The sequence below is a fragment of the Trichosurus vulpecula genome, chromosome 6 (genome assembly GCF_011100635.1).
Source record: "Trichosurus vulpecula isolate mTriVul1 chromosome 6, mTriVul1.pri, whole genome shotgun sequence".
In the NCBI taxonomy this organism is placed as follows: Eukaryota; Metazoa; Chordata; class Mammalia; order Diprotodontia; family Phalangeridae; genus Trichosurus; species Trichosurus vulpecula.
The window spans coordinates 274106605-274175942 of NC_050578.1; the positions used below are offsets into that span (position 1 = coordinate 274106605).

Sequence of the window (69338 nt, forward strand, 5' to 3'; positions counted from 1 at the left end):
TTCAACCAAGATATTTCTTGAGTTGAATCATCCGTTTTCATGCAATGACCCACAGCCACTGTGATCCTTTCAAATTCATCTGGGACTAATTCATACTCTCTTTACTTCTGACTGATTCTTTTGAGATGCCTGGGTCTTCTAGTATTAATTGGAGGTGTGTATTTTCTGTCTCTCCCATTAGAATGAAAACTTCTCAACTGTAAGAATTGTTTCATTTTGTCTTTGTGTCCCTAGGGCCTGGCACAGTGCTTGGCAGAGGGAAAGGCTCAAAGAATGCTTGTCAATTGATTGTTCTCCTGTCTCCATGCCTTTGCCCATGCTGTTCCCTCTCCCTGGAATGCCCTCCCTTCCCACCGAGCACCTCTTGCTCCCTTCAAGAAGGCTTACCAGAGTTGGAGATGTCCCATCCCCCGCATTGCTCCTTTTTTTTTTTTTGGGTGGGGGAAGCAGGCTTGGATCTACGATTTCCTTGAGGTAGAAAACTCCAGATAAGGAAACTCCCTCTAATAGATGGAGCAGCTGGGGTCACAGTGTACAGACTGCTGACTGGGCTTGCGGTCAACAAGACTGAGTTCGAATTCTGTTTCAGCTCTTTACTAGCCATGTGATCCTGGACAAGACGCTTAACTTCCTTCAGCCTCGGTTTCCTCATTTGTAAAGCGATGTTGCTGGATTTTTGAAACCTTTGTTCTTGCTCTGTCTGTGAAGTAAATATTCTTTGGTAAAAGCTATTCTTTGTTAATTGGATAGATGGACTTACTGGCCCTCTGAAAATAGGGGGCCCCTCTGAGACTAGTCCCATCCCAGAGGTAAAACTAGAGGGTGAGCCCTAGGACACAGGGAGAAGTGCTAGCCACCCCTCTTGGGACCCAGAGGCAGCATGCACTGGCTCAGTGAGCCCCAAGGGGCCCTTGTGTGAATAATGGTCAGAATGAAAACAACTAACATTTAGGTAGGACTTTTACAAAGTGCTTTCCACGCATTATCTCATCGGATTCATTTAATAGCATGTTTCCATCGCTGTAATCACCATGTGTGCTGTTTTCTGGTCCTGCCCACTTCATTCAGATGACCGGGACACCCCAGGGGTCTAAGCCTTCCTGCATCACTTAGGTCCAGGGGAGGCGGGGATCAGGTTCACAATATGGGCATTCAGTGTCTCCGTCACCTTGGCTCCACCAAGTTCCCGTCCAAAGGTGATGTTGCTGCCAGATGAGTCATGTTGCTGGGCTGAGATCCCACAGGTCACTCCCAGAGATCACCCCTTGCTCCCATTCCCTGTTGTGCTGGCTGTAAATCTAGCCCGGATTCTAATTCAAATCCTTGAAGCTCTCAAGGTTGGGGATTCTACTCCCCATCTCAAGGATGAAAAAGGCTGACTTGATGTCTTGGCCAAGAAGGCCCTACTCCTTGGGGTCCATATGGGGCCACATGGCCTCAGTGAAGGAAGGAGGACCCAAGACCCTTCTGCTTATGACATGGTTTACCCGGATGCTGGGAGTGAAGGTGTCACCTTGCTCCCTCGGCGTGAATGCAGCCAGGAGAAGGTTGGAGCCGACTCAGCAGGTCTGGATACCTGGCCAATGGAAAAAGACTCTTTCCTTCCACTTTCTTTACAAAGTTGTTTGCCGTAATTTGCCCCATTAGACTGTGAGCGCCCTGAGGGCAGGGACTGTCTTTTGTCTTCCCTTGTAACTCCAGTACTCATTAAGGTGCCAGGCACATAACTGTTATTTGACATCAAAGACTGCGGCATCAAGAAGTGACTTGCAAGAGAATTGGGTTTAAGCGAGGGAGGACTGTGCAAGTTCAACAGTCTTACTTTCTCCTCCAGAGCCATCTGGGTCCAGTGGCCAGGTCTAGATCAGGACCCCTGGATGCAGTGGGAGACTTGACTTGACTTGTTGGGTCAACCTGACCCAGTTACAGACTATCTATGGATACTCCAGTCACCACAAGTCTCCCAGAAGCAACTCCCTAGCCATGGGGAGACACCACCTTAACAAGGTGTTGGAGTCTGTACAAGACGCACCAGCCCTCTCTTGAATGATGATGGAGAGCAGAAGGAAATGATTGAAGTTGAATGGCGTGATATCACCAAGTATGGCTCCAGAAAGAGATAAGAAAAGGCATCTTCCCCCTTTCGTGGCAGAGGTGGGGGATTATGGGTGCTGGATGTTGCCCATAGAGTCAAATTATCTGATGTGTTGATAAATTTTTACAAACCCCTTTCGTTCTTTTTTTTTTGTTTGTTTGTTTTTGGCAGGGCAAATGGGGTTAAGTGACTTGCCCAATGTCACACAGCTAGTACATGTATCAAGTGTCTGAGGTCGCATTTGAACTCAGGTCCTCCTGACTCTAGGGCCGGTGCTCTGCTCACTGCACCACCTGGCTGCCCCCCTTCTTGTTTTTAAAATCTTTTGTCATAAGGAATGACTGGAGGCTGGTATTAGGGAGACAAGAGAACCATGGGGAAATGTAGAAGATATAAAAACAAAAAAATTGAGTCATCAACAAAACACTAAAAAGAAAAGGAGACAGTTTTTAATGAGTATCTCTGGTCCTTGGTACAGGGGATGTAAAAGCAATGGGAGAGATGGGGCCTTTCCCCTGAGGAACTGAAGGAAGGGTGTGACTACAGTCAGGTTGGGTAAGAATGACTTCCGCTCGAGGGCTGAGGGAAGCATGACTCAGCACCCTTGTGCTGGGGCACCCTGGCCATGGCTCCCTCTTGCACCTGCTTGGTTGGAGCTTGGTCCCCATCTCCCTCCTGCCCTCTCGGCTTTAACCCTAAGAAGCCACATGCAGCCCCTTGAATTATCTTCTGCATTTCCATTTTGGCTCCGTGCCTACAACCTGGAGCTGCCCCTCCCTGTCCCCTAGGGAGGTCCCCTTCCACCTTCCCGTTTCCCCAGAGAGCTCATTACAACACTCAGCCTCTTTCTGCATCACGGACTCCCCTTCCTGGCCTGTCTCCCACAGGAAGCCAAAGGCCTCACCTGCTGGGTCCGTAGAGACACAAAATCATGGTGCTAGAAAGCTTCTTCCAGGGCATCTAGGCCCATCCCTCCCATTTCAATGAGAAAGAAACTGAGGCTCAGAGAAGGGAAGAGATAGAGCAGGGGAGTTGGGACCTGACTCAGGCTCTCCCACTTCCTTGTTTGATTCTGTTAAACCTGAAAATTTGGTTGAAGGAAACAACAGAGCTGGGTGATAGAAAAATCCATGTTGTTTATTATTTTCCCTTAAAGCATAGCTAGGCTAGCTTACTTGTACGTACAAGGAGTCAGAGCAGAAGCTCTGGCTGCCTGAACAAAGCAATGAGAAAACTTATATATGTTATTTTAGCAGAGCTAGCAAGCCTGTATTACCTCATTTTTTTATGACCCCCATGTATGTTTAACCATGATACAAGAAGAGGATTTTCCTTAATGGAATAGAGTTGTAAAGGATGTTGACAAAAGTCAGTTGAAACTACAGCCCAGCGTCTCTGTGTCTCATTACATTCCATAACATAGTATATACCCGTAGAATATTAAGCAAGGTAATCTCTCTTGGGGTTAGGGTACAGAGGTAAGGGTACTGCCTGAGCAAACTTTTAGAGAGAACGAAGAAGCCCAGGTCCTGGATCTTCATCCAGTTACTCATTAATTCAGGCTCTGGGTCTAGTTGAAATTAAAAATGATATAAAATAGTATAATATTTTCCACAGTTCCTTGCTAAGCTAGGTATATGTCCCCTCCCTTTTGTTAGGGGGGAAAAGGGAGCTATACAATGTGGTGGAGTGAATTGGAATCTCCTTGAAGTCAGGAACTGTTTTGTATCCCCACAGGAACATCCTGCCTGGCACATGGTAGGCTCTTAAAGCTTGTTTTTTTTTTTTTTTAAAATTTTATTGTTTTCCAATTACACATAAAACAATTTTAACCTTCGTCTTTTTGCAATTTTGAATTTTTCCAAAGTCTCTCCCACACTCTCTCACCTCCCCCCTCGTTGAGAAGGCAGAAATTTGATATAAATTATATATGTGCAGTCATGCAAAACATATTTCCATACTGGTCATGTTGTGAAAGAAACCACTGACGAAAAGCCCCAAGAAAAATAAAGAAAGTAAAAACAAGGAGGCTTCGGTCTGCATTCAGACTCCAGTAGTTCTTTCTCTGGAGGTAGAGAGCATTTTTTGTCCTCAGCCCTTCAGAACTGTCTTGGGTGATCGTACGGCGCAGAATAGTTCAGACATTCACAGCCGATCATCGTACAGCATTGCTGTCACGGTGTACAGCGTTCCCCTGGTTCTGCTTACTTCACTCAGCATCAGTTCATCTAAGTCTCTCCAGGTTTTTCCGAAATCCGCGTGCTCATCATTTCTTATAGTGCAGTAATATTCCATCACGATCATATGCCACAGCTTGTTCAGCGATTCCCCAATTGATGGGCATCCCCTTAATTTCCTACTCTTTGCCACCATAAAAAGAGCTGCTACAAATATTTTTGTATATAGATCTTTTTCCTTTTCCTTTTTAAAAAAAATCTCTGGGATATGTCACTTTCAGTTTGTTAGTTGAATTTTAAAAGCCCCGGATTGGATGCACGCCTGGGGTCAAATCCTCTGTCCCTTGGCATCTGTGTGACTCCCGCTTTCTGGGCCTCGGTTTCCTCATCTGCAAAATGAGGGGTTGGACTCGGAGATCTGTAGCTAACAGAATCTGGCGTTGGGGGCAGGGTGGAGGGAGAGGCGGGGGGCTCTGTCCTCTGCCAGGTACATAAGGTCCAAGGTCTCCCAGAGGCTTCGCTGACTGCTCCCCGGGCTGCTCCTGTGTCTTCACTTTCTTTGAGGGGTGGGGGGGAGGGTATATACTATCGATATGTGAGGAATTAGGGGGAGGAGTGTTTTAGAATGGGAGAAGAGCTTGAGAGAGGGTTGCACATGGCAGGCTTAGGGGGTACCTCATGGCTCCAGCAGCCCCCGAAACCTGGGATGTGACTGAGGGTGAGTGGCCTGCCCTGGTCTCACCACCGGAAAGAGGAAGCTGCCTTGCTAGAATCAGGCAGACTGGGTGTCCCCTTCCCCCCTGGGGACTTCCTCTTCCTCCTCAGGGGCAGGTGTAGCCGTGGCAGGGCCCTGAACGTCTGGGACCCTGGGGATGGCTGGGGGCGTGGGGCCCAGGCTCAGGGGCTTCCTGAATGGGAGCCTGGCCACCTGGGTGAGGTAGAGGGGATAGGGTGTAGAGGTGGGGGAGGAAGGTCCCAGGGAGGTGCAGACTGCAGGCAGGGTCAGGGAATTAGGAGAAGGGAGGATCCAAGTGGTTCACTGTGGTGCTCAGGCTTGTGTGACCCAGTTGTGGGTATGGTGGAGGAGCGTCCAGCTCACCGAGACCTTGCCTGATCTTCTCCCCCACAGGTGCAGGGCCTGGCAGGGCTGGTCGGGGAGGGCCAAGAGGAGGAAGATGGGGAGGAGGAAGAAGAGGAGCCCCTGAGCTCTGAGGATCGCTTTCTGAGGCTCAGCGATGGGGCTCTGCTGCACCGGGTCATGGGCCTCATGTAAGAGTGGGTGCCGGGGAAGCCCTGGCCTGGGAGTAGATGTTGTATGTCTTAGAGGAGATCTGGAGGAGATGGGAAGGAAAAGGCCGATGGTGGGAGCAGTGGGTGGAGCAGGAAATAGCCTGTGCCAGCCTGTCCCTGCCTCTGGGTGATGTCGGCCCCCTGCCCACAGAGCCCCCAGCTCCCGAGGGGGTTTCCTTCCTGGAGCAGTTCAGAGGGGCCTCGGGGCTCGTCGGGTGAGACGCCTGAGTCACCTGCAAGCTCGACTGAGAGATTTCTACCAGGTGAGAGGTGGGGCTGGGCACTGGGCTGGGCCACAAAGGGGAAGACTGGGACTGGGTCGGGAAATGCTCCCCTGCCAACCATGGGTGTGCATGGCCTCCTCCTGACCTTCGTAGTGGAGAGCCGGTGACCTGGGCTTCAGTCCTGGCTGTGTGACCTTGGGCAAACCCCAGCCTTCTCTGGGCCCTGTTTCTCCAACCGTTCCCCCCAAGGGGTGGGATCCTCAATCCCCTTGGTCTCCAAAGTCAGCTCTTAGCCCTCTCTCCCTGCAGGAAGAGCTACAGCTGTTGATCCTGGTGCCGCCCCCAGACCTCCAGATGCTGGGCTTTGAGCCCCTCTCAGGTACCCAGGGCCCCACTCCTGCCCCCTTCCCCCAGTGGCATCTTCCCCATCCTCTCTGTTGACTTCTTGTTATCTGGATGCCTGCAGAGGAGGCCATAGAGGAGCTGGAGGGGACCCTAAAGTTGATGTTGGGGGCCTCTGTGCAGGTGAGACAGCTGGGTGAGGGAGGGTGGGGGAGCCTGAGGGGCCCAAGTAAGGGACTGAGGGGTGGGGGAGGGTGGGAATGATGGATGGGGGAGGGTGGGGGTCCCAAGTGAAGAGGAGGGAGGAGATGGGGGTATCTCTGCAGGTAAGTTCCCCAGGTAACTCCCCCTCTTCCTCCTCCACAGTGTGAACACCGGGAGCTCTTTATTCGGCACATCCAGGGACTCAGCCTTGAGGTGCAGAGTGAGTTGGCAGCTGCCATCCAGGAGGTAAACCCCCACAGGCTTTGTCCTTTCCTTCCTCTTCCTTCCCCCACAGTCCAGGATCAGAGGCACTCAGCTGGACAGGATCTAGAGTTATCTTGTTTGCCCCTTATTTTCTAAGTGGGGATACTGAGGCCCAGAGAGGGGAAGGTCACACAGGCAGTGAGCTGTTAGAGACCTGGCCTTTGAACCCAAGTTCTCTGACTCCCCACCCAATGCCTTAATCTCTCCATTGAACCCCCCTCTCTCCCAAATGAACCCTTATTAAGAGCCTGCTTGGTGCCAGGCCACGTGCCAGGCACAAAACTAGGGGTTGCCTCCCAGGAGTTCCCAGTCTCTTGGGGTGGTGTCTACAGTATGCCCACAGATGAGTCAAGACAAGGCAGGAAGGGATGGGGACCTTGGGCCTGAAGGTGGGGTGGGGCTATAGGAAGAGAGCAGGGTTTTTGGCCAAGAGGACCTGGGTTCAAATACTGGCTTGACTGATAAGTACTTGTGTGGCCGTGGGTAAGTCACAACTTTTACAGGTCTCGGTTTCATCATCTGTAAAATGAAAGGCTGAATCAAATGACCGCTTCTCACTCTAAAATGGATGATTCTAAATCACTTTTCATCTGTAAATGAGGGATTGGACCCTATGGCCTTGGAGGCCCTGTCCAGCATCATCATACTGAGGAGGGAGAGAAAAGACTCAGCTCCCCATCCATCATTCCCATGCTCCCCCACCCGTCAGAAGCAGGGCTCCCTGAGCTGGGCCCTGAAGGAAGAGCCAAATTTCCATAGAGGAGAGCTTGGTGTTGCAGCCTGCGGTGGGGGTGGCCTGGCCTGTGAGCTGTCTCCCCAGATGCAAAGGTCTAAGTTCTTGGGCCCCCTCTGTGGGCTCTCTCTCCATCCCCAGGTGAGCCAGCCAGGTGCAGGCATGGTGCTGGCCCTGGCAGGGCCTGAGCCAGGGGAGCTGGATGGCCCAGAGCTCGAGCTGCTGGTTAGAAGCCACACGGAAGCCTTAGTGAGGCTGGCGAGGGAGAGGGACCGGGCAGCCCAGGTATGAAGCAAAGGCCAGGCTGGTCCTGGGCTGTGGGCTGGGGCAGGCCGAATTGGGGAGTTGTGGTGTGGGGGCCTGGGGGCAGCTGGGTACTTGGGCCAGTGAAGGAGGGCGCTGGGACTGTCCCGGTGAAGTTGCTATATTTTGTTTGGGGCATCTTATCTCAGGGGAGTTGGGCTCAGGTGAAGCAACAGGGACCCAATTCTGGGGTCTCAGAGGTAGCTGGAGGTGGAGGCTAGGGTCCCAGGTCTGAGGAGGGTGGGGATGGGTTTGGTGGGGAGAAAGAAGGGCCTGGTGAAGTCTCTTGCCCTCATGTGGTGCCCATTTCCACTCCCTCAGCGCCTGGCAGAAGTGCTGCAGGAGCAAGAGGTGCTCTCCCTCCAGCCAGAAACCCCTCAGAGGGTGTCTCAAGAGGGACCTCACCACCACCTCACTCTGCAGCTGGCAGATGCCAAGGCCCAGCTCAGGAGGCTGAGGCAGGAGCTGTGAGTGATGCTGCTCTTGGGAAGAGCTGCCTGGGGGGAGGGGCCAGAGTTGGGTTGGGCCAGCAGAAGGGGCGGGGCCAAAGCTGGGGTTGGGGGAGGGGTGGATAGTTAGTGAGGGGGGCTGGGGTGTGAGTTCTTAGGGGCCTTCCATGCCTACAGTGTCCCCTCACCGCTTCCATCCCTCTTTTTCTAGGGAGGAGAAGGCTGAGGAGTTGTTGGACTCCCAGGGGGAGGTGCAGGGGCTGGAGGCTGAGATCCGGAGGCTGAGGCAGGAGGTAGGGTCCCCTCTGCTGCCTGCCCTGTCTTATGCTGCTCTGCCTCTTCCTGCATGCCCACTCCATCCTTGACCCCAGATCTGGCAGATCCCCAGCTGCCGGACTTCCAGACTTCTCCCTGGCATCCTCTTCGCCAACCTCCTACGCCCTACATGCTCTCCCCAGGCCTGAAGGGACTTGCCCCTCTGCTCTTTGTCCTATTCCCAGTTGCCCCTTTTCTCTGCAGGCCCAGGTGCTGTTGGGCCAGGCCAGGAGAGCAACTCTGTACCGGGAGGAGGCAGAGATGCTTCGGGAACGGGCTGGGCGGCTGCCCCGGCTCCAGGAGGAGCTGCGGAGGTGTCGGGAGAGGCTCCATGTGGCCGAGGCTTACAAGGGCCAGCTGGAGGTGAGGGGCCGGGCAGGGAGAGAAACAGGGGGCAGGGCCTGGTCATTAAGTGAGGTGGGAGGCTCACAGAGAGATGGAAGAATCCTTGCAGTCTGTGGAGTCCTTCATTTAACAGAAAGGGAAACTGAGGCCCAGAGAAGTTATTTGCCCAAGGTCACATATCTAACAAGTGGCAAAAACCAGACTTCTTCTTTCTCAGGTACAGGATTCTGGCTAAGGGGCTTAGAGGCAGCATGGTCTGAGGAGTAGTAAGAAAGTCATGGGTTCAACTCCTGAATCATCCTGGCTGTGTGAGCCCCTGGAGAAGTCCCCTCACAGAAGGGGGTGATAAATAGAACCTATGTCACAGGGAGTTATGAGAACCAAATCACACCTTGTATGGAAAGGTCTCTGCACATGTTAACACTAATGAATGTGAACTACTGTTATTATCTGTGTGGGACCTGGGATGGGCTGGGTGGGGCAGTGGAAGGAACACAAGAGTTGAAGTCAGAGGATTGGGTTTGAATCCTGACTCTGCTATTAAGGACCTGGGCCTCAGTTTCGCCTTCTGTATAGTCAGGGGCTTCCAGTAGACAAGCTCCAGGAACAGGCCTGTTGTTGATCTATTCCTTCCTCCTCAGGAGGAGCGTGCCCTTTCAGGAGCACTGGAGGCCGCCCGGGCATTGCTGGAGGAGCAGCTGGAAGCTGCCCGGGCACGCTGCTCTCGTCTCCATGAGACCCAGAGGGAGAACCTCTTGCTGCGGGCACGGCTTGGGGAGGCCCAAGTGGTGAGGGCAAGGTGACCCCAACCCTGATCCCTGGTGGTTTCCAAACTGAATGTCTCCTAACTCTGAGACCCCTTGGCCCAGACAGATACTGATGGGAACCTGTGTGCTGTGTGTGTGGGTAAGGAATTCTTTCTCTTTGGGGGATCCCCAGGAGTTGGAATCCACTCGACAACAGCTAGACCAGCTGGTGGAAGAGAATGTGGAATTGGAGGCAGAATTGAGACGGACCCTGCAGCCAAGCCCCAGCTCTCCTGGGGATGGTGAGAGGGGTTTCTAGAGAGTGGAGGAATGGGAGGGAATGACTGTTTGGTCTAATGGGAAGATCCAGTGGGATCTGGAGTCAAAAGACCTGGGTTCTGTTTCCATCTCTACTTCTTCCTATCTGTATGACTTTGGGCAAATAGTTCACTTAACCTCTCCTGGCCTCAATTTCCACTATCGGAGGGTTTGGTCTAGATGATCTTCGATCAGCCAGAGCTGTAACAAGCAGTTTTAACACCTGAGGCAAGTGGCAAGTCCTCAAATCAACTTTATAACTTATGACATGAAAAAAAATCACACTGCAGGTAATTAGGACAATTTCAGTCAAGTGGGAGGAGAGAGCAATTACTGAAGTGATTCATAGGTCACCATAGTGGTTCACAGTTGGGTATTATGAACAGTGTTCGTTTTCTATTTTAACTAATTATTCTTGCTAAGTAGTGGGCTCACTAGCCGCCAAGCTCAATTGTTTCTACATTGATATTGTCAGTCAGTCAGCAGGAATTTAAGTGATTATTATGTGTCAGGCACTGGGTTATAGCTGCAGGAGGGCATGTGTTCAGTTTTTGTATTTGCTAAATTTTGGTGCCCCAGGACAGAGCTCCGGTCACTCTTTCCTAGTTCCAGCTCTATCTATATTCGTGTCTAAATCTGTGACTCCTTCTCTCGCCTTAGCCAAGTGGTGAAAAAAGGTGAAGACATTTTGGCCAGAGCCTCTGCTCTCTAGGCAGGGCTCGTTCAGTTAATATGACCAGTCTTCCTTAGGTGGCTACCAAGGACTCTGCTCATGTTTGGGTGTGAGAGCTGCAGCTGTGGGCCTCTGATGAGTGGGGCTCGGGATCTCTGAGATCCTGACGTTGCCCCCCTTCTCCTTCCCCCAGCACCACAGCCTTGCTGGACCCCTTCACTACAGGATGAAGTCAGAGAGGTAGAGATGGGGCATCTCCGGAGCTTGGAGCGGGAGAACCAGGAGCTGCGAGGCCAGCTTCGGGAGCTGAAGGCAGGTAGATGGAGCCAGGTATGCCAATGGCTCTCAGCCTCTTCATGTCTCATCTGTATTTGGCCGAGTCCTAAGGACCTGAACCCTCTCCTTCCCTACCCTTCCTCTCTGATGTCTTCGCTACTTCCATGTTTGTTTGTTTTTCTTTTCCAGCCTCCCTTGACTGAGGTGGAAGATGAAGAGTTAGAGATCCCCAAGCTGGAGGTACCCAACCGAGTCTTGGAGTCTTCAGGGCTCCAAGATATTCCAAAGATGAAGATTGAGCCCCCACCAGAGTTGCACTCCCTTGGTGATGGTCATGGAAAATCTGTCCCAGTCTCAGAGGGGTCTGTGTTTGAGTGTTCCAGGCCCTCAGACTCTCCAGAGACCTGTCCAGATGCCTCTGGGGAAGCAGAGAAGCCAGTCCCATCTCAGCACCTGGATGCCTTGGCTTTGACTCAGCAGCAATTGGAAGGGAAGGTTGTCCAAGAAGACCTCCAAGGGAAGAGGCTAGAAGGGGAAATTTCCCTCCAAGGGGAAATGGAGGCTGGGGGCTTGGAAAGGAAGGCCTTGAATGCTGAGCATAAACCCTTGGAACGGAAGTGTGAGGGACAGCCAGGGGGCCAGCCTCCCAGTCCAAGGCTGGAGGTGGTGGAGAGAGATGAGCAACATGGAGAAACTGAGTCCTTGGTTCAAGAGCAGAGACTAGGGTGTGAGGTCCAGGATGAGAAAGAGTTGGTACAAGAGGGGAAAAGAGGGAAAGCTGAGGACTGGGAGAGGGAACAGCAGGCTCTGAGAGGAGAGATAGAGATTCTGAAGAGGGCTATGGAGGCTCTGGAGAAGGAAAGGGAATCTCTGAAGGGAGAAGTGGAGGCTGGGGAGCAGAGACTGAAGGCCTTGAATGGGGAGCATGAAGCTCTGAGAGGGGAGCAGGAGGTCCAGGGACAGAGGCTGGAGGCTCTGGAAAGGGAGCTTGAGAGCCTTCAGCAAGAGCGGGAGACCCTTCGGGGGGAGCTGGAGGCCCAGGGGAGGAGGCTGGAGGCCCGGGGAGAAGAGGCTGCCCGGCTTGGGGAGGAGCTGGCTCAGGCCAGGAGGGCTGAGGCTGAGGCACATTCTGAGGCCGAGGCTGAGGCTCGGGAACGAGACGGGCTTCGAGAGGCGCTGGAGGCTGCCGGGCGAGAGTTGGAGGCTGCGGGCCAGGAACGAGAGGCTCTGGCAGAGGCTCTAGGAGCTGCTGGGCGGGAGCGGAGGCAGTGGGAACGAGAGGGAGCCAGGCTGCGGGGCCGGGCAGAGGCCGCCGAGCAGAAGCTGCTGGAGCTGGAGAGTGAAGGGCGAGCCCTACGAGATCAGGCTGAGAAGGAGCGGCAGGTGGTGGAGGCCATGAGAGAGGTAACGGAAGCCCATCGTCCCCATCTCCGGCCTCAGGCCTGGCCCATCCCCTGTCACTCTGGTTCGTCTCCAGCTCCACCAGATAGACTGAATTAGCCATCTCCCCTCTCTCCCTTCACCGACTAATGCCAGGTGGTGTAGACACAAGAGCACTGGGGCCAGATGGATGAGATCCGGGATCTGTAGCCAGCTCTGCCACTGACTAGCTGGGTGGCCTTGGACTGGTCATTTTCCATCAGGCCTCTCTTTCCCCATCTGTACAATAGGGGGCTAGACTAGTTCTTTTTTAAAAAAAAATTCATTCTGAACTTAACGTACTAAAAGAAAGTGGACATTTCTATGTACGTAGTAGGTCTGAAAAAGAGGGTTGTGAAGGAAACTCCATGTCTTTTGTTACGTTCAACTTGTCTTTTCTTTTAAAGTCTATAATAAATTCCAACTTTGGCTTTCAAAACTGTCGTTCTAGTCTGTGCTTCCTTTAGTTCTTTCTTCTCTGCATTTTAAAAGAGAGTTGCCTCAATGACCCTCTTCCTTACATTCTTTTCTGTCCCTTCCGCTCCCTTCTCCTCTTCAGTCGCTTCCTCTTCCTCCTCCTCCCCTCCCCTCCTCTCCTCTCCTCCAACACACTTTATATAGTTCTCATTGGTCAGAAGGTTTTCCCTACAGAGGGGAAATTTGCCTCTCTGCCCTCCCCCTTTCCCTTCTGCTTTCTGGATCTAAGCAGAATAAGCCATAGTGTTGTTACTAAGCAGCAGAGTCAGGATTTGAATTCAGAACTCCAGAGTCCAAGGGATTCTGTAGTTGTTGCCTCACTAGGGGTTGCAAGCAGAGGCTAGAATTCAGAGGTGGGGAACCTGGGCCTTGAGGACACACGTGGCCCCCTAGGTCCTGAAGTGCAGCCCTCTAGGTCCTGGAGGGACCTAGACATGTCTGAACTGGGACTTGTGCCCGAGTCTTCTGGTGCCATGTATTAAACAGTTTACAAGGCCCTATCTGTCCCTCCCTTAGTTCAGTTAATCAGTCAATAAACATTAAAGAAGTGCTCACTCTGTGCCAGGTACCATACTACATGCTGGTATTTTGCTTGGGGGGCTCATGGTAGTGAGGTGGACAAGGCAGAGGGTACTGTCTTCACTTTATAGACAGAGAAACTCAAGTTCTGAGGGCATAGAATGTCAGGGCCAGAAGGGGCCTCGAAGGAATCGTCTAGTCACAGCCACTCATTTGAAGGATGGGTAAACTGAGGCTCCCCAGAGGCTCATGTAAGGGTCCTGCAGGGATTGTGAGCCAAGGCCGGTCCCAGCTCCCAGCCCTCTCTGCCCCTTCCCCATCCTTTTCGTCTAGCCTTCTTCCCACAGGTCTCTGGCCTCTCTTTGTCTAGCACCTTTCCCTAAGCTCGGTTACATGGAATGGTGGTGGGCTGGGCTCCCCTTCCTGGTCCTGATCTCCTAGTCTTTGGTTACCTAGGAGCTTCAGGGGGCAGCGGTCTTGAGTCAGCAGCTGAAGACCGAGGTGGGAAGGTTGCAACTGGAGCTGGAGTGGGCAACCCAGGATCGGGACAAGCAGCTGAAGGAGCAGGAGAAGTGCCGGGAGAGGTGGGGCTGGGCCCAGGAGGGAGATGGAGAATGGGGTCGGGATGGGGAGAGAGGAGGCAGAAAGGAGGATCAGCCCCGTGGTGGTAAGAGGGCAGCTGAGGGAAGGCACATTTCACTTGACTTCAGGACAGACTTCTAAGCATTTGAGTTGTGCCAGTGTGGAATGGGTTCCTCAGGAGGTAGTGAGGACTCCATTTCTGGAGGTGTTCACAGAGAGGCTGCATGGCCTCTCACTGGGAATGTTTCAGAGGAGATTCCTGTCCAGGTAGGGCTTGGATTCGATGGCCTTTGAGGTTCCCTCTCGCTCTGAAACACTGTGATTTTGGGCCTGGGGCTTCAGGCTGGCAGGGGGAGAGCAGAGAGTTTAGCCTTAGAAAGCCGGGATTGAGGTTTGGGGCTGAGCGTGACAGGGATGTGACGTCCTTCCTCCCCCCGTCCCTGGGCAGGACGTACCAAGCTTTGGAAAAGCGTCTGGAAGAGGAGAGTTGGGTTGCCCTGGCCGCCAAGGATGAAGAAATGGCGGCTCTAAAGGCCAGGGTCCGGGACTTAGAGCAGCAGGTGAGACGCCGTGACCCCACGCTGAGGGAGCGGGAGACTCAGCCTCCACCCCGAGGCCTCCCTGTCCCCTCCCGGGGTTTCCCTCCCTATCACCTTCTATCCCTGCAAATTTCCTTAGTTTAATTTTAAACATAAGTTTTATCGATGACTTTTATTTTTACATCTTTGTAATTTCTTGATATAATACCTCCCTCCTCATTAAACGTGACCTTGTCACAGAGATAATTTGGCAAAGACAATGGAGACAGCGAGCTCATCCGATGGTATATGCAGCATTCGGCCCCCCTGACCCCCGCTTCTCTGCAGAGACAAGGGAGGCTTCAGCGCTGGTTCTCTAGGCTCTAGTGGTTTTTCAGGTGCCTCTACCGGTGTCTTTTTAGTGATCTTCTCATTTCTGTTGTTGTGGTCGTTACGTCTATCATTCTTTTGGCCCTGCTTACTTCCTTCTGTATCAGTTCATATAGATCTCGTGTTTCTCAGAATTCCTCATTCACCCCTTCATTTCTTAGACTTAAAGTTTAGGCAGCTAGGTGGCACAGTGGATAGAGTGCCAGACCTGGAGCAGGGAAGACCTGAGTTCAGATCCGGCCTCAGTCACTTGCTAGCTGCGTGACCCTGGGCAAGTCACTTCAACCTGTCTGCCTCAGTTTCCTCATCTGTAAAATGAACTGGAGAAGGAAGTGGCAAACCACTCCAGCATCTTTGCCAAGAAAGCCCAAATGGGGTCATGAAGAGTCAGACACAACTGAATGTGTTTCTCAGAATTCCTCGTCCATCCTTTTGTTTTCCTAGACTCAGCCTTTATAGGACCATAGAAGTGAATGAAGGTGGAAAAACCCTCAGAGGCCATTTAGTCTAGCCTCCTCCTTTAGTAGGTGAGGAAAATGGTGTCTTGAGAGCTTAATTAACTTGCTCAAGGCTAACTAGGTGGCGAGTGTCCGAGGTAGGATTCAAACCCAGGTCCTTTGACTCTAGTCAGCAGGACACTCTCTACTATATCTAATATGTGGAAGTGACTTGAGAGGTCATCTAGCCCCAATCTAACCAACCGCAAAGCATCCCTCAGGCTCTGCTCAAAGACTCCCGGAGATGGGGGCCTCCCTGAACCCAAGGGCCGCCCCATTTGCTTTTAGAGCATGTTTTCCCTGTAACCTCCAGCCACTGGGTCTGGTTTTGTCCTCTGGGGCCAGGTAGAACGAGGCTTCTCTGTGATTGAGAGGGGCATCAGTGGTATGATCTGGGCAGAGAGCTCTCTCTGCAAACCTCCATGGCCTGTGCAAATGCTCACTCTTGTGGTTTGGGGAAAAGTCTGCAGGGATTCTCTGCTCTCCGGGGATTCCCCTCCTTCTGACACCTGGTTGGTCCCTACATGGGCTCTACAGTCTCGGGGAGTGGCCCCCACAGTTTCCAGTAGTGAAGCCCATGATTCTTTGGTGTGTGGCCACCCTTTGTAGAGTTAATTACATTCAATGGTTGATTCCAATTCCTAGTTGAGCCAATCAATCGATCAGTCGATTTAAAAGCATTTATTGTTTCTATGTGTCGAACACCATATTAGATGCTGGAACCAGGCCCTTTCCTCAAGGAGTTTGAGTTTTATTGGGAGAGACAGCATGTACACATGTATGTGTGAATGTCTACATGTAGATTATGCATGCATGTATGTACAGAGATACTGCCTGTTTGAGAGGACACACTTGGACCTGGGGGGGGTAGGGTGGATAAGGAGAGGTGAGCCTGAGGTGGGCTTTGAAGGGCACTGGGCATTCTGGGAGGTAGAGTTTAGGGAGGAGAGCACTCTGGGCCTGGGAGATGGGCAGGGCCAAGGTGAGAAGACTGGGTATAGAGAAGGCCAGTTTGGCTTAATTCTAGTGTGGGCAGGAGAGTAATAGGAGAGAAAGCTAGGCTGGCAGGTTGGGGCCAGGTTGTGGGGAGTTTGAAATGCCAAAGCCCAGGGACCATCAGATTTACTGGCCTGGTCAGACCTGAGCTTTAGGCAGATCCATTTAGCAGCAGAATGGAGGATGGAATGGAGAGGAGAGGCCCATGAGGGAGGCTGAGCATGAGGCTGCTGCAGTAGTCCAGGTGACAGATGATGAGAGCCTGAGCTAAGGTGGGAGCTAATGGGGTGGGAGCAGGATGGAATCTAAAGCTGGGAGCTCCGTCTCTGGAAGGCTGCTCTCTTCCCCCTTGGTCTCCCTTCTAGAGCTGACCCCATGGGGGTCTTCTCCTTATAGCTCCAGTGCCAGGCTTCCTTGGGGCTGAGGGCAGAGGAGCCCCCCAGGCCAGGGGGAGCCAAGGAGGCCCCCATTGCGGCAGAGGCCATCCAGGAGACCCTGAGCGGGCGGCTCATCATGGTGGAGCGCAGTGTGAGTTGGGGTCTGGGCATGGCTGTGTTGGGACAGGTGAGCTGATGTGACCTGATTACGTTTCTCCTTCCTGGACAGAATGCAGCCCTGACAGCTGAGAAGGCTGCTCTGCAGGGGCAGCTGAGGCAGCTGGAGGGCCAGGTGGGGGCTCTGCAGGGGCGGGTCCAGGAGCTGCAGCTACAGAATCATCGGGCACAGGAGCACAGCAGCCAGCTGCAGGTGAGTCCCCTCTCCCAGGCCCACCCAGGGAGGACCCTTCTGCCCTCTGGGACAACTGGCAGTCTCCTTTCTCTCCTCCTTTCCACCAGCCTTTCCCTTTCTACTTCCCCCATGGTGGTCAGGGGAGCTGGGCACTGCTCCCTGGATCCCTTTAGGCTGCATCTTGATGAGCCTCCATTTCTCCATCTGTAAAATGAGATGATCTCTGGAGTCCCTTCTGGCTCTGAGCCTATGACCCCCCGATCCTCTTCGGTCTTCATCTTCTTCCCTTCCCCTTCCCCTCCTCCATCTGTCTGCCCCTCTCCTTCCCTCCTTCTTCCTGTTTCTCTCCATCAAGGGAAGCACAGAATCTAGGAATAAAGGTGATGGACCTTTGCCTCATTACCTCAGTCCCATTGCCTCTGTCCTGGTCTGACAGCCTCTGGAGACTTTTTTCTCCCTTCTTTTAAAACAATTGGTTTTTATTTTTCAAGTAACAAGTATTTTAAAAATTAATCTGTCCCTCCCCCTTCCCTCCATCCCTCCATCAAGCACATTTTCAAAACTAAAGCAAAAAACCTCACCAGAAAAATCGCACATTAGCCATAACAGAAAATATGTGTCTCTTTCTGCATTTTAAGGTTATCAGCTTTTTCAGGAGGTGAGAAGTGTCTTCTTCCTTCACTTGGCCTCGTACCTTACCATTGCCTTGATCAGAGTTCTAAAGTCTTTCAAAGTCCTTTTGCTGTATGATGTTGTCATCGTATGAAGTGCCCTCCTGGCTTTGCTTGCTTCTCTCTGCATCTGTTTATACCACCCAGGATTCTCTGTAATGACCACATCATGTTTTTAACAGCACAACAGGATTCCATTGCACACATGTACCGTAATATGGTTGGCCATTCCCCTAGAGGAAATCCCCTTAGTGTCCACTTTTTGGTGGCCACAAAAATTGCAGCTAGAAATATATTTTTTTTTTGCACATATAGATTCTTTTCCTCTTACTCTCATATGAGTCTTTGGAACATAGGCCTAGTAGTGGTTTAGCCGGGTCAAAGGACATGCAGAGTTTGGTAATTTTTTTGGACGAAGTTCCAAATTGCTTTCCAGAAGGACTGCAATTAATTCACAATTCCACCAATAGTGCATTAACGTACCTAGTTTCCCACAGCCTCTTCATCATTAGTCATTTTCCTCTTTAATTATCTTTACTCATCTGATAGGAGTGAGATTTCTTCAAATTTAATTGGTATTTTTCTAATGGTGAGTGATGTAGAGCATGGTTGTTAATAGCTTGAATTTCTTGCTTTGGAAATTACCTGCTCATATCCTTTGATCATATCCTGTTGGGGAATAGCTCTTAGTGTTAGAAATTTGAATCAGTTACATTCGTATCTTGGAAATGAGAGAAACTTGTTGCAAAGATTTTTTCCCTCATTACTTTTTCCTTTTCTAATCTTTACTGTATTAGATTTGTTTATGCAAATAATTTTAAATTTGTATAATCCAGTTTATCTTGGGCAATCATCTTTATCACTTGTTTGTTCAGGAAGTCTTTTCCTTCCCATAGATCCAAGAGGCGATTTCTTCCTCGTTCTTCTAACTTGTTCATGATGTGACTTTTTGTTTCTAAGTCATGTGTTCGTTTCAAGCTTATCTTGGTATATTGTGTGAAGTGCCAGTCGAAAACTATTTTCCCAGGTAATTTCCCCAGTAACTGAAGTTTTTGAGTTTATGAGACACGATTCTTCTGTGTTTGTTTGCTTTTGTACGTGTTGTTCTTAATCTGTCCCACTGGTTTTTTTTTAAACTAGTACCCAATCATTTTAATGACTACTGATTTGAGTTCCCATGCCGATATGTTTGAGATGTTGGAGATACCATACTGATAGAATCCTTGCCTTCCTACTTTTTTCATTATTACCCTTGAGATTCTTGACATCTTGTTCCTCCATATGAATTTTATTTTTTTCTAGCCCTATAAATTTTTTTTTGTGAGTTTGGTACAGCACTGAATAAATAAGTTAATTTAGATAATATTGTAATTTTTATTATATTGGCTCCACCTACACATGAACAATGAATGTTTCTCTATTTAGGCTTCTTTCTTTCCCTTCCTTCCCTTTTTTTTTTTTTTTTTTTTAAAGATTGGGTCTCTCTATCTTGCCCAGGCTGGAAATTCGGCGTCCTGATTCCACTGCTGATTGGCATAGAGACTTTGAACGACTCTGATTTCAACTGGGCTGTTTCATCCCTCCTTAGGCAGCCTGGTGCCCTCTCCCTCGACAGTGACTCAACATATTGGGGCCAGACTTGAGAAGCTCCTCATTTGCTCTAGCCCAGTACAGCTTAGAACCCCAGGGTTCAAGTCATCCACTGCCTCAGTTTTGCAAGGAGCAGGGATTATATATACGAGTCACCATACCTGGTGGTCTGCCTTTATTTTTTGCAGTGTCTCACAGTTAGATTCCTATAGTTACTATAGGGTAGTACACTATATATACATGGGTGAATCTTGTAAGATACTCTCCGTATTATAACTTTCGTATTTATTCTGAATGGAATTTCTCTTCCTAGCTCTTCTTGCTTGTGCTTTGTCAGTTGTATATAAGAACGCTGATGATTTAGGTGGATTTCTCTTACATCCTCCAACTTTGCTGAAGTTATTAATTATTAAATTAATTTTTTGGATGACTTGCAAGGATTCTCTTAGTACACCATTGTATCATCCTAGGCCTATTCCCTCAATTTCCTTTTCTTGTCTTTCTGCTAGCCTTTCTAGCACTAGTGGTGATAACAGGTGTTCTCACTTTACCCTGATCTGATTGGAAAGGCTTCTACTTTTTCTCCATTACCTGTAACATTTGCTCTTGGATTTTGATAATTATTACTTGCTTTATTGAAGAAAGGGCCATTTATTTCTATGATTTATACAGTTTTTAATAGAAATGAATGTTGGATTTTGTCAAAAGCCTTTTCAGCATCTATGATATAATCACATGATTTAAAAATGTCTATTTTTAAAATGGTTGATTATATTTATTGTTTTCCTGATGTTGAACCAACTGCATTCCTCAGATAAATACAGCCTGATCTTGTGTGTGATTCTCCTAATGTGTTGTTATGGTCTCCTTGTTGGTCTACTGGGCTTCAGTCTTATCTCTGGCACTGACTCCCTATGGAACCAGGGGCACTTGGCTGAACCTCTGGGTTTTACCTCTGTGAAATGAGGGGTTTAGGCAGATGGTTTGGAAGGCCCCTTCCAACTTGAGGTCAGTAAGCACATGCCCTTTGGACGTCAACTCACTTCCTGAGGTCTCAGTTTCCCTATCTGTGATCCTAACCATTACAGGCTCTGGGACGATTACTTCTACTATACCTTCTCTCCCTCTTCCCATTCCTTCCTAACTCATCCTCAGGCAGAGAAGGCTGTGCTGGAGACACAGGCCCGAGAGCTTCGGGAGAGACTGGGGGCTTTGGACAAGGAGATGCGAGGGGCGCGGCAGGAACAGGAGGCGGCCTGGGTCCAGCACCAGGCACTGCTAAGGGACCATGAAGCTTTGGGGCGACTGCAGCAGCGGCAGGAGGTGGAGCTGGAGGGGCTTCTGGGCCGCCATCGGGAGCTGAAGGCCACGCTTCGGGAGCTGGAGCTGTCCCACAAGGAGCTGCAGGGCAGGTGAGCTGAGGCCCCTGCCCCTTTCCATCCCTTGTTAGCCCCTCCCCAGCCCTTTGGGGACCCCTCCCATCCCCCTGCTGGCCCCTTCCTATCCCCCATCTCCATCTGCACTCGAACCTTCAGGCTTAGCATTTGAGACGTGGGAGAGTCCCCATGGGGCAAATAAAACCAATCCGCTAATTAACCAATATTTATAAAATGCTTCTTACGGGCCAGGCTCTGGGTATTCAAAGAAAAACCAAACCAGCCCTTGCCGTCAAGGAGCCTACTTCTAAGTAAGAATATAGAGAAATAGAAGAAGAAACGAGAAATAGAGAATATAGAGGAGAAATCGATAGGTGTAAGATAATTCTGTGTAATGGAAGGTGGCTGAAGAGGGGAGGGCATTGGCGGCTGGCAGTAGGAGGATCAGCAAAGACACTCCTGCAGAAGGTGGCACGTGAACTAGCTGAAGGAAGCAGGGGCATTCTCAGAGGCAGAGCTAAGGAGGGGGAGCATGGGGGCAGCCGATGCTGAGGCCATCCTGTGTGAGGAATGGTCAGTGCGTGGAGAATGTTTGAGGAGTCTGGAAGGATAGGAAGAGGCCAGGCTCTGAAGAACCCTCTGTAATGGACAGAGAAGTTGGTGCTTGATCATGGAGGTAGTAGGGCACCACTGGTGTTTGCCAAGCAGGGGAGGGACATGATTTTAGGAAAGTCACCTTAGTACCTGCATGGAGGCTGGAGAGTGAGACAGGGAGATCGGTTAGGAGGCTCTTATAATGAGGGTCTGAACCAGGGCTGTGACTGGGCAGGAGGAGATATCGTGAAACTGTAATGGACAAGATTTGGCAATGGATTAGCTGTGTGAGGAAGGGAGATTGAAGAGGTGAGAATGACCGAGGGATTATGAGTGCCTGGGAGGATGGTCGTATCCTTGACAGTCATCGGGAAGTCAGGAATAGGGGAAGACAATGACTTATGTTCTGGTCGTGTTGAGTTTGAGATGTCTGTGGGATTCCTCCAGTAGACACCAGGCACTTTGTGATGTGGGGTGACCAGAGCTCAGGTTAGGGCTGGATGTGTAGATATGGGAGCCGTCTGCCTAGAAACCATCATTGAACCCACGGCAGCTGACCAATACAGAGGGAAAAGAGAACAGGGCCGAGGAGGAGGTCTTGGTGGACACCTGTGATTAGTAGGCTCCATCTGGATGAAGATCCAGCGTATGAGGTGGAGGAGGAAAGGTTGGGGAGGTAGGAGGAAAACCAGGAGAAAGCAGTGTTCCAAAAACCTGGAGAGAAGAAAGGATCAAGGAGGAAGTGCTGGGTGGTGGAGAAGGCTGGACTTGGCATCAGAAAGGGGTTTTGATTCTTGCTTCTAACAATTCTTATTGAGTGTCCCTGGGCAAACATTTCCCTGATTCTGTAGAAATAGGAAGTCAGACTAGGATGGCCCTTACGGTCCTTTCCAGCATTAAATCTCTATGATCTTAATATCCCATGATCTTAATATATCCCATGGTCTTAATATACCAGCTGGTCCAACCAGCATTTATTATGCACCTATTATGTACAAAGGCCCACCTTAGGCACTAAGGATATATTCTTGTTCAGTCATTTCAGTCACATCTGACTCTGTGAGTCTATCTGGGGTTTTCTTGGCAGAGATACTGGAGGCGTTTGCCATTTCCTTCTCCAGCTCATTTTGCAGATGAGGAAACTGAGGCAGACAGGTTTAAGTGCCCTGTCCAGGGTCACACAGCTAGTACATGTCTGAGGCCAGATTTGAACTCAGGGAGATGAGTCTTCCTGACTCCAGGCCAGGTGCTCTATCCACTGAGCCACTTGGCTACCTGTTACAGGGATAACAAATACACAGTCCCTTCTATGGGAAATGTCAGTTCTCATCTAGTCTACTTTCCTTAGACAGATGGGGAAACTGAGGTCCAGGTGTAGCTTTGGTCCTGCCCAGTTTTGTTCCCACCCTGTCCGTGGGGGTGCTTTTCTTTCACACACCTGTCTCCTGTTTCTCTGCCCCTCCAACCCCACAGGTACGAGCAGCTGCAGGCCCAAAGGGCCCAGGTGGAGGCCCAGGAGGTGACTCTACAGGCAGAACGGGAGAGGCTGGCCCAGGAGAGGCTGCATCAGAAGGGCCTGGAAGAGGAGCTCCGTCGGTTGCAGAGCGATCATGAGAGGTGCCACCTCCTTCTGCTCCCCCACCCTCTGGCCTCAGTCTCTCTGGGCTGGTTAAGACCCTTTCCCCTCCCCCGCAGAAAGTGGGCCCTGGGCATCCTGGTCCCCAGAGAGCATCCCTTGGGTCTGTCTGGTATGGAATGCTGGCCCAGGAAGAGGAGAAGGGAAATGTTCCTCCCACCCACACGTCATCCTCACAGGGCCCAGGTGTCCTTGGCTGATGCCACCAGGGAGCGGGGTGAGCTCCAGGGTGAACGGGGTGAGCTGCGAGGCCGACTGGCCCGCCTGGAGCTGGAGCGAGCGCAGCTGGAGGCCCAGGGCCAGGGCCTCCGCGAGGCCAACCAGAGGCTGGACCTCAGTGTCTGCCGGCTCACCACACAATGCCAGGTGGGGCACAGGGCCAAGGGGAGGCTGGGCTTATGGGCTTGGCCTCAGGGCCACAACCTCACTCACCCCTTCTGATTTGGGCCGGGGCAGCTGCTGACCGAGCTGAGGGCTGCCCAAGAGGAGGAGAACCGGCAGCTACTGGCTGAGGTGCAGGCACTGAGCCGAGAGAACCGGGGTCTCATGGAGCGGAGCCTAGAGAGCCGGGATCACCTGCACAGAGAGCAGCGGGAGTACCTGTGAGCCGCCACCCACCCCAGGCCTGATCCATCCTGCCCTGCTCCCCCAGCCTCCCTCTCTGGTCCTCACCCTCTGCCTTGCCCAGATCCCTAAACTTCCTATCTCCCCCCAGGACGTGGAGGTATAGTGGAGCTCTCCAACTGGAGTCAGAAAGTCCTGAATTCAAATCCTACCATAGACACTATCTATGCTTGTCTCTCATGTTGAACTTTTCTAAAATTTTCTTGCAAATTCCCTCATTTTTCTGGGCCTCAGTTTCCTTTTCTGTCATAGGGAAGGCCTGGGACCCTTTCAGCTCCAGGTTTTTGATCTACTCTTTGAGCCCCTCCACAATTCCTGTCTCCTTTCAGTGACCAGCTCAATGCTCTGAGACGAGAAAAGCAGAAATTGGTAGAAAAGATCATGGACCAGTACCGAGTACTGGAGCCTGGACCCCTGCCCCGGACCAAGTGAGTCCTGCCCTCTGATCTCCACCTCGACCTTTGACCCTCTTCTCCCTTTGTGCCCTCCATGCTGCATTGACACACCCCATCTTCCTCTGGTCCTCTTGGGCCCCTGGCCACCCTGTTGCTCAGACCCCATCTCTGTGCCTTCTTCCTCCCCCCAAGGAAAGGCAGCTGGTTGGCAGACAAAGTAAAAAAGCTGATGAGACACAAGAGGGAAGGAGGCCTCCTTGGAGGACCCCGACCTGGGGCTGAGGGAGCTGGCAGCACTGAGAGCTTGGGGAGCCCCCTGGACATTGAGCCCCCCGAAGGCAAGGAAGCCAGTGAAGCAGGTGTGTCTGGGATGGAGCTCGGGCTGGGGAGTGGGGGGCTCTTCCTGTCCTGTCTCTTCTCATCACCGTTCATTGGTCTGCCACACCTTCAACTCAGATCTCCTTCACTGTTAGACCAGTATCTATGAACGAGAATGCTGGGATGCTCACGTAAAGCTAAGAGGTTCATGGAACTGCCCACCCACAAGCTGTGACTTCTCCCACCCCCAGAGTAAACTGTGGCCCATCTACAACTTACAGGCATAGCTTTGCCTGACGCTGGCTCGGCCGGGCGTCAGAGGCAGGAGTGTTAACATTCATGACAATAATCTGCCATTTGGCGAATCACCAATAACATCCCATTATTACCGATAATGATCATAGTTTTTGGCAGCTGAGTTTGTAGCTTCATTGGCGCAGGACTGGATTTTCTCTGCAGCTTAGAGACTTTCAGAGACCTGCCCAGGGCACCGAGAGGTTCAGGGACTGGTCTAGGGTAACGCAGTAACTGTGTGTCAGAGGACAGATGGGAACCCAGGCCTTCCTGATTCCAAGACCAGCTGGCAATCTGTTAACAGTAGTGACATCAGCAGAATTCAGAGAAGTACAGAGAATCAAAGGAGAACAGGGGCCGGGGAGCAAAGAAGCCAGTGTCGCTACCATCTTGTAAAAGTTAACGTACACATCCGATTTTTCATCTTCTTTTAATTGTTATCTGTTGTTTTGTATCACCATCACTTCCGAATCTCTCTCTCCCCCTCTGGTCCCCACTGGGCCACTCCTCATAACAAAGGATAAAAAAGAAGAGGAAAAAACCAGTGAGTTCATCACAAGCAACCAACTCATTAACTGTGTTTATAGTGTATGTAGTATTTCATACCCCTGGTCCCACACTTCTGCAAAGACGCTTTTCCTCAGCTCTTCTCTGAGGCTAACCTTTTATAACGGGCGTTCACATCTTCATGCAGCAAACGAGGCCGGGGGCCTGGACTGAGTCAAGAAAACCTAGGTTTGCATCTCATCTCTGCTGGTGGCCAGCCCTTTGCCCTCATCTGCAAGCTGTAAGATTTGTTTGGGGATAAAATGAGAGGATGTCTGTGAAGCTCTTTGCAAGCCTTGAAAAGCGCTAGATAGATGCTAGCTGTTCCAATGGTTGTGCCCCAGAGCACACTCAGCTTTTCGCTCTTCCTTCCAGAAAAGGAAGGAAGGATGTTCAGATTGCAGCCACCTGGAGCCAACCTTGGCCGTTGTATTGGGTCAGAATCCGCTTGTCTTTCAATGTTGTTTTCATCTGCTATCGCTCTTCTGGTCAGCTCGCTTCCCTCTCTATCTCCTCTTTTGTTGATGTAAATATTTAGAGGGATTTCCCTGCAGCACCAAGCCCACACATTTTGGGATGTGTCTTATTTTCACCATTATCTTTAATGAAATTAATCGTTTCCATGGTTTGTTCTTTGACCCTCCTATTCTTTAGAATTAAGTTATTTAGTTTCCAATTAACTTTTAATCTATGCTTCAAAGGCCCTTTATTGAATGCAATTCGATTACATTATGGTCAGAAGAGATGCACTGAATATTTCTGCTTTTCGGCATTTGTTTGTGAGTTGTAAACCTAGATCTTTTGCCTTCTGATCTGTCATATTTTAAACCCGCAGTGGCTGCTAAATCTTGGCTGATCCTGACCTTGTCTCTGTGGTACTCAAATTCTTTCTTTTTGGTTTCTTGTAGTATTTTTTCCTTGACTTGGGAGTGCTGGGTTTTGGCTATTCTATTCCTGAGAGTTTTTATCTTGGGATTTCTTTAAAGAGGTGATCAATGGATTCCTTCAGTTTCTCCTTTGCCTTCTAGACTATCTGGGCAGTTTTCTTTTGTGACTCCTTGAAATATGATGTCTAGGCTCTTTGTGTTGTTGTTCATAGCTTTCAGGTTCTTAAATTATCTCTCCTCAATCTGTTTTCCAGGTCATTGTTTCCTATGAGATATTTCATGTTTTCTTCTATTCCTGCCCCACTCCCCCGCCAATATTTTAACTTTATTTTATTGTTTATTGGTGTGTCATGGAGTCTGGAGCTTCCATTTGGCAATTCTAATTTTTAAGGAGTTATTTTCTTCAGTGAGATTTTAAAATCTTTCCCAAGCTGCTAATTATCTTTTCCTATCTTTTTTCTTGTAGCTCTCATTTGGTTTTAAAAATAATTTTTTGGTTTAAAAACAAACAAACAAACAAAAACACAAAACCTCTTGCTTTAACTGATCCAAGGATTCTTGTTGGACTTTTGTTCAGGCTGCATTTTTCTTTGAGACTTTGCTTGTAGATGTTTTCAAATCATTCTCTTCTTCTGGGTTGTATCTTGAGTTTCCTTGTCACCAAAATAACTCTTTATGGTTGGGTTCTTTTTTTGTTTGTTCATCCTTCCAGTCTGCTTCTTGATTTTGGACTCAGTGTTAGTGCTGGGCTTTGCATACTTTAGGGTTGGGGGGAGGGGTTTGACCAGAGCTTCTCTCCTTTTACATCCTGCTGCTTTCACAGCTCAGGCTGGGGGCCTTCGAGCCTTTAAAGTGGTGTGATCCAGGGAGAGATCTGTTCACTGCCCTCCTGGTCTGAGCTCTGCAGGTTTCTGACCCAAATTTGGGCGTGTTGGCATGTGTGTGGTTGAGTTTCCACAGACTGCTGCTGTACCCAGTCACAGTTCTGCGGGTTTAGAGTGTCTGAGCTGCTCTCTTGGTCTTGGTTTCCTGCCTTGGTTTATTCCATTTCAGGCTTTCGTGCTGGGTTAAAGGTTAGAACTGTCCTTCCCCTGTTCTTGGGCTCAGAGCTATGGTTCTGGAACTTTTTCCCTGCTCAGGACATGGTAAGGTCCTGCTCACTTGTGACTGGGATCACTACTCTCTGCTCTGTATCTGTGATCCAGAATTGGGTGATGGGTAACAGAGCTTCTGGATGGCACCTGTTTTTTCATCAGGGATCCCTTTTAAACAAATCTTTATTTATTTCACTAAATATTTCCCAATTGCATGTAAAAAATGATTGTTTAAAATGCCCTGGAATAATCCCTACTGTTGTTTCCATCGCACTCTTGGCCAGCCCCCGTCCCCCGTGTCGGTAGACTTCTCTGTTTCCTTAAGCCTCTCTGAGCTGGAAATGTGACTCATCGTGATGTCTTCTTGACTTTCCTGGTCAGAATTTGGTCTAGTGAATTTTCTAGGTCAGTGTGGAGGAAGAGTGATGGGTGAGCTAGACAAAAAAGGCTCCCTCTCACTCCTCGATCTTGACTTTGCCCTCTGTATCAGTTCATATCAGTCTTCCTATGCTTCTCTGAATCCTTCCCATTTCTTTACATGCCCTTATGATACTTTATGACATCCACATAACATATTTTGTTCAGCCATTCATTGCTTTTTCAATGGATACCCACTTTGTTCCTCATTTTTTATTTGTTTGTTTTTGGTTACCCCCCAAAGTGGTTGTAGTTATATTTTGGTTAAAATTAATGTCTTACTTTCTATCTTCAACCGACTTGGGGTAAATGTCCAGTTGTAGGATCACTGGATTAGGTCAGTACAATTCCATCATGCAAGGTACTATATTCAGTCAATGAACATTTATTAGGCACCTACTATATGTCAGGCACTACGCTAAGCACAAAGGATACAAAGAAAGTCAAGAGCTGCCCTCTAGCTCACAGTCCAATCCCAGAAGGCACTGGGGATCCAAAGACAAAAAATTAAATAGTTCATGCCCTCAAGTCCATGCGTTGGGGGGTCAAAGGGCATGAATTCTATAAGTCACTTTTTTAGTATATTTTCAATTTTTTTTTTCCAGAATGGCTGGACCAATTCACAGCCTCACCAACTCCATATTAGTGTGTGCCCATCTTTCTAAAGCCCCTCTAACATTCTAACATTGACTCTTTCTATATTTTATCATCTTTGCCAGTTTGAGGGGTGCGAGGAGGAACCACAGAAATGACTTCATTTGCCCTTTTTTTATTATTCATGATTTGAAGCTGTCTTTCCTACAGTTGTTGATGGATTGTATTTCTTCTTTCCAAAACTCTTCACCTTCTTTGACGGCTAATCTATTTCATTTAATTCCGTGAATATTCCATGAAATGCCTGTTATACCCAGGGCACTCTGCTGGGTTCTGAAACAGTCCTTGCCTTCAAGGAGCTTATGTTCCTCAAGAGAATGGCTCTTAGCCTTGAGATTCCTGTCATTTCCCAATATATTTGGAAATTCTTATTATCATTGTCATCGTCACAGGAGAGGGCTGGACATTCTGCAGGTGCTCGGTGGAATTGAATTGAGTGGGGAAGGAGACACTTTGGGTCCAAGGTCCCCAGGCTGGGGGGAACCCTGGCTCTCTGTCCTCATCTCTTGCTCTCTCCTTTAGCCTGGCTCTCTCCCTCCTCCGTGGTCCTGCTCCTTACTACTCTGCCTTTCTCCTGGTCTAGCTTCCCCAGGGCCTATGCGCAGGGCCCAGAGCTCTCTCTGTCTTCGGGATGACACCTCGTCAGGTGGGCAGCGGAGGAGGCTGAGTTCCCGGCTCCCTGTGGTCCGGGGCTCTGCGTCCTTCAGCCCCGGGGATTCCCCCCGCCAGCGTTTCCGTCAGCGTCGCCCTGGGCCTTTAGGGGCACCCAGCTCTGGAACCAGAGGTGAGAAGGCCACTTTCCTTCCCTGCTGCCCCAGCTGGGTCTCTTGCCACATGATGGGTCTTCCATTCCTTTTCCCTGCCTCCTTTCTCCATTTTGTTTTTTCCATCACTCTCTCCTTCGGCCTCCCCTTCTCCCAACCAAACTTTCCTGTCCCCTTCAGGATGGGATGGCTCAGATGACATCTTGGAGGGACCAGAAGCTGCTGCTGACCAAGAGGGTGAGACAGGCCTGGGAGCTGCGGGTGAGTCAGGAAGGAGAAGGGAGGCGGGGCCGGGTGAGACTATGGGTGAGGAGGGGAGCTGGAATGAAGTGAGGCCTCCTAGCCCTGCCCCAGCCCGTTGCCTTTCCCTCTGCAGGTCCTTCGGAGCATGAGCCCAAGAAAGCTCCTCTCACACCTTCCCTCAGCCAGTGACCCCATGATGAGCTCAGGAGCCCACTGGACTAGATGGAGGCACAGAGCACCGCCCCAGAGGGCCCGTGGGCACGGGGCTCATAGCAAGGCTAGGGATGGGAAGCATCTTTGTGGCTGACTCGTCCTGGGGCCTGGACCTTGGGGACAGGCAGCTGGGCCCACCTGCTTGTGTGAGTGCTTCAGGAGGGTGGCCCCTATACCCTGAGCCTAGAAGCATGTGGCCAGGGGGATTGGGGGTCCCCTGGTCCTGGGGAGGAGGGGCTGGAGTGCCTGGCATGGAGAACAGCACCATGGGCAGAAGAGGCACCTTTGGGGAGAGCAGACCAGGAGGAAGCTCACCTGGCTTCAGGTTCTGTCACATTCTGTGGAATTCAATCCCTATGTATTAAGCATGTACCCTGGACAAGGCCCCATTTCTGTTATTTAAACCTTTGCTTTGTCTTTGGCAAAACCAAAATAAAGCCTGTGATTGAACCGGGCCTCTGCCTCTGGCCTCTCCGTAGACAATCTGATAGGACATGAAGGTCCTGCTGGCCCCAGAAGAATGTTTGGTTCATCTATTTGGGGAAGATTTTAGGTAGTGTCTGGGGAGGCAGGACAAGCCCAGGACCTGGTACCTGGCTGTGTGTGTGTGTGTGTGTGTGTGTGTGTGTGTGTGTGGTATATGTGTGTGTAAATGTGTAAAGAATGAGTCTCAGTCTAGGGTAGGAGATAGGTATGGATATGGGTTTGGCATGAATGCTCAGGGCCCTTTTTCCTGGAGATGGGCAGGGAGGGGAGAACATTACCTGAGCACTGGGGCAAGCCTGACCTGGCACTCCTTGACCACAAAGCTTTTTCTGGCCTATGTTCTTATTTGGCAGAGTCCTCCAGCATCTCAGTACAGCCCAGGGGTGACCCTAGGTTCTCTGAGGCTCTGCCAGATGGCACAAGCTTGGCCAAGCTCCACCTAACTGGGAAGGGTTCTAGTGGAGTCCCAGAGACCAGTGAGGACCAGGAGGTTGGCCACTTGCTGGTGAATCCTTTGGCCACGACATCTGGTAGAAGAAGGACAAATACAAACGTCCCGTGTGTGTGCCCTTCTGTGGTGATCATGGCAGAATGTCAGAGAAGTGGGCAAAGGGGGCTGAAAAATCACAGCTTCTAGACTGTGTGAATGTTAACTCGGCTGTTGGCTTGCTAAATGGAAACCCTTCATCCGGGGGTAGATGGCAGGGGTAGGGAGGAATGGGGGGTGGGGGGATGGGGGAGTGGGATGTGAGGATCAGAACATCCCAGCATCATAAGCTCAGAGGCCATTTATCCAACCCTCTCATTTTGCATATGAGAAGCACAGAGAGGCCAAGTAACCTACCTAAGGACACACAGCTACTACCAGAGAAGGAGAATCATATTGATTTGGGCAATCTCACTATACACCAAGCTAGAAGAAAGAAAGAGGGTGGGGCCTCAGGGAAGGGTGGCTCCTAGACTCTCGGGACAGAGGCTCCACAGAAGAATGGGTGGGGTCGCTTTTTTTTTTTTTGGAGGGGGGAAGGCAGGGTGCCCGAGGTCACACAGCTAGTAAGTGTGTCAAGTGTCTGAGGTGGGATTTAACCTCAGGTCCTCCTGACGGGTGCTCTACTCAATGCACCACCTAGCTGCCCCGGGTGGGGTTGCTTTAATCCGGCATCCGAAGGCAATGGGACATTTGATCTTCTCGTAAGGAAGGGCTCAGCATAAGTATTTGTGAGTATTTAGATCAGCACGAAAATAATTGCAGCTGGGGTTGCAGAGGATGAGGAGGTAGAGAAATTCCCTGAAGAAGTCACAACAGCCTTCAAATTAAGTCAGCAAAAAGTTTGATACTCCATGACCTCAGCAAAAAGGCGGGAAGAGAGGCGGCTGCTGAGAAACATGTCAGAAGGAGAAGGAAGAAATAGGCGGAAGATGGGCAGATTATATAGGAAGAAACCTTACCTCTACAGACTGGGAGTATTTGTTTTCAAGAAAAGCTTCGGTTCGGGTCTCCACACATGAACTGAGTAACGTTGCAAACATTCTATTTTAACCAGCGGGAAATGACTCATTACCAATGTGGGAGTCAATTCCTGAACACGATGTGGTCAAGACCACCAACTTGTTAAATTCATATAAGGCTAGAAGAGTAAAAAATGAGAAAAAAGGTATGGCTGGCATTTGAAACAAATCGATCCTGACCTATTCACCAGTTACTGATAACAAAAAGGGGATATAGAAGAGATTATGATCATTTCATTCAGAAATTGAACCTAAATAAGCGGGGCAGAGCCAAGATGGTGGCGAAATTTAACTGAAGTGAATCAATTACCGTAACAAGAAGCTAAGGAGGAACCTTAGTCATCAAATATCAGATTGACCTGTTAAGCAGAGAAAGGCCATATTGGTTTAGAATAGATGCTTGTTCATAAAACCTTGGGTGCAAGACTACAAGCAGCATTATCACACAAAACCAAAAAGCAGTGGTGAGTAAAATCAGTTGAAAGGAAGCTTAGTGGGGGATCTACCTGAGCCAAGTTGTCCTGAGGGTACTTAAGGCTGGGAATGGAAGGGGGACTGCAAGCAAGCAGAAAGGATCTGCAGATATTTTTAATAATAAGCTCTTTTTATGATCAAGGACAGTCAAGTCACCCTACTTGAACTCTTCAATTTAAAAAAAAAATTTGGGACAATTGGGGTTAAGTGACTTGCCCGAGGTCACACAGCTAGTGAGTATGTCAAGTGTGACGCTGGATTTGAACTCAGATCCTCCTGACTCCAGGGCCAGTGCTCTATCACTGCGCCACCTAGCTGCCCCATACTTGAACTCTTAATAGCATAGTCTTGGATGTGCTTCCAGAGGGGGGAGAAATAGCTTATTGAAGAGAGAAAAGGCAGGAAAAATAGCTGCATTAGACCAAGTAGGAGTTACCAGAGTGAGCGTGTTAAGGGATCAATTCACAAGGTGTTGGAAGAAAGGGAAGAAAACAAGATCATGGAAAAAAATCTTGGCTCTTATTAATAAAAATTGATGAGCTATGAAATGTTGCTCTCAATCCTCTGATAAATAGTTGTTCAGTTGTGTCCGACTCTTTGTGACCCCCTTTGGGGTTTTCTTGGCAGAGACACTGGAGTGGTTTGCCATTTCCTTCTCCAGCTCATTTTACAGATGAGGAAACTGAGGCAAACAGGGTTAAGTGACTTGCCCAGGGTCACACAGTGAGTGTCTGAGGCTGGATTTGAACTCGGGAAGATGAGTCTTCCTGACTCCTGGCCTAGTGCTCTGTGCACTATGGCGCCACCTAGTGCCCCTTTGAAAAATTGAAGACTTGTCAAATACCTCTTATAGAAAACAATGTAACAAACAGTCCCCACCTTCAGCAGCTTTCAGTGGAACAACAGGTAAGTAGATGAACAAATACAGAATGTATCGAGGTAAATAACAAAGTGTTTTTGGTGGTGGGGAGATCCTTAAGAAAGTGGTTTTGATGGGGACGGGAGGATCAGTAGCAGCTGGATGGACCAGCACCGAGAGGGAAGCTCAGGGCTCCAAGAGGCAGGGACAACAGCCGCCCACCTTGGCATTGTCCCCATCTCTCTCTTCAGTCGCTACAAGCTGCCCTCGTCTTTCTGAGCCATTCAATCCCTAAATTCTCTTTCCCTTAACCATAGGATGATGAGAAGTTTGAGGCAGGAAGGGACCATAGAGGGCAGCTCCCAAGAAACACTGACATAATCTCTCTCTCCCAAGTCTCCAAAAGTTGGTTCAGGCAGAGCCTCCTTGCCCCGAAGAAGGTGAAAGGCATCCTGCCCCCAAACCCGGCCACTTTCCCAGCTCTCTGTGTACTTACTTGCAAAGGTCACCCTGTCTGTCTGAGTGACACACAGGCTTGGCACTGGCTCCCTGGCTGGGCAGGCCACGGAGGCCAGGCTGGCCCTGAGCAAGGCCTGCACTAATTGGCCGAACCGTCTTGTAACTGAGCCGCTCTCCTACAGAGCTGCCCACTCTTGGTTTCTGTCCAGATGGCAGGCGTTATCTTCCCTAGGATGTGTGGCCACACCCCCTGGCGGGCTCAGGGATATGACTGGGGTACAGGGCTGCTTGACATCTAGCAGGGAGTGGCCTGCTTGGGCAATAGAACTGGGATTGGGGTGGGGAAGGAAGTTTTAGGATTAGCTGGGTTGGGAAGCTGGCCTATAAAGGAATTTAAAATTTCAAGCCAGAAGGGACCCCAGGCACCATTTAGTTAGTCCAAACTTAAATTTTTTTTTAATTTAATTTTTTTAATGAACAGAAATCTATTTTTTCTCCCCCTTGTCTCCCACCATTGGAAAAAATGGTAACAAAAACCCTTATAATAATTGTGCAGTCAAGCAAAATTCCTGCATGGGTCACATTCAGAAATGCAGGTTGACTTCTGCTGTGGTTGGTCATTCCAATGAAGAGAGTTCTCACAGCTTTCAAGATCTCTTTAAAACATTGTTATTGTACCAATTGTCCTCCTGGTTTTTCTCTCTTCACTTTGTATCAGTTCATGCAGGTCTTCCCACATCTTTCTGAAACCATGTTTATCATCATTCTTTACGGTACCACACGATTCCATACCATAACCCATTTCGCCATGCCTCAATCGATGGGTGCTCCCTCAGCTTCCAATTCTTTGCCACCACCAAAACAGCTGCTATAAATATTTTTGTATGTATGAGGCCTTTTCCTCCTTCTTTGATCTCTTTGGGGATATTGGCCTAGTATGTGGCACAGCTGGGTCAAAGGGTAGCCACAAGTTAGTAACTTTTGAGGGATGTTTCCAAATTGCTTTCCGGAATGGCCAGCCCAATTCTGAGCTCTGCCAACAGAGTATTCATGTATCTGTTTTCCCATACTCCCTCCAGCATTTGCAAGACCTTCACTTTAATGCTGGGAGAACCAGGGCAGCGAAGTGTTTTATCCAAGGTCACATGAGGGCTGGGCCTTGGGACACCAGAGGGTGTGTTCTTTTGCCAGTGGGTATTCCTATAGGATTATAAAATCTCTATAGGACTTTCAGATTTTGAACTGGAGGGGGCCTTAGAGACCATCTGGGCCAAGCTGGTCTATTTTTGTCTTTTGTGTTTGTATCTCCCACACTGAGCGCAGCACTCTGTATGGAGCAAATACCTAATGAACGCTTATCAATCGGTTCTAGTCAATTCAACGAGCGTTCTACCTCCCACCAGAAGTTTGTTTCTGATTCAAGAAATGACTGATATATCCCTAAGCAAACACATAATAATGGGGGGCAGTTTGCTGCTGACAAATGGGAGAATCAGGAAAGGTCTTAAGACAGGGACACTGGAACAAGTCTGTTGACCTCCTCACAGGGATTACAGCTGGAGGGCCTTGGTGGAATGGTGATCCTGGAAGAGACAAACTCAGAGCCTTTCTCCTTGAATCTCTGCAGTGATCTTCTTCAGGGCTTGGCTCAGCTGCCGCCAAGTCCCAGGTGCAGTGGCATCTGCAGACACCTCCTGCCAGAAGCCCTCCCATTTCTTAGGCTTTGGGGTTAAGGCATCAAACCTCTGCGAAGTCTGCTGATGGCCGTGACCTGGGCTGGGTCATGACCATTATTGGCCACTGATATTTTGGCTTGATAACATGTCTCTAGACCCTTCCTCCCATCAAGGGAGGCCACAAGGAAATTATCCCCATTTTATGAGAATCTTAAGTGACAAAGTAGCTTGTCTTGGGTTATCCAGCATATAACTGTTCTATTAAAACTCAGGTTTTCTCATTCTGGGTACAATGCCCTTTCTACTTCAGCTCGGCACCTCTTATAAGTGAGTTTATTAAATCAGGGGGCCACCCATGGGTGAGCCACCATGGACGCCTCAATGCTGGCAGGGGAGTGTGAGGGTCATGTAGAATGGGTGATGGAGGGGAGCCCAGCAGACTTCGTCTTTCTCTTCTGCTACTGAGCAGTAAGTTATAAGGATGATAACCTGCTGTCTCTTGGAGCCAGTGTGTCTGGGGTTGGGGGTTGGTACCTGCTGGTCTAAGCACAGGCTTCTCTGTCATCAACATCCCGAGGCCTCCTCATCCGAGCTCTAAGGGTCCCCAGAGAATAGCTCCCAAAAAAGCTCCCAGGTGGGATGGGGGAGGTAACAATCCATCACAGCTGAACCCTGGCTTACCTTCCCAGCCCCCTCCCAGGAGCTGGCCAGTGCCCGTCAGCTGGATGTTGTGGGAAGAGCCGGTGGTTTGGAGTTAGCAGCCCCATCTTCTGACCCCAGTCCTGCTGTGGATGGGCTTCTTCCTTTCTGTTAAATGAGGGGGTTGGCTTAAAAGACCATTCTGGCCCCTCCCTCTCTAAATCTGTGGTTCTCTGGTCAAGTCCAGCTCTGACCTCCTGAGATACAGCAAACCACACTACTACCTACGTGACAGAGGGTCACGCCCATCCAACTTGGGCCTTGGTTTTCCCATCTGTAAAAGGGGGCTGGGCTAAGTGATCTGTAATGTCTGACATCTCATGATACAATGGGCCATCTGGGTGACTCCTGGGCTGCCCTTAGTCCTCCTTAGCTCTCAGCAGCAAGGGGAAGGGGCTGGATCTAGTATGGAACATCAGGCAATGTTATCATTGCTAATCCTACATAGCTTAAAACACTTGGGACATCCATTTCTTCCCCCATCCAATGGGATAACATGCCCCATCCTCATGCCATACAGGCCTGGCCACCATTCTGGTGCACCCTGGACTCCTGTGGTAGCTGCTGGGGGACCTCCAGCCTCCAGCCTCTCCCTGCTCCAGTCTATCCTCCATTCAGCCACCAAAGGGATTTTCCTTAAATCCAGGTCTGACTGTGTCACCCCCTCCTCAACAATCTCCAGAGGCTCCCAGTGGCCCCCAGGATCAAGTACAAAATGTTCTGCCTGTCTGAGTCCTTCCTCACCTGGCCTTTCTGCTTAAACTCTACTCCCTGCATGGCCTCTGCAATCCAGTGACATTGGCCTCCTGGAGCTCCTCCATCAGGACCCCCCAATTCTGGACTCTGGCTTCCCCTCCCCTGGGCCTGGACTACTCTCCTTCCTCTGCTCCGACCACTGACCTCCCTGGCTTCCTTTAAGCCCCCACTAGGGCGCCACCTCCTATGGGAAGACAGCTCCCATTCCTTTGCCTTTGTTAATGATTTCCTAGTCATCCTTTGCATGTTATTGTTCAGTCCTTTTTCAGTTGTGTCCTACTCTCAGTGACCCCATTTGGGGCTTTCTTGGCAGATACCAGAGTGGTTTGCCATTTCCTTCTCCAGCTCATTTCACAGATGGGGAAGCTGAGGCAACCCGTGTGAAGTGACTTCTCTAGGTCCCACAGACACATACTGTGTCTGAGGCCACATTTGAACTCGGGTCTTCCTGACTCCAGGCCCAGCTCTATCCACTGTGCTGCCTGGCTGCCCATCCTGCATATAGCCTGTACCTTAGCCTGTGACAGGCACAATTGTGTGTTGTCTCTCCCCTTAGATTGGGAGCCTCTTGAGGGCAGGGACTGGCTCTTGCCTTTTGCTGCATCCTCACATTTAGCACAGTGCCTGGTGCATAGTCTGCACTTACTAAATGTTTGTTGACTGACTGATGGTGATGGATGGGAAATCACTTGGCAAAGGTCCAAAGCACCAGCAGAGAAAAGGCACATTATTGTTATTCATTTGTAGGTGAGCCCTTTCCAGGCTCCCCAGGGCCTGCCTGATCCAGCAGCATAGCCTAACATAGCCATCCAGGCCTCTCCATCCTTCTCATCCAGGCCCCAGCCTGGACTGTCCTCCCCTGCTGAGGATGTCCATACTGGCCTCTGAGTCTCAGGTTTGTGCTGCCCCCACAGCATTGGGCTTTGGGGCAGAGAGTCAGGCTTGTAGGGCCTGATCTGGGGGCCACCTCTGGGGAGTCCTACTGTGGCTCTGGGTCTGGCCCTGGCTTTGGCCTCTACTTCCTTCCTGGGGCAACTGATGTTGCTGTCTGCTGCAGAGCCCTGAGTGTGCCCCAGTGGGAGCTAGATACCAGCCTGTGACCATAGGCACGTGCCACCTGGCTGCCCGGGCATCACTGTTTCAGGAACGTGATTGAACTACAGAGAACCCAGGGTGCATGGCCCTGGCTGAAGGCTCCCTACCTGGTTAAGCTGGGGCCCAGGTGCCAGGTCCTGGCCCTGCGGCACTGGCTTGTCCCTTTCTAGGTTAAGCTGAAATACCAGGTACAAGGTCCTGGCTGAGGCTCATGGCTGCTCAGGGCGGGCTGTGTGAGGTCAGAGTTGCTCTGGGGCAAGGTTTGGTATCCCAGAAGTTACAGTTAGGCAAATCCCATTTGGGTCAGGTCCTGGGCAGTACCCACCTCAGCTGAAGCCAGCTTGGAGTGGGGTGGGAAGGTGGTGGTTCCTGGACCCCAGTGCCCCAGGTTGGAGAAACATGGGCATGGTTAGGGGTGGGAGCTGTTAGGCCCTGGCTCTGCTAGGGTCCCGGTACAAAGGGACCAATGTGGCTCTGAGGGGACCTAGATCCGCTTACTTGGGGTCCTGCTGTTATGCGGGCAAGAATGCTTGGGCCTTAGACAGGGGCCTCAGTACCCCTAGGGAAGGGGTCCTGATCGTACCCTCCTGGATGGGGGCCAGAGCTGTACAGCCTTTAGTTTAACCTGCTCAGGTTTAGGTGGGCCTGGCCTCCCTTGGAGGTCTCCAGGTAAGTAGTCTCAAACTAGTTTGATCTCCCTCCAGTTTAGTGTGTGGGGAGTTTGCACAGTCGGGATTGAGAGAAGTCTGGCTCCAAGGCCGCATGGTGGGTTTAGTTAAGAGGAGAGGGGCCAGCTCAGCCCCAGCCCCGGCCCAGGGGCTTGGCTTACTCTACTGGGTTAAGCAGGACCACGTGAGTAGTCTATGGGACTGGGTCGGATGGGGGTCCAAGCCCCCTTATGGCCGTTTCCTCCGGGCCCGGAACGTGGAGCCCGGTTTGCACGGTTGTGGCTGGAAAGGGTTCGGGGTTGGACGGCTCTGATAAGTAAGGGAGCCAGTTTCGGGAGGTGGGGGCGGCGGCCCCGAGGAGCAGGGCTCTCGATGCACGGTCCGCGCTGAGCAAGGGGTCCCGCCGGGCGCAGGCGGCGCAGGGAGGGCACGGGCTGCCACGATCGCCTCGGTGGCCGGCGGGCTGTCACATTCCGGTGGCCTGAGTCAGGCCCCGCGGGGCGGGGCGCGCCGACCGGGGCGGGCAGGGCTGGGGCTGGCGCAGCAGCGCGGGGCGGGAGGCGGCACCAGGAAGCGCCCGCCCCGGCCCCAGCCGCCATGTAACCGGCGCCGCCCGGAGCCCGCAGCGCCGCCGCCGCCCCCGGAGCCCCCCCGGAGCCCCCAGCCATGGGCGACGAAGACGAGGACGAGGGCTGCGCCGTGGAGCTGCGGATCACTGACGGTGCGCCCAGGGGAGGGCCCGGCACGCCTGGGAGGGGAGGGTGGGGGGCGCCGGGCCGGGGAGGGGGCACTTGCCGCTGCCTGCAGGGTCCGGCCCTCCAGGCCGAGCGCTGCACGTTCTGTGTCCACAGCCAATCTGACCGGGCACGAGGAGAAGGTGAGCGTGGAGAATTTCGAGCTGCTCAAGGTGCTGGGCACGGGAGGTGAGGATGCCCCCCTGGCCCCGCCCCCGCGGCCCCGGGCCCGCCGCGACCCCCCGCAGCCCACCTCATCCCTTCGCTCCTCTCCTCTGCACTCCGCAGGCTCCCAGTCCGGAGGAGGCGCTCCTGGCCCGGGAACCTCCCCGGCTAAGCCCCCTCCCTCCCCGCTCTCCCCTTCGGGGGCTGGCCGGCACCCCCCCCTCCCCTATCCCCACGCTGGCCTGCATCCCCGTCCGTCCGGCTGCGCGGTGGGGGCTATGGCCAGGCCTCCCCCTCCTCGATTTTGCAGCATTCTGGCCTAGCCCAGGGAAGGGCCCAAGCAAAGGGGGAGCCCCTCTTCCCTGGGACCCAGATCTTCTCTGCCTGAAACTGGCCCCCCTGCACGCTGGCTTTGCTCGTTTTCATGCTTGGTCTACAGGTCTACACACTCTCCGTGTGTGCAAGGCCCCTGTGTGTGCAAACCTATTTCCGTGGTCTGTAGCGTTCCCCTGCGGGATTCTTTCTGGCTTTGTAGGCTCCCACTTTCCTTGGGTTAGCACTCTCACCAAGGGCTTGCACGCTTCCCTTGTGAGTCTGCACCCTCCTTCTCTGGTTGTGCATCATCTTTCTCGGGCTTTGCACAATCCTCTGTCTTTGCGCCCCCGCCCCCCCCCCCCCCCAGTTTGGCACGCTTCCTGCATTTGCACGTCCCTGAGCTTACATAATGGCCCTCGGGCTTTGCACAATTCCACCCCCCCCCCCACAACAACCAAGGTCTGGCACACCCGGTTTCCTCGGCTTCATGCTTTCTCTCTGGTTTTGCACGGGACCCACCTCGGGGTGGCATACCCATCCTGCACCCCCTCTCCGGGCCCTCGCGGACCTTGCCTTCCCTTTCCTTTCCCCCAGCCTACGGAAAGGTGTTCCTGGTGCGGAAGGCGGGCGGGCACGATGCGGGGAAGCTTTACGCCATGAAGGTGCTTCGCAAGGCGGCCATCGTGCAGCGGGCCAAGACACAGGAACACACTCGCACGGAGCGCTCGGTCCTCGAGCTGGTGCGCCAGGCACCCTTCCTGGTCACGCTGCATTACGCCTTCCAGACTGACGCCAAGCTGCACCTCATCCTGGGTATGGGCCTTGGGGGCTGGGAGGGCTGGCAGCCCGGCCCTGCCCGGCCGTCTGACCGCTCCCCAACTTGCCCTCCCAGACTACGTGAGTGGGGGGGAGATGTTCACTCACCTCTACCAACGGGAACACTTCACCGAGGCCGAAGTGCGGGTCTATGGGGGTGAGATCGTGCTGGCCCTGGAGCATCTGCACAAGGTAGGGAGCTCCATGGGCAGGGACCTCGAGGTTGAAGGTGGCCCGCAGCAGGGCTTGAGTTCCCAGGACTGGAGCCAAGGGCACTGCTCACCCTGTGAGCATTGTGGGAAGGGATGTGATGAGTTGGGATTGGCTGGGGCTGTGCTGGGGATGGAGCTTGGGCAGCGTCTCAGTGGAGGTCTCAGTGACCCGGATCTCCCCTCCTACCCAAGCTGGGCATCATTTACCGAGACATGAAGCTGGAGAATGTCTTGTTGGACTCCGAAGGCCATATCGTCCTCACGGATTTTGGCCTCAGCAAGGAATTCCTGTCTGAGGAGGTGAGCAAAGGGTTAACTCTTCTAGTCGGGCCTCCTCTCAGGACTAGCACCCTCCTTCTTCCAGGAACTCCCTCCTCCCTGGCTCCACCCAGGCCTCCCTGCCTCCAAGCCCACAGAGCAGCTGGAATGACCTGGAGGGTTAGGGGTGCTCTGGGTCAGGCCCAAAGAGGAGCTGGTGCAGGCAGGGCTCAGGGCTGGGTGGGAGTATTAGAACTTGGCCGATGTTGGGGGTGGGGGAGCTGAGGGACAGGAACAGATGGGTGTCAGGCAGCATGGAAAGAGCCCCAGAATTGGAGTCTGGGGACCTTGTATGCTGACTGCCAGTCACCCCCTGTGTGACCTCAGGCACGTCTCTGGGTCTCGGTTTTCTTATCTGGAAAATGCAGGGGATTAGTTGGACTAGAGATTTCTAAGGGCCCTTCTAGCTCTGGAATCTAGGACGTCCTGGGACACACCATTGCACACAGTGTGACTTCCTAGAGAGAATATAAACTCCTTCCAAACAGTGCCTGGTGAATAATAGGCGCTTCATAAATGCCAATTGATTGATCCCATGAGCGAGGAAAGAGAATATTTCTGTTTTGTATGAGCACTTAATAAATGCCTGTTGATTGCTTGAGTCTATGAGAAGGGACAGCAATACACGTTTATATAGTGCCTACTACATGCCAGACTTCGTGCTAAGTGCTTTACAAATACCTCATTTGAGCCTCTCAACAAACCCTGGGAAGTGGGTTCTATTCTAATCCCCATTTTGCAAATGGGGAAGTTGAGGTAATAGAGGTTAAGTGACTTGTCCAGGGTCACAAAGCTATTATGTGTCTGAGGCCAGGTTTGAACTCAGACTCCAGGCTCAGTGCTCTATCCACCATGCTGTCAGCTGCCTCTGGTGGGAGGCAGGGTGCTGTAATGGATAGAGCACTAGCCGTTGAGTCAGGAAGGCCTGGGTTCAAATGCTGCCTCAGATACTAGCTGCATGCTTATGGGCAAGTCTTGGGACCAGATCTGTAAAATGGCGGGCCCGGGTTGATTGAATGAGCTCTCAGGACCCTTCCACTCTGACTGGGTGACTCTGTGATGATATGCTGCCACCCTACTAGAAAGAACGCACCTTCTCTTTCTGTGGCACCATCGAGTACATGGCTCCTGAGATCATCCGAGGGAAATCCGGCCATGGCAAGGTCAGTTGGGGTCTGGACTGGGAGAGAAAAATGTGGGGGCAGGGCTGCAGGGCAGCTGGCCTGGGCTCTGACCTCACCCCTCTGCTCCTCTGGCTCCCTAGTCCGTAGACTGGTGGAGTCTGGGCATTCTTCTTTTTGAGCTGCTGACCGGGGCATCCCCCTTCACCCTGGAGGGTGAGAGGAACACGCAGGCCGAGGTCTCCCGGTGAGGAGCTTGGGGCTGAAGGGCAGATGAGGGGCTCAGTGTCCCAGCGAGGCAGGGGATGCCAGGCCAAGGGTGTCCTGAGGGACGGGAAGTGGGGCAGGCTGGTTGGGATATAGCTGTGGGGCCATGCCACGAGGCTGGGGGCGGGAGCGTAACGGGGGAGGAAGGAGGGCTGTCTGTGATTCTCCTCCCACGTTCCCAGGCGGATTCTGAAATGTACTCCTCCCTTTCCCTCTCGGATCGGGCCAGTTGCTCAGGACCTGCTGAAGAGGCTCCTGGAGAAGGACCCCAAAAAGCGGCTGGGGTCGGGGCCTCAGGGGGCCCAGGAGGTGAAGGATCACCCCTTCTTCCAGGTGAGATTCACAGCCTGGGGCGCAGGGGGAAGGTCACAGGATGAGTCTCTCCCTTCCAGCTCCCTCAGGCTAGGTCCCTTCCAGGCCCAAAGCTCTCAGTCACATGGGGGGCTCTGCTCAGCTCCTGGGGATTGATGGGTACATCCCAGGGAGTTCGACAGGATTCAGTGGCCAGGGTGACTCGGAGCTCCACAACGCAGTGGTTCTGAATCTGCACATTTAAAAACCAAAGTTTGGGCGGTAGCTTTGTTCTTTTCATCATAGACATTTCCCAAGATCCTCCTCCCACCCCCAACTGCCATAGAAAAGGAACTATTAATATCTATCAAGCCCTTTGCTAACATTAAGAGATCATTCCTCATTGCTTTAATTAACAAAATATAACACAAATTAACAAATAATGTAATAATTAATAAAATGCACTACCATGATTAATAAAACAGTAATCACATGCTGTCAGTTGTTACTCTTAATTATAATGATATAAAAACATGAGGGGCAGGGACCAGCCCTGTGATTTCATCGGTATAAGCAATTTCCTGATGAGCAAATTCTCTCCACGATGAAAATCGGTCCCTTCTCTGAAACTCAGGGATTTATGGCACTCAGAAGTTAAGTGATGGGCTCAGGGTCACGTGGCCACTGTGTGTCAGTCAGGACTTGAACCCAAGACTTCCTGACTCCAAGGTCATCTCTCTATCCACCCTACTACGGATGCCTCTGTAAAGAGGACAAGTAATAAAATATGATAATTTCTATTTTAGTCATTTGCTATGCCTAGATCCTTTCTGTTATCACTGACCTCCTTGGGGTGAATGCCCAGTAGTGGGATCTTGGAGTCAAAGGGTATGAGCAGTTGAGTGCTTTCTTGCAATGGAGGCCTCGCCTTCTTGGCTGTGACCACGGCGCTGCTCTTGTCAGTTTCTCCGCTGTCTGGCTGTTGATGAACTGATAGCGTGTAGTTTCGAGAACTCCATGCTCCCTAAGGAGAATGTGGCTCGTGTTACAGACAGACTTGAGGCTGGGTCCGGAATGGAGCGAGAAGTGCAAAGCAGGCTGGATAGCCTTTGGGCGACTGGATGGTTCTCCAGCATCTCCTGGAAACAGAGGCCCATGTTCTGAATGTGAATGACCATATTGCTGGTCTGTGGATCCCTGCCTCCTCTCAAGAGTTGGGTTATGGTCACTCAGCAGGCAGTGGAAGGGCGCAGGGCAGGGGCGACTGGTCTGTGGTGCCTGATTCTACATGAGTTTTGTAGCAGTGGCTTAAAATTTTAAGAAGCTCGTCAGAAAGAAGAGAGACCTGGAGGAAAGATGGCCTGGTCATGTAATGAGAGAGAGAGGGCCAAGATCCATGCTGGAGGAAGGCATCTGGTGCACTGGGCAGACCCCCTGTGTTGAGCTTGTAGAAGGTCTTGTATGGTAGTCCCACTGGATGGTAAACATAGGCTGGCCACAATCTTTATCACTGGAGGGAATGTCCACCTCAGTAAGATCCCAGGTCCATCACGGGATTGGGGACCGTGTGCACCTCCTGCAGCAATCCTTCTTCACCTAGAGTGCCGGGCTCAGTTTTGGGGACTGCATTTTAGGAAGGCAAACTGACATGAGGCCAGAGGCTCCTGGGATGGAGATCTGTCTTCAAGGATCACTGTTAAGAAGGGATTGCCCTTTTCTGCTTGGCCCCAGTGGCTAGAGTGTGGAGCATGGGGTGGATGTTTGCAAAGAGTCAGTTTTGGACTGATTTCTAAGGAGTCAGAGCTGGTTTGAAGGGAATGGGCTTCTTGAGGGAGCGGCTCCTACATGCTGGAGGCCACTTAGGAGAGGCTGGGTGACCACTGGCCTGGTGTGGCTCTAGAGGGGATGCTTTGGAGGCTTAGGAGAGGCTGGGTGACTGCTGGCCTGGTGTGGCTCTAAAGGGGACGCTTTGGCCTCTGCGGTGCCCTTTGCCTCAAAGGGACTGTAATTTGGTGACCTTTGTTCTTTCAATCTCCCCTCCCCAGGGTCTGGATTGGGCTGCTCTGGCGGCCAGGAAAGTCCCGGCCCCGTTCCGGCCCCAGATCCGTTCAGAGCTGGACGTGGGCAACTTTGCAGAAGAATTTACCCGGCTGGAGCCTGTCTATTCCCCCCCTGGCAGTCCACCTCCTGGGGACCCCCGCATCTTCCAGGTCAGTCTTCTTGCGGGCTGACTCCCAGGGCCAATGGCTGATGCTGCAGCCTCTCTTCCCTGCCTTCACCTGCTACCTTTCCCCTGCAGGGTTATTCCTTCGTGGCCCCTTCCATTCTGTTTGACCGGAACAATGCCGTGATGACCGACGTCCTGGAGCTGCAGGGGGGTGGGGACCGCCCTGGCCGGGCAGCTGTGGCCAGGAGCGCCATGATGCAGGTGGGGGATGCTCCTGGGTGCTGGAGCTGGCATCTCCCTGGGGAGAAGGCCGTGAGGGAGGGACAGTTCAGGGAGAGCAGAGGCAAGGCCCGGGTGATGCCTGGTGGTGATACATGCAGGGGGATGGGCAGAAGCTGGCCCCGGGTGCATTTCATTGCCTCTTGACAGTCAAGATGCAGCATACATGAATTAACATGCACATGGATGTGTGTGGTTATACTGGTACACCCATATGCAGAGGCAGTTCTTTGGCTATGTTTCTGATTTAAATTAAACCCACCAAACACTAAATTCTTATTTTGTACTGGGGTGCATGGTGCTGGGCACTGGGGGTACAAGCCCAGAAAGAATCAGGGCCTGCCCTCAAGGGGTTTTACATTCGCGGGGAACAATCCATTCCCATGTAATTATAACGTCCTTGCAGAATCATTTCTGGGGCAAGGTGGGGGATTGTGCTAACAACTGGGGGATTGGGAAAAGCCTTCTGCAGGAGTGGACCCTTGAGCTGAGTCTTGGAGGGAGCTCAGGGTGTCAGGAAGTGGAGGTGAGGATGGAACGCCTTCCAGGCAGGGCGTCCAGCATGTACACGGAGGCTGGAGATGGGATGTTGTACTGAGGAGCAGAGGGAGCTTAGCTTGGTTGGAACAGAGTGTTTGAAGGGGGATGATGAGCCATGATCCTAGAGAGGGTCACCTGGAGCCAGATGATGGAGGGCCTTCATGCAAACATCGGTATTTACATTTTTATCCTTGTGGCAGTAGGGAGCCACTGGGGATTGTTGAGGTGGGGAGTCTCGTTTTAGGAAGATCGAGTTGGGGGCTGTGTGAAGGATGGGTGGGGGGGGGGAGACCAAGTGTTAATGCTGCTCCATGGACACAGGTGAGAGGTGAAGAGGGCAGTGTGAGAAAAGGGACTGGAAGAGAGATGTTTTGGAGACAGAATTCACAACCTGTGGCAACAGATTCCCAATGTGGAGTGAGAGGGAAAGAGGAGCCAGGGATGATGGGAAGGATCTGGGACAGAAATGGCTGGAGGGGGAGACTCCATCAGGCAGAACGGGATCCCGGGGGAGCCGAGGCAGAGAGGGTGTGGCAGGGCCTTGTCCCAGCCCCCTGTGCTGGAGGCGAGACAACCAGGGCAAGGCTTGGATCAGCTCAGGGCCTCTGACTACAGATCAGGCCACCTTGTGTTGCCACCTGCTGCCTGCTTCCCTCCCTCTCTGTCTCTCTCCTCTTTTCTCTCTCTATCTCTCTTCCTCTCTTACTCCCTCCCTTCCTCTCTCCATCTCTCCCCCCATCTCTCTCTCTTCCTCCCTCTCTCTTTCTTTCTTTCTCTCTCTCCCTCCCTCTCTCTGTCTCTCTCCCTCCTCTCTGTCTCTGTCTCTCTGTGTGTCTCTCTCTCCCTCCCCCTCTCTCTCTTTCTTTCTCTCCTTCCCTCTCTCTGTCTCTCTCTCTTTCCCTCCTCTCTCTTTCTCTTTCTCGCTCCCTCTCTCTTTCTTTCTCTCTCCCTCCCTCTCTGTCTCTCTCCATCTCCCTTCCCTCTCTCCCTTCCCCCTCTCTCCCTCTCTCTTTCCCTTCCTCTATCTCTTCCTCTTTCTCCCTCTCTCTTTCTCTGTCTCTCTCTTTTTCTCCCTCCTTCTCTCTCTGTCTCTCTCCCTCTCTCTGTCTCTGTCTGTGTCTGTCTCTCCCTCTCCCCTTCTCTCTCTCTCTCTCTCTCTCTCTCTCTCCTCTGTCTCTGTGTTCTCTTTCTCTCCTCTCTGTTCTTTCTCTCTCCCTCCCTCTCTGTCTCTCTCTCTCCTCCTCTCTCTGTCTGTCTCTGTGTTCCTCCCTCCCCCTCTCTCTCCCCCTCTCTCTTTTTCTCTCTCATTTTCTTTCTCTCTCTCTCCCTCCTCCCCCTCTCTCTTTCTCTCTGTCCCTCTCTCTGTCTCTCTCCCTTTCCCTCTCTCCCTTTCTCTCTGTCTCCCTCTGTCTCTTGTTCTCTCTCCCTCCCTCCCTCTCTCTGTCTCTCTCCCTACCCCCTTCCCTCTCTTCCTTCCCCCTCTCTCCCTCTCCCTCTGTCTCTTCCTCTCTCTTTCTCTGTCTCTCTCTTTCTCTCCTTCCTTCTCTCTGTCTCCCTCCCTGCCTCTCTCTGTCTCTCACCTGTCCTCCCTCTGTCTCTCTCCTTCTCTCTCTCCCTCTCTCCTCTCTCTCTCCCCTCTCTCTGTTCTCTCTCTCTCCCCTCTCTCCCCCCTCTCTCCCCTGTCTCTGTTCTCTCTCTCTCTCTCTCTCTCTCTCTCTCTCTCTCTCTCTCTCTCTCTCAGAGTTAGGGCTGAGAGAGGAAACCTGGGGTCTAGGCTTGCGCCTGTCCCTTCTTTGCCCTGTGACATTGTACAAGTCTCTCCCTCTCCGTGGGCCTCAGTCGTCTCATCTGTAAAGTGAGGGGGTTGGATGGATGAGCTCTGGGGGCCTGTCTAGCTGTGATGTCCTGTGACTCTTGAAGCCCAGTGAGGATGGGAGAGAGCTGGGCGGAAGAAGGGGACCTTGACCTTGGGAAGCTGGCTTCAGCCTTGGAGCTCATCTGCCCCTGGAGGTGCCTGGGTCTCAAGCTTGCAGGCCCCAAAACTCTGGACTGGCCACCTTCTTTCTCCCTGTAGGACTCATCCTTCTTTCAGCTCTATGAGCTGGACCTCCGGGAGCCTGCCTTGGGCCAGGGTAGTTTCTCAGTGTGTCGCCGCTGTCGCCAGCGTCAGAGTGGACAAGAGTTCGCTGTCAAGATCCTCAGCCGCAGGTGTGTGGGTGGTGGTGGTCTGGGCAGTGGATAGTTGTATGAAGTCTTCATAGCAAGGTAGGGCAGCTTGGCAGAGTTGTAACTAGGGTTTGGTGATGGAGCTTTGTCCTAGGGTGCTAAATTTAGCCTTCAGCAGTGTAGAAATAAGAGAGCCTAGCTCCTAGTTAGCTCCGATTTCTTTTAGGACTTATGATTTTACTGATGTAGAGAGCTCCCAGTGAGTAACTCCCCTTACTAATGTAGATTGCCGCCTTCTTTCCAAGGCCTTACAGTCTAGGCCTAGGGCACAGAGAGTGACTTGCCTAGGTCTTCCTGATGCCCAGATCAGCTCTTAATTCACTTCTCAGTTAATTAGAATAATTAGTTAAAATAAAATGAAACTGAACATCAAGTAATTAAAATGGCCTCATCCCTCCCTACCCCCACCCCCATTGCTTCCCCACCCTTTAGGCTGGAGGTGAACACGCAGAGGGAGATAGCAGCCCTGAGGCTTTGCCAGTCACACCCTAATGTGGTGAAACTCCATGAAGTTCATCATGACCAGGTGAGACCCCTCCAAGACACACCCACTGAGTGACAGGAGGTGGGGTCTGGGAAGAGCGCCAGCTCTAGAAAGCTCCTCTTCCACTTCTCCTTTTGACTGGGGTTGATCCAGCAGAGGGCAGGTGGGATGGTGAGACTAGAAACCAGCTCTTATCAGCCAGAGCTGGGAGGGGAGAGACCAGAGGAACTGGGTATGTTGGCCCTGGAGAAGAGAAATTATAAGGCACAGGACACAGCTCACACCCATCACATTGGCAGTGTCAAAAAAAAAAAAAGGAAGATGACCCTTGGGAGGAAGGGCAAGTGGGGCCTTTTTTGGGGGAGCTGTGAATTGGTCCAGGGGGCCAGGAGGGTGGCCACAAGAAGGGGAAGAAGGCTTGGCCCTGGAGAGCAGAGCTCAGCCACGGGACTCTCCAACAGCCAGCCTAGTGCTGTCTTCTCCCAGCCTGGGCTGTCTAAGCCTTCCCAGGAGCCACACACACCCTCCTTGGGGGAAGGGAACCAGGCTTCCCAGGGGAGTCCAGGGCTTAGCCACTGGGGTGATGGGGAGAGTAGGCGGGTTCAGAAAGCCCAGGGAGCTCTCAATGGTTCCTGTCTTCAGGGCACTGGACACTTGGGAGAAGACCCCTGTCTCCTCCATCTCTGGGCCCAGTCAGGATCCTCAGGAAGGGGCTGGTACTAAGAGCAGCTGATGGGGCTGGGAGAGGTAGGCATGGGCAGGGCAGTGCTGCTGGGAGCTGATCCCGAGGCACCCTCTCCTCTCCCCTCCTAGTACCACACATACCTGGTGCTGGAGCTTTTGCGGGGTGGGGAGCTGCTGGAGCATATCCGCAAGAAGCAGCATTTCAGTGAATCAGAGGCCAGCCAGATTCTGCGCAGCCTCGTGTCAGCTGTCAGCTACATGCATGAAGAGGCCGGGGTAGTGCACCGGGACCTCAAGCCGGAGGTGAGGCCCCTTCCCTTGGCTGGGTCTCCAGCCACTCCCAGGACAGCCTTGGAGGGGAAGAAGGTTATGAGATCATACTGGAGATGGGGGGAGTGAGGAACTCTGCCCCATCTTGGACTCCCTTGAACTGCACACCTTATCCTGCCCTCGTTTCCCAGACATTCTGAGGTGTAAGATATAGGAGAGCCCTTAGAACCTGGAGAGTCAGAGCTGGGAGGGCCCTCAGAATGTGGAGAGTCAGAGCTGGGAGGGCCCTTAGAACATGGAGAGTCAGAGCTGGGAGGGCCCTTAGAATGTGGGGAGTCAGGGCTGGGAGGGCCCTTAGAACATGGAGAGTCAGAAGTGGGGGGACCTATGTGATTACTGGCAGCCCACATTGATTACCTCTCCTTGCCCTGACCCACCAGAACATCCTGTATGCTGAAGAAGCCCCCGGAGCTCCGGTGAAGATTATCGATTTCGGTTTTGCTCGGCTCCGACCTCAGAGCCCCGCGGGGCCCATGCAGACCCCTTGCTTCACCCTGCAGTATGCTGCCCCTGAGCTGCTTGCCCACCAGGGCTATGATGAGTCCTGTGACCTCTGGAGCTTGGGGGTCATCCTGGTATGGAGGCACTGCCAAGGGGCAAAGGGTGAGGGGTACCTGCAATACTAGAGTTGGACTGGCTGGGTGGCCCAGTGGATAGACCTCCGGGACTGGAGTCAGGAAGAGCTGAGTTCAAATCCAGCCTCAGGCACTTACTAATTGGGTGACCCTGGGCAAGTCACTTCACCTGTTTGCCTAAGTTTCCTCAGCTGTAATAACTGCACCTGCCTTGCAGGGTTGTTGTGAGAATCCAGGGAGCTAACATGTGTAAAGCCTCTAGCATACAGCAGGCGCCCTATAAATGCTATCATCGGGGCGGCTAGGTGGCACAGTGAGTACAGCAATGGCCCTGGAGTCAGGAGGGCCTGAGTTTAAATCTGGCCTCAGACACTTGACACACTTACTAGCTCTGTGACCTTGAACAAGTCACTTAACCCTGATTGCCCTGCCTCTCCCCCCCACCCCCCAAGATTCTGGGATGCAGGCCTTGGCTTCAGAGGAGGGGAGGGCTGTCTAACCTATTTTTGCCCTGTCTCTCTGCAGTACATGATGCTGTCGGGGCAGGTCCCCTTCCAGGGGGGCCCTGGCCGGGGTGGACAGAGCCAGGCAGCTGAGATCATGCGGAAGATCCGGGAGGGCCGATTCTCCCTAGATGGGGAGGCCTGGCAGGGCGTCTCGGAGGAGGCCAAGGAGCTGGTCCGAGGTTCGGGGACAGGGCAGGGCATGCTTGGTGGTCAGGGAGCTGGCAGGGGCTGAAGGAGTCAGGGATTGGGGCAGGGGCAGGGGCTGTGGGCTCAGCCTGTGCTGAGGCAGCCTGTGGTGGGGTTTTGGAAAGGGTGGGGTGGAGACTGTAGGTTCCTCTGGGGCAGAGACAAGGCTTCACCTCCAGGCCCTTGCTCCACCTCACCCCTGCCCCACCCCCCTTTTTTCCCAACAGTGACCCTCATCCCCTCTCCCTAGGACTCCTGACAGTGGATCCTGCCAAGCGGCTGAAGCTGGCTGACCTGCGGGGCAGCACCTGGCTTCAGGATGGCAGTGCCCGCTCCTCCCCTCCTCTCAGGACCCCAGATGTGCTAGAGTCTGCTGGGCCTGCTGTGCGCTCTGGGGTCAATGCCACTTTTATGGTGAGGGAGCTCCAGGAAAAAGGAATGGAACTGAAGGGTAGAGGGCAAGCCTAGTGAGGGGGTGAGCATGTGTGTGTGTGTGTGGGGGGGGAGTGTATGTGGGGTGTGTGTGTGGGTGGGTGGGAGGGGGCGCTGGGGATGTTATGCAGCATCTGAGAGTCTCAGATTGGGAAGGGGCCTCAGGGGTCACCTAGACCAGCTCATACATCCCTGGAAAGTGGTTGTCCCACTTCTGGATCACGTAGTCTTCTCCTTGGAGACCTCCAGTAATGGGCATCTCACTACCCCCCCAAGGCAGCTGACTGTATAGGATCCTCCATTTAAGTGTGTTACATTTTATCTGATATGATTTGGCCCAGCGTTCCAGCCTGGGCTCTGAATCATCTTTCATCTAGTTTGTTATCTGGGCCTTCCAGGAGTGTGTTCTCTGCAAAAGTGATAAATGTGACATTGGTTACATCGTTTATAAAAAGGTTACATCACATAGTTCAAGGACAGTTTCCTGGCATGTTCCACTGGAGACCTTTTTCCCAGTTGGCATCTCCCGCTTCTTACTCTTAGGGTTTAGTTGGGTGTCCAGTTCTGGACACACTTATCTATGGCCACCTTGCCCACATCTTTGCATTTCGTCCATGAGGATTGTGTGTGGTACTTGTTCAGCTAAAGTTTGGGTGAACTACGTTTACTGTAAGTGGTCCAGCCTGCCCTATTATTGATAAAGCAGATGGGCTCTTTGGGATCACTACTTCCTTTTCTAATTCCTCACATACCATCCTTCTAGTAATATGGTATAAAATTTTCACAAGAATGGAACTAACTGTTTGTAGACTCTATTTTTTGAAAATGGGGGTATTTGATGCACTTCTTCTGGTCCTATGGTATCGCCTGCTTTCCATACCCCTTCAAAGAGCACTGTTATTCACCCGGACCTCGGGACTGGAACATCTCTGGCAGCTCAGGGCTCCCTTGTTATTACCTTGGCTTTTGATTTCCTGGTTGTTTAATATGCATTGGGTCTCAATTAACCCAATTAACTTTGAAAAAAAAAACCAGAAGAAAATACCAGGTTCTGCCCCTATTTGTTGCTCATTAGCATCATCCCAGCATCTCTGAGCAGTGGTTTCTGTTTAGCCTTGTGATCTTCCTCTTGCTTTGGTATTTATTCCCCAATAGAACGTAAATTCCTTGTATCTTTGTATTTTTGTATCTTTGCCTAGCACACAGTTGGACCTTAATAGATGCATTTTGATTGGTTGATCCTTAATTTTTTGCCCTGGCTCCCATATGTCTTTAAAAACAAAACAAAACAAAACAAAAAACAAAAACTAAATTGATAATTGTTCCCGGGAATCTACATTGGTTTCTTTGGACACATAGATAGACTCCATTGTGAAATATCCCCCACCCTTTTTTTTTTTGGCACATAGTAGGTGCATATTAAATGCCTGTCCACTGTTCTCTCTCATCAGCATTGCACCTGTTTGGGTTTTCAGACTTCCACTGTTGAGAGTCTTCTGTCGTCCTGGCTTGGGATTCTGCCTTGTTTCTCTGAACCGTTTGCAAGCTGACCTCCCCTTACGCGGCTGAGCTCTTCAGCTCTGCCCAGGTTTCTCTTCCTTCTCTATCACAGACTCTCAGATAGAGGGGTCCTCGGCCCCTTAGGTTCCCATCATTTCTCCTTCAACTTCCAGTTCCTCCTTGCTGGTGAGACTCAGGTCCAGGGTGACAGTTCCTCTTCTTGCTTCCTGTCCCTTTTGAAGAAGGAAACTGTCATCAAGGCAAGTTAGGAATTGATCCACCTCTCTGCCTTTGCATGGGGAACAGCTAGCCTAGTCAGGAAGGTTGAAGTCCCCATCATTGTAATATCATGCTTCTGGGTCAGGCTTGTGGTCTCTTTCCTCCCTCTGGACCATGACAATATCACCTCTCCTTCTCCCTCTGTTGATGTTTGCCTGATTCTCCCCCACACTTCCCCTGTAGTCTCCTGGGTTGGATGAGATGTCTGTCATTTTACTGATGTCTTCTCTTCCTTCCGCTGCAGGCAGGAGTCCCATCTCTCCAAGTCTTGGTCAAATTTGCCTCTTTGCCTTGGGGTGTGTCATTCACCCCACTCATGCCTTGCATTGTGCGTTTGTGTGCAGACATCTAAAGCCGTGCGTTTTGTTGCTGACTTGATTATTGTTCCTGTGAATTAATGGTCTTTTCTCCTTCTGCCTTTCCTAGTTTGTGCTTGCTTTTCTCCCTTGTGTTGGGGTTGGCTCATACACATGTGTGAGTGAGGCTTCGCTCCCTTCTATTTTCAGTTTAAAGCCTCCTTGGTCAGATTTTTAAGATTCCAGGGCAATGCTCTTGCCTGCCCTCATTACGTATTCTCCATCCCTGGCCAAGAGCTTGTCATTCTTAGGTTTTAAACTGGGGTCTAGGAATCTCAACCCTGTGCAGATTCCCTCTTTTAGCCAGCTGCTCCTCGTTGGAATCATTCTCTGGGAGCCCCTGCCTTCCGTTAACAGCCAAGAGCACAATACCGCCTGGGCCCCTAAGGCCTCAGATTTCGGCAGATTTATCAAAGGCGGTTGATTATGGTGAGGTTTCTTTTAAGGGTATGATGTGACCTCTCGTGGATCAGTGGGAGTGTTTTTCTTGACACCTTCAGTGCTAACGTTTATATAACGTTTATATGGCATTTTAAGGTTTGCATAGCAATTAACATATATTATCTCATTTGATCCATTGACGTTTCTTCCATTCTGTCAAGGAATACCTCATAATCAATGAGATGTGCCAGCCCTGGATTTGGGAAGACCTGAGTTCAAATCCAGCCTCAGAAATTTACTAGCTGTGTGATTCTGGCAAGTCACTTTGCCTCTTTGCCTCAATTTTCTTATCTATAAAATGGGGATAATGGTACCACCTGTGTTGTTGTGGTTGTTATTATCATCATTATAAAATAGGCATTCCACCAGGGGTGCGCTGGAGCCAACTTGTACCAAATTGAACTTTATGAGAACCAGTTGTTAAATGTTCATCATGAGCGTTCGTACTTTGGAAATCAGCAAATATTACAAATTAGGGCTTGATTTATTGTTTCACTGGTTGTATAAACTTAAAAATCGAAGGAGAAAATGTTGATAATGCAAATTAGGCTTTAAAGGGTGTCATGGTCTTTTTTTGGAGAGTCGGTTGTTAAACATTTACCAACACACCACTCCATTCCACCGGTCTTTTCATTCTGTACTCTAGGAGCAAAATTAGTTGCTTGGTATTGATCTAAACACGGCTGTAGTGGATTTTCTTCAGGTTCTTACAAAGAGGACTTCGGTCCTTTGTCATTCTGGCTGGTGGTTCTGGTGTTCTCCAGCTCCATCCCTCGTAGAGTCTGCAGGTCCCAACCAGGGATGGGAACAGGATTTCCCAGGCCGTCTGCTGCAACGACTGTAGCTAAGGAAGTCTAATCACCCCCTGCTTTTCTCCTCTTACTTAAGACCTCAGAAGCTCAGAGATAGAAGAGACTTCAGAGATGGTCTCTCCTTTTTTTTTTTTTTTTTTTTTGCGCATGGGGAAATTGGCAGCTAGGGAAAGGAAGGAAGTGACCGGCCCAAGGTCACGCATGGTGTGTGGAGTCAGGGCCAGAGCTCAGGTCTGGATGCCTTGTCTGGTTCCCAGTAATGACATCTCTTTCTTTAGAGAATGTGTGTGATGCAGTTAGCCTCCATAGGACAGGAAATGTGGAGGGCTGCCGCCATGTTGGATGGGAAACCATCTGTTTCAGTTGTGGCCTCATGTTATTTTTGGCCTGAAGGAGGGGAGGAGGGATGTGAAAGGAGGAAGTGAGGGAAAAAGGGGATGTGGAGGGCTGTCTGGCCTCCAGGCAGTGGGTGGACAAAAGGCAGGTGGCTGGGAATGAGGTACAGCCCAGTCTAAGATCCCTAACTCATCTCTTGTCTCCTGCCCTTTTCTACTAGGCCTTCAATCGAGGCAAGAGGGAGGGCTTCTTTCTGAAGAGTGTGGAGAACGCCCCCCTGGCCAAGCGTCGGAAGATGAAGCTGGGCAGCTCCGAGCCAGCCCGTAAGGGCTCCCCTGCACCTCCCCCAGCCCCTGCCCCCTCCACCCAGGGACGAGGAGCCCCGCCTGCCAAGGGGGCTTCTCGCCGAGCCAAAGGCCCCCTATCTCCCTCCTAGTGGGGCTGGGTGGGGGCTGCTGGGTGAGGAAGGCTGCCTGAGCTGGGGCCATCGTGACCTTGGACTTGGAGAGGTGGTCAGCCCTATGGGTAGGGAAACCGTGAGCCTGGGCAGAGGAAGTGGGAGGACTGTGTGACTCTGGATTCGGACTAGGGGAGCCGCATGGGGGGACACCTCCGTCTTTGCCCTGCCCCCCTTTCCTCCAAGCCACATCCCTGCCTCTCCCTCCCTTCTTGCACCTGCCAATCCATCCTGCCCCTGAGGGCCCTCCCACCCGAAGTCCCTGTTCCTTCCCCCTCTAAGCACCCCCCCCCTCCCAGAGACTGAGACAGAAGTATTTTTATAAACAGAGAACTTTTTTATGTCTTTCCAGGTAGAGTTAGTGATGCAGGGATTCTGAGGGAGCTGAGGGCAGGGGGGCCTACCACCCTCCCCACCCTTTCCTCTGCCCCCATTGCCAGTTTCCTGGTGTGGGGGCAGCTGTAGAGCCGGGGGCCCAGGCCTGCCTGGTGGGTAGGCTTGGGGAGCCTTGCCCTTGTCTCCCTGGCTCCTTTTCAGCTTGGCTTGCAGCCAGCCAGTCCTGGGCCTGAGAGAGGGCCAGGGGGGCCTTTCTGTCTGATGAGCTCAGGCCCACCTCTCTCCCTCCCTCCCATTTCTCGAAGCACTGAGCTGAGTGGCCATAGTGAGGACTGGGGCTCCCCCTTCCCTGCCTTCTTTGTGGAGCAGCCCATGAGGGGACCCTGTTGTCAGGAAGGGGATGTTAGCCCTGAGTCCAAAACTGTCACTTTATGGGGCGTCTGTGCAATTCTCTCCACCAAAGACTCAAAGTCTTGTGGAAGCCGCTGCACCCCTGGGTGGGGAGAGGGGGTGCTGAGTGTCACTGTGAGCTGATCATCCCCTCCTTATCCCAGACTTCCCAGCTGGGCCTTTTCCATTGTACCCCTCCCCCACTGGGCTGGGTGGGCCTCCCTCGTGGAATAACTGAGGGACAGTGGGGGAGAAGGTCCCTGGGGGAGGGTCCTGCTCTCTGACACCTTCCTCCTCCTGCTTTTGTGCAGCTGCCCCAGGCTTGGGGGAGGGGGTGCCGGCGAGGGTGGGGTATGCTGCTGGGCAGGTGGGAGGAGGCTCCCACATTGTTTATCTGGTCACTGCCTCAGCCGGCCCAGGCCGTGCCTTTGACTTCAAAATAAAAATCCCATCCCAGTTTCTGGCTGTTCTGATTTTATGGAATGGATGTGATGTTTGGGTGTGTGTGTGCTTGTGGTGCTTGGGGACATTGCATGGCTTTCTATCACTGGGGTGCAAAGGGAAGCTGTTTTGGGTGGAGGGAGGCCTTGGGAGTCACTGCTCTGGGTGGAGGAGTGGGGGAAGACATTCTCGGCTCTGGGATGTTCTCAGATGACTGAAGTGACCCCTTCACTGGCCTTGGACCTTTTCCCAGCTGAAGGCCTTGAGTCCAGTGGGGGACACTCATGGGAGTGGGGAGAACCATCCTGGGGTTTGAGGCTTCTGCACAGAGGATATGATCTAGAGTCCAAGGACCTGAGTTAAATTTCTGGCCCTACAACATACTATGGGCAGGCCACTTAACATCTCCAAACCTGTTTTCTCAACTGTAAAATAAGGAGGCATAGGATCTGTCCACAATGGGAACCAGTCTTGGCATGCCAGACAGTTCTGTTTGCCCATCCCAGGGAGTGAGCTGCCTGTCTCTTCAGGGATGTTTGCCTTGGGACCCAGCTCCTTGGGAGCTGGTGAAGTCTCTCCCCTGGCCCCAGGCTTCTGTCCCTAAGAACTTTGGGGGGCACTCTTTTGTTGTGCATGGCCCCCAAGGGCAGTCGGGCAGGGGGCCTGGGAACCAGGGGAGGAGGAGGCATGGAAGGCAAAGGGATGCAGGAGGTGGTCAGGCCTGGGACTGGTTATTGGCCCAGGTGCTCACCTTGACCTGGGTTGCAGGTCTCTCCTGCTGGGCAAGGACGGGGGCTGGGGCTGGAGCTGCAAAGGTAGGTTCCTGACTATGAGGCTTGGCTATTTCAGTCCCCACTGTGTGGGTGGTTCTGCAGCCACAGGGGAAGTGTCATCACCTGCTGGCTCAAGGTATGCTTGCTTGTGCTTGGGAGACATCTGGGAGAGGGTGTCCTAGTCCTGCCCCCTGCAGTCTGAAGGATAGCCCCCACTCAGGCTTGGCCAAATGTTCTGCACAAATGACCTAATCCAGTCCAATAAACATGGCTTAAGGGCCTGCTTTGTGCCAGGCACTGTCCTAAGCTCTGGGATGTGAGCAATAAAAATGGTCCCGGCTCTCAAGAAGCTTACAATCTAATGGGAGGGGGAGACACACAAAAAAGGGAGGGGGCCTGCTGAGACCAGGCAGAGCAGCAGACGCAGAGTGGAGGATCTGCTGAAATAAAACGTAGAAAAATAGATTTAATGTATTAGAGTAATTATGTATTATTTGAACCGTGAATTACATTTTACATTAATTATATATTAATAATTAATTATATGTTAATAATTATGTGTTATTCAAACCCTGGAGGCAGGTGCTATTCTTGTGACTTCCCCGGGGTCGTACAGCTGATAGTGGTGGGATTTGAACTCAGTTCTTATTGGCATTAGCATTCCAGCCACTGCGTCATCTAGCTGCCCCAGCAGTTTCAGTGGCAGTGTCTACAAGTCAGGAGACGTTTTCTAAGCAGGTGGCCCAGGTAAAGCTGCCAAGTCTTTTGGAGGCTGCTAGGTGGCGCAACAGCTAGAGCTCTGGGCTTGGAGTCAGGAAGCCTTGAGTTCAAATCTAGCCTCAAATACTAACTAGCTGTGTGATGTCACTTCACCTCCATTTGCCTCAGTTTCCCCCACTGTAAAATAGGGCTAATAATAATAACCCCAACCTCACAAGGTTGTTGTGAAGGTCAAATGAAATGATATTTGTAAAGTGGTTAGTGCAGTACCTGGCATACAGTTGGTGCTACATAAATGGTATAATTAAAAAATTAATTCATACTATGTCACCTTCCTTCCACCCTTCTGGTCCATCCAGCTGCTTCCACACTAGTCTCTCCCTCTTCCTTCTAGAGGTATTGAAAAAGCTCCCTTCTTCCTGGCTCCCACTTCCTGACCTTCTATTCCCTCTCCCCTCTGCTCCTTTCAAAGAGGCCTCTGCTTCCAGGCCTCCCTGAGCCTGCTCTTTGTGGAGTCACCGATGATGCTCTTTCTGGCCAAGGCCGGTGTCTATTTCTGCACCTTCCTCATTGAATGGAGTCGAGCAAAGCAAAACCACTCACCGGCCTCACTGTGCACTTCTGGGCCATACCCTGCTTTCCAGGAGGCAGGCGCATGCTCTTCCTCATCTTTCTTCTAGTCCTGTTAGTCATCTCATTGGTCAGAGTTCTTCCCTGACGTTTTCAGCGATCATGGTGTAGTATTTAAAGGATTTGTTCTGTGAAGTTTGGATTCAGTCAAAGGGCCGCACTTGAGGACCTAGAGGGCCACATGTGGCCTCAAGGCTGCAGGTTCCCCAGCCCTGGTGTAGTCATCGGACATTTTGTTCTCCAGGTTCTGCTCGTTTCACTCTGCATCTGTTCATTAGCGTTCTTCTGGGTTTCCAGGAATGCTGTCATCATTTTTTTTTCTATAGCACAGTAATATTCCATTACATTCATATAACATAATTTGTTCAGCTCAATTGATGGGACTCACTTTGTTTCCAGGTCTTTGCTACAACAAAAATATCTGCTTTAAATATGTGTGTATATGTGTGTGTGTACATCTATGAATCCCTTCCCCTTTCTTTGCAGTCTTTAGGGGGTATATACCTAATAGTGGTATCTCTGTGAAAAGACAGGCAGAGATTCGTGACTTTTTTGAGTTCAAAATACTTTCCAGAATGGCTGAACTAATTTACAGCTCCACCAACGGTGTATCAGCGCACCCTTGTTCCCATACTGTCCCCTCCAAATTACCATTTTCCTTTTTTTTGTCATCTTTGTTAATCTAATAGGTGTGAGGTAGAACCTCAAAGCCATTTTATTTTTTATTTCTCTCATAAGAGATTAGTATTTTTCACACGGTTGGTTTTTAATTAGTTTTAAAATTTTCATATGATTGTAGCTAGCTTTTCTTCTTTTGAGAAACGCCCGTTCATATCCTTTGATATATATACATATATATCACGTTCATACCCTTTAGCTATTTATCCGTTGGTGAATGGCATTGATTCCTTGCATGTTTTGAATTTTACTCCTTTATCAAAGAAGTTGGATGCAAATTTTTTCCCTTTTAACTTCCTTTCTTCTAATTCTTGTTGCATTTATTTTGTTTGGTCAAGAACTCTTCCCCTAGTGATAGTTGAGAAAGGCATTTCCTTCCATACTGCCCTACTTTATATATGATGTAACCATTAAAGTTAAGTCCTGTATCTTTTTGGAGTTTGGTGTACGGTGTGAGATGTTGGTCGAAACTAATTTCTACATTATGGTTTTCTAGCAGTTTTTGTCCAATAGTGAATCCTTAGCCCAGGATTTGGAGTCTTTGATTTTATTGAAGACTAGGCTACTATGTTCAGCTGCCTCTAGTTTTTGAACGCAAGACAGCCTGTCTGGAACAGAAGCGATGAATGGGGCTAAGGGATGTAAGGCTTTTCCCTCCCTTCCCCTCTCCTTTTCCTCCTTTCCCTCTTCTTTTTCTCCTCTCCCCTCCCCTCTTTTCTTTTCCAGAAGCTATTTCTGGATGAATTTGTATGTTTGTTTGTTACTGAACTAGAAAATTCATGCGATCGCCCATCCTCGGTAAATACCCCTTTCTCTATATGGGACTCCTAGTAGGGTGTGTATGTTGGCACCTGCTCTGTAATTCTTAGAGACCTGCCTGGGGGCCCCTCGGAGGCTGAGTGGCCCTCAATCATGTAGATACACACGTTGCAGAGGTGTGACTTGTACCCCAGGCTTCCAGGCTAGCACCCCATCCACTAAGCTATGCTTCCTTAGGCAATGATGCTGGATCAATTACTTGGGCATCATCGCAGGAGAAATCTGTGTGCTGCTGGTGGTGTTCCTTGACGTTCAGTGTTTTATGGGCTATTACTGCCCAGGTGGATCAAATTACCACCTTTTTATAGTTGAATAAAACAATTAGGATGACAGCTCATCCTCTGTAGACTCCCTGAAGGCATCCATGGTGCCAGATAAAGAGAGGACATTCATTTTATCCTGCTGTTGGTATTACTGTCACTGTTAGTACCGCTAACAAAAATGATAGCTAACATTTGTGGAGTGCTTTAAGGTTTGTGAAATGCTTTCTCTACATTATCACTTTGACTCTCACAACCACCCTGGGAGAGGGGGAATGCAGGCAGCATTGTCCCCATTTTGATTCGGAATCAGATGACCTGGGTTCAAATCCTCACTTTGCTGCAAACCCTTTACTGCCTGTATGACCTTGGGCATATTCTCTTCTGTAAAATAAGCATCTCTAAGGTACCTTCCTGTTCTAAACCTATGAGCCTATGATTCCCAGTGTCTGGAGTGTCCATATTGAAACAAGGATAATATACAATGCCCCAGGGGGAATGATCAGGGATGATACTAAGGTAGGGTCTAGGCAGCACTTACAAACCACTGGACAGCATGCTGCCTTCAAGGGAGGAAGGGTCACCAGCGGTCAATTGCTTGTACAAATTACTCCTTGGGCATCTACCATGTAGAAGCATTGTACATGATTCATCATATAATAGATACATGAATGAAATATAGGTATCATATCATAGCTGGAATTTGATGTAAATTGTAGGGAGTGCATTTTTTTTTTCCCTGGGGGAAGACATGTACCTGCCACAGCCAGGGGATGTGCTGTCTTTACCTCTTCCTTCCTTCTGAGATGGCATCCTGGTGGAGTCCATCCACAACTCCCTCTGGACCTTTCTCCTTTCTGTTTCCTTCATTTTAAGTGTGACTTGAAATAGCTTAGGGTGATTTGAATAATCACAGCCAGTTTCTTCTTGCATTTCTTTAGGATTTAAATAGATAATTAGGGAGAAATTGGAGTACAGAGGACATGGGGAATGAGGAAGTTTTTGTTGCTCAGTTGGTGTCAGGCTCCTCATGACCCCATTTGGGGTTTTCTTGATCAAGATACTGGAGTGGTTTGCCACTTCCTTCTCTGGCTCATTTTACAGATAAGGAAACTGAGTCAGAGAGAGTTTAAGTGACTTGCCCAGGGTCCACAGCTAGTAACTGTCTGAGGCTGGATTTGCCCTGTTCCAGGCCTGGAGCTGTATCTGCCGTAACACCTGGCTGCCTGCTTCAGCTAGGAAGACTTGATTTCAAATCTAGTTTCCAATTTAAAATGAGAGTACTTACCTCTCAGAGTTGTTGTGAAATTAAAAATGAGATAATATTTGTAAGGTGCTTTGTAAACCTTAAAGTACCATGTAAGTGCTAGCTAGTTACTCAATGGGGTACTTTGTCAGAGCTTTAAGTGTCCCCAGCACTTAGCACAGTGCCTGGAACATAGTAGGGATGAATAAAAAGCTTATTGACTGACCATTGACTGAATGATTGACAAGGAGAAGAGCTGGGATTTGAACCCAGGCCCAGCACTCCCTCCATGACACCCCCCCGATCTGTGCCAGGCTTTGGGAGCACCTTGCTTTGTTGCTTCTTGGAATAAAAGCCTACCTGTGTGCCTTTGAGGTTTTGCAGTCAAAATGCAATAATTTCAGTGCTCTTTGGCTATGATTCATGAAATACCCACAATCTCTGACAAATTAGAATTTCCTCTGGCCCTCAAGGGGACTGGAGAGACACATGGTGGGGATAAGCAGCCTGTTATCAGAGATGACTTGTGTCCAAGTCGTGGGGGGTGGAAAGAGCGTGCCCAGGAGAGGCATCTTGGAAAAGGAGGAGGGTGGGTCCTGGGGCCTGGGCTGCCCAGGCATGGAACTGGTGCCCACAAAAGGCTTAGAGAGTGGCCCCTGATACACTGCTTGGATGCTCTATGGAGGATTTATGCATCGAAGGGGACCGAAAGGAGAGAGGGGGACAATGCCCACATGGAGGATGGCAGTGATCACAAGGGGACTGAAGTTTCCATGAGCAGACCAGACTTTGCTTTTAGCCATGACTCTGACTGGCTCATTGGTCTCCTTTGCCCACTCCCCCAGAAGGACTCAGTTAACCCAAATGTGGCGACTCTCCACACTCAGTGGAGAGCCAAGAGAAAACTGGTTTTAGGGCCAGCAACAACACACCTGGAGGTGAGGGGAGCTCTCTGGGGGAAGAGGGTTCTGTTGTCTTCATCACTCAAGGAGCAGGCAGGCAGGAGCTCAGGCCCCCTCCACCCCAGCTAACCAGACCCCCATATACACACACCCTCAAAGCCAGAGTAAATGAGGAAACCTCTAGAACATCTCTGTGGTTTTTACCTAGGTCTTATTGTACCTTTGGGGAGTGGGATGAGCAGAGCTTTCAGGGGCTAACACAGAGCATGGGCACAGCTCATGGGACTGTGTGGCTCACACATGAGAGGTGAATGGAGAGAGAGTGTTGGAGGAGAGCTGGGCAAAGTGAGGAAGAGATGTGTGTGTGTGTGCGTGCGCACATGTGTGTGTGTAGGTCATGTTGCTCTGGCCAGTGCTGGTCTCCATAGAGATTAAGGATCATTTCTCCCTCTTCCCTTTGCTGAATCTTTTGGCAAACTATGTGAGGCATGCAGAGTGTGTGATCCCTCTTTCCTATGTCCCTTCCTTGGGCCTCAATTTCCTTCTCCTGAAAAGAGAGAAGTTCTGTCTCTAAGATCCCTCCTGGATCAAAATGTGCAGGTTTTGAAAGGACCACCAATCGTTCTTACTTTGAAAAATTAATTTAAATTTTTCAATTAATCAGCATTATTCCCCCTCCCCCTGGCAAAAAAAAATTGAACAAAAATTTAAAAAAAGTAAAAGGAAATCCTGACAACAAACGTGTACGGTCAAGCAAAGGAAATTCCCACATTGGCCAGTCTCATCCCGCATCTTGAGCCTATCACCCCTCTGATAGGAGGTGGGTAGCAGGCTTCATCCTCAGACCTCTGATTGGTCCTTGTGGTTGCTCACAGTGCTCCGGTCTTTCCAGGTTATTTATCTGTATACAGCTGTTGTTAGTGGATCACTTGTTTTCCTGGTTCCATTTGCTTCACTCAGCATCAGTTCATAGTTCTGAAGCTATCCCTTTTGTCATTTCTTGTGCCATTCTATGACATGCACGTACCATCATTTGTTCAGCCATTTGCCTGTCAATGGGCACTTTCTTAGCATTTGGTTCTTTGCCACTATCAAATGAGCTGCAATAAGTACTTTTTGCACATGAGTCTTGTTCTCTTTCTTTGATCTCTTTGGGCATGTAGGCCTAATAGTGGTATTGCTGGGTCGGAAGGTATGCACAGTTTAGTAGCTTTCTGGGCATAGCTCCAAATTGCTTTCCAGAGTGGCTGGGTCAGTTCACAGCTCCATCGACACTGCATTAATGCGCCGTTCGAGTCCCTTCCCCTCAGCCTCATTATTCTCCTTTGTCTTGTTCGCCGATCTGGTGGATACGAGGCAGACTCAGACTTGCTTTAATTTGCATTTCTCTAGTTATTATGACATGGAGCATTTTTTCAAATAGCCTTCGATACCTTGAATTTCTTCCTTTGAAAATTGTCTAGTCATGTTCTCTGACCATTTATCTTTTTAAGAAAAAATTTAAATTTTTAAATTCAATTTTGTTTTCAGTTCTGAAATCTCTTCCTCTCTTCTCCAATGAGAAGGTAAGGAAAACAAAACCCCATTACAAATATGTATTGTCATGCCAACAATTTCTCCTATTAGCCATTTATCTGTTGGGGAATGGCTCCAGGAACACTTCCAAAGCAACATATGCTGATGAACAGGATGCAGGAGTGATGAGGATCAGATTCTAGCTAGACGGGGGAGGGACCCTGAAGGCCATGGAGCAACCCTGCGCCTGGAAGAGAGACCTCTTCAACATACCTGGCAAGCAACCATCCAGCTTTTGTTTGTAGGTCTCCAGCAGGGGGCAGCTCCCTACCTCCTGGGGCAGTTAATTCTGATATTTGGACTTTATTTGGATTTTTGTTCATTATTAAAAAATCGTTCCTGTCTTCTAACCTAAATCTGCCCTTTGCATCTTCTCCCCATGGCTCCTGGTTCTGCCCTCTTGGGCTAGGCTGGCCCTTCAAATACCGGTCTAACTTCAAGGAACCACTTCAGTGAGCTTCAGGTGCTTACATACAACTTAAGTATAGCTTAGGTTTGGTATATGTCTAGGGGGAATAGGAAAGTACTCAGGGTACCATATAAATCAGGTATGGGACAGATATTTATTTCCTACACTCAGTGAAATGTTAAAAGAGCCAAGAGACTCATCACTCATATAGACCGAGTGACTTAGAACAGGAATCAGTCATTTAACTAATGTTGCTGTCTGCTTGATTCAGTGCTTTGATACAGTGGAATGAACCCTGACTCTAGAGCCAGAGGTTGGTGTTCAGTCATTTCATTCCTGACCCCACTTGGGTTTTTTTTGGCAGAGATACTGGAGGGATTTGCCATTTCCTTCTCCAGCTCATTTTACAGATGATGAAAGTGAGGCAAAGAGGCTTAAATGACTTGCCCAGGGTCACACAGTTAGTGAGTGTCTGAGACTGGATTTGAACTCAGGAAGATGAGTCCCTGACTCCAGGCCTGGTGCTTTATCCACTTTACCACTAGGTTCAAGTCCTACTTCTGATAATGAATAGTTGTGTGACCTTGGGCAAGTCAATTGACTAATTGTAAAATGAGAAGGATGGCATCTGAGTTCCCTTCTAGTGCCTAGTCTACTTCCGTGATACTGTGATGAGGACATAAAGCAGTTTTCAGGGTAGCTGATGGGGCACTTTACATTTCACCTTGGCTCCATGCCATCTTCCTCAAAGTCCATGTCTTCTGACAAGAAAGCCAGTGACTTGGACTCCTCCCCTTGTCAGTGGCTGTTTTCTCAGATACAGAGAAGATGCCAGTCAGCTCTGCTCTTTGGACATAGGATCTACAGAACCTTTGGGGTCTCCTCCAAACCTGGACATAAACTCCTATGCTTGGCCACCTACTCAGGAATGGGAATACCAAGGAGAAACAGCAACCAGACTCAATGAGGTCACCTTGTTGAGTCCATGTACCATGTGAGGGGAGCTTTGAACTGAGGAAGTGATGCTTATCCCCTGTGCTCATGGGAAGGATGGAGACAAGAGGCAGTATTTGCCATGCTGTTGGAGGTGAATGAGCTGGAAGCTGAATCTTTTTTTAAAGGTCCACCGAGTCATTGGCTCCTCCAGTGAAGGGATCACATCATCATTTCAAACTGCCCACATCTACCAGCAGAGTTGCATACATGGTTGGGTCCTCCTCGAAACTGAGCTGGCTGGAAGTAGAAAGGGTAACTTTCAGCATGCTCCATAGGATGGTTCTTGTTACACTTGAAGAAAGTTATCTCATCCCCACTGAATCTGTTAGACAAATGAAATGATTCCATCCTCAAGGAGCTCATCTTATCTATTAATTTCTCAAACAGCATAATCTTGAGACCCTTCAGAATTCTGGGCATTCTCCATCTTCTCAACATCTTTCCTAAATGACGAGGTTCAAACCTGAAGACAGATGCTAGGTGTGGTTTGACCAGAGCAGAAGGCAATGAGACTTTCACTTCTGTATTCCTGGGACTTTACCTCCCTGGTTCCAAATCCAATAACCTTTCCAGCAGCCAGGTCAATGCAACAAGCATTTATCCTATGCCATTCTGTTTCAAGGAGGAAGGATTCCTATAGGAGAGCTACGAGATGGTTTTTGAAGTTGGTTTGGGACACAAATCGATGGAGACAGACAAGGAGGGCATTTTCCATAGACATAATAGCTTCTGTAGAAGAACAGAAGTTGGTAGAGGAATCTGTTATAGAGGGAACAAGAAGAGAGCTCATATGGGAACAGTAATGAGAAAAGGAGTTTGTATAAGAGAAAGTTGTGAGGGCCAGGCTGAGGTGCATGGAGTTAACCTGAAAGGGAATAGGGAGCCACTGGAGATTCTTGGAGATTCTTGATTCCATTTTGCCCCTAGGATCAAAGACAAACTGTTCCATGTGGCATTTAAAACCCTTCGCAATCTGGTTCCTTTCTGCTTTAATAGATAATTCTTCTTCATGCACTCCACATTCTGGCCAACCTGGCCTATTTGCTATTTTTTAAACTTTGCTCTCTATCTCCCACCTCCTACATGCTGTTCCAGGTCTTGAATGCCCTCCTTCCTCATCTTCATGTTTTAGCTTCCTTCGAGGTTCAGTTCAAGTGACTCTTCCTATGGGAGCCCTTTCTTGACCTCTCCCTTCAAGCGTTAGTGAGCTCTCTCTCCTTAAATTTACTTAAAATTACTCTTTGCCTTCTTATTTTTAAACACGTATTTTTTTCACTAGAATGTAAGTTCCTAGAGGGCAGCAGTAGGTTTTCTATTTGTCTTTGCATCTCCAGCACCTAGGACAGTGCCTCGCACACTCTAAGCACTTAAAGGCTTTTTAGCTGTGACTGAATTGAACAGAGGGAGGTGATAAAAACGTTGCTTGAGGCTAGAAGGACGGTTTCTTCTTCTCTGCAGGACCACAGAGTTTGGTGGTATCTACTCCAGGAGCTCGAAGGGAGTAGTTGGAGAGAAGCGTATGCCACAGTCTAAGAGCTCCCCAAGGGCAAAGAAAGGGCCTTCTTCAGTCTATTGGGAGTCAGAGGATGGAAATGTGATACCTAGCACGGTTTGCCATTAGAGAGACAGGTTATTCCCAGGATTGATGTGAGATTAAATGTACTTTGGCAACCATGTGGAGTGATGGATACATGTTGCCATCTCAAGGGCCAAGAAGAATCTAGCAGAAGAGACTTGCCTAATCCACCCACCTACTCTTGGAAATTGCTTCCTCCAAGTTTGGTCTGTCACACCCAAGCAAGGCAGTCTGGAGCCTCCTGCTCATCAGAGAAGATGAAACTGAACAAAGACAAAGACTGGAGCCTTCTTCTTGGAACCTGCCATTCTGAGGGCTTAATGTATCATCCACTGATGCAGGCTGGCTGATTGCACACCTTCAGTGACTACAGGACTTCACACTGCAAGGACCAGAGACAGGAGCTTGGGAGGAAGTCCAGAAAGAGAATTGCTGCAAAACCACTCTCCTGAGTGGAGCAGTTAAAACCCAAGGGAATTGCTTCTCTCCCTCTGTGTCTCTGTATCTGTCTGTCTATTTCTCCCTCTCTCTGCATGTGTCTCTCTCTGTCTCTGTCTCTCTCTGTCTCTGTCTTTCTGTCTCTCTCTGTTGCTGTCTCTCTGTCTCTGTCTCTCTCTATCTCTCTCTGTCTCTCTGTCTCTCTCTCTCTCTCTCTCTCTCTCTCTCTCTCTCGTCTATGGGTCAGGGCTGGCAGTCCAGAGACTGCTGCTGCCTCAAGGATGGGTACCTTCACTTGAGATATAATATCGATGGTCAGTTTGTATCATGAGTCTGTGGGGTCCCAAGTTATGGGTGCAGGAGTGCATGTTGATGAGGGGATTGGTTGGGTACTGCCTGCCCCTCCCCTCCCGCCCCACAAAAGGCAGAGCAAATCAGTAGAAAGATCACTTCTGGAGTAATAGGGTGTGGGTTCTGTTAAACCTGAAAATTTGGTTGAAGGAAACAACAGAGCTAGGTGATAGAAAAATCCATGTTGTTTATTATTTTCCCTTAAAGCATAGCGGAGCTAGCTTACTTGTGCGTACAAGGAGTCAGAGTATAAGCTCTGGCTGCCTGAACAAAGCAATGAGAAAACTTATATATGTTATTTTAGCAGAGCTAGCAAGCCTGTATTACCTCATTTTTTATGACCCCCATGTATGTTTAACCATGATACAAGAAGAGGATTTTCCTTAATGGAATAGATTGTAAATACAACAAATTAGATAGTTGTCAAAGTGTCAATTGGATTTGCAACCCCAGGATCTCTGTGTTTAATTGGCCATTAACATTCCACAACATAGTATATGCCCATAAAATATTAAGATAAGGAAAAGTCACATAATTCAAGATAGTGTCTGGGGTCAAGGTTTTCACCCTTAATGGCCATGGACAGAGCAAGGAATGCTCCATCTGGATTTGTTGATACAAGATAGAGATATCTCTGAGCTTACTCAGAGAACAAAGAGACTGTTAGGATCAGGCTTTTCTTCTGGTTAAGTAGTTCAGGCCCTGAGTCTTATTGAAATTACAAAAATGATATAAAATAGTATAATATTTTCCACAGTTCAAATCTCATCTCTGCTACTTATTACTTGGACCTTGTACCGGTCATTTAATCACTGTGGACCTCAGTTTTCTCATGTGTAAAACAAAGGGTTTGGACCAAACGGTTTCTAAATTCTCTTTCATCTCTAATTCCATGATCCTATGAGCCTCTTGAGGCATCTAGGTAGTACAGTGGATAGAGAACTGGGCTTGGACTCAGGAAGACTTGAGTTCAAATTCAGCCTCAAAACTTCCTAGCTATGTGACCTTGTGCAAGTCATTTAACCTCTGTTTGCCACTGGGGGAAGATGGCAAACCACTCCACTATCTTTGCCAAGAACGCCCCATGGACAGAGGTCCATGGGGTCACAACGAGTTGGATGCTACTGGAATGACTGCACAACAACAACCACCATGAGCCTCCGACTCCTTCCATCATTCCTCCTTGGGACTCCTCTGCAGGACACATGGAGGACTCCTTAAGAAATCATTTGTACGTGATGATTGCTACAAGTGCTGAATATTGTAGCTTTGTAATTTTGATTCATGCAGTAAATGTGCTTTAGACTATTATGTGAATGTGTTTTCTATTTAGGTCAGCCGGATTGAGAAAGAGATCAAAATCCTAACAGGATAGGAACTGTATGAGCCAATTTATGATAAATTTATGACTGTGCAAGATCATGGCTGGGCTGAGGTGGAGTTGTGACCTGGATCGTTTGACTCATACACTTTTCTCAATGGAGCTACTCCCATCCCCCAGTGCTCTGCTTGGATTTATTCTCTCATGGTTAGTAAACTCCCACTCCTCCTTTATTCTCCCAGTCCCAATGATACTGAATCCTTGACAGTCCAAGACTAATCACACCTTTCCCAAACCCCATTTCCCGTTCTCCCATCCACATCCAGCTCAACCCTGCCCCTACAATGTCTCACTCAATACCTTCCTGCCTCTTATGTCATGCCCCCTGGAACTCCTATTCCATATTTAACAAGCTTCTCTTCACTTTAGACTCCTTCAACTCATGTCCTTTCTATCCTCTGGCACTCACAGAGACCTGCCTTCCCTCAGGTGACACTGCATTTGTGAAATATTATATGCAAATTTAAAATCCTTGACTGAGGTGAAAGGAACGTGGGCCAAGGTTGGGTGTGAGTTTCTGCATTTAAGAAAACTTCCTGAACTATTTGTAGCTACAGGTCCTAGATCGCATTGGCCATCATCCAACAGTCTTGAGGACCTTCTCCCTCCTTTCTCACAAGTTTAAGTTTGCAGTCTCCTTTTCTACCCCAATTTTTGCCCTCATAGTAGGGGACTTCAACATTTCTATAAACTATGTTTGGTCAAAAACT

The 69338-nt window shown here is 50.4% G+C and overlaps 2 protein-coding genes across 2 annotated transcripts; both read left to right on the top strand.

The window, feature by feature from the left end:
• The first annotated feature begins 1478 nt into the window (after positions 1–1478).
• CCDC88B (coiled-coil domain containing 88B) lies at positions 1479–29642 on the top strand. Its single transcript, XM_036765300.1, has 29 exons — positions 1479–1566; positions 2916–3006; positions 5098–5209; positions 5402–5541; positions 5714–5825; positions 6096–6165; positions 6253–6311; positions 6495–6578; positions 7471–7614; positions 7954–8099; positions 8293–8374; positions 8601–8759; positions 9383–9529; positions 9681–9789; positions 10672–10808; positions 10944–12158; positions 13626–13753; positions 14200–14311; positions 16549–16680; positions 16759–16899; positions 20298–20554; positions 22586–22729; positions 22928–23114; positions 23205–23350; positions 23702–23800; positions 23960–24126; positions 28561–28761; positions 28922–29002; positions 29118–29642. Exons 1-29 carry the CDS (start codon positions 1479–1481, stop codon positions 29171–29173), a joined length of 4746 nt encoding a protein of 1581 aa, XP_036621195.1. The 3' UTR covers positions 29174–29642.
• Positions 29643–38446: 8804 nt separating this feature from the next.
• On the top strand, positions 38447–55892 carry RPS6KA4 (ribosomal protein S6 kinase A4). The gene is made up of 17 exons (XM_036765349.1): positions 38447–38599; positions 38730–38801; positions 39687–39905; positions 39985–40100; positions 40313–40420; positions 41521–41601; positions 41703–41806; positions 42009–42159; positions 44163–44327; positions 44417–44545; positions 47178–47311; positions 47762–47855; positions 48627–48800; positions 49208–49402; positions 49928–50087; positions 50345–50508; positions 54471–55892. The coding sequence occupies exons 1-17, from the start codon at positions 38545–38547 to the stop codon at positions 54684–54686; spliced, it is 2337 nt and encodes a 778-aa protein (XP_036621244.1). The 5' UTR covers positions 38447–38544; the 3' UTR covers positions 54687–55892.
• Positions 55893–69338: the final 13446 nt, after the last annotated feature.

Coding starts and splice junctions, on each gene's coding strand:
- RPS6KA4 (XM_036765349.1), top strand. CDS start 38,545: ATGGGCGACGAAGACGAGGACGAGGGCTGCGCCGTGGAGCTGCGGATC. Junction 41,807..42,008: donor ACGCAGGCCGAGGTCTCCCG/GTGAGGAGCTTG, acceptor CCACGTTCCCAG/GCGGATTCTGAAATGTACTC. Junction 47,312..47,761: donor GTCAAGATCCTCAGCCGCAG/GTGTGTGGGTGG, acceptor CCCACCCTTTAG/GCTGGAGGTGAACACGCAGA.
- CCDC88B (XM_036765300.1), top strand. CDS start 1,479: ATGGTTTACCCGGATGCTGGGAGTGAAGGTGTCACCTTGCTCCCTCGG. Junction 5,826..6,095: donor GACTGAGAGATTTCTACCAG/GTGAGAGGTGGG, acceptor CTCTCCCTGCAG/GAAGAGCTACAGCTGTTGAT. Junction 22,730..22,927: donor TTGCAGAGCGATCATGAGAG/GTGCCACCTCCT, acceptor TCATCCTCACAG/GGCCCAGGTGTCCTTGGCTG.